The sequence below is a fragment of the Pelobates fuscus genome, chromosome 5 (genome assembly GCF_036172605.1).
Source record: "Pelobates fuscus isolate aPelFus1 chromosome 5, aPelFus1.pri, whole genome shotgun sequence".
Taxonomy (NCBI): domain Eukaryota; kingdom Metazoa; phylum Chordata; class Amphibia; order Anura; family Pelobatidae; genus Pelobates; species Pelobates fuscus.
This window is the reverse complement of record NC_086321.1, coordinates 347,237,953-347,310,041: the sequence shown is the minus strand read 5'-3', so window position 1 is coordinate 347,310,041 and position 72,089 is coordinate 347,237,953. Positions and strand designations below refer to the sequence as shown.

At 40.0% G+C, this 72,089-nt stretch overlaps 1 protein-coding gene across 2 annotated transcripts; it reads left to right on the top strand.

Annotated features, from left to right (window-relative positions):
- The first annotated feature begins 23,375 nt into the window (after nt 1-23,375).
- Nucleotides 23,376-67,992, top strand: ACER1 (alkaline ceramidase 1). 2 transcript variants are annotated; one of them, XM_063455867.1, is made up of 7 exons: nt 23,376-23,708; nt 36,482-36,578; nt 45,894-46,008; nt 48,030-48,168; nt 50,836-50,973; nt 65,359-65,496; nt 67,745-67,992. In XM_063455867.1, exons 2-7 carry the CDS (start codon nt 36,483-36,485, stop codon nt 67,917-67,919), a joined length of 801 nt encoding a protein of 266 aa, XP_063311937.1. In that variant the 5' UTR covers nt 23,376-23,708; nt 36,482; the 3' UTR covers nt 67,920-67,992. The 2 variants fall into 2 exon arrangements, with proteins under 2 accessions (XP_063311937.1, XP_063311938.1); XM_063455868.1 differs by lacking the exons at nt 23,376-23,708; nt 36,482-36,578 and adding an exon at nt 37,890-38,018.
- The last annotated feature ends 4,097 nt before the right edge of the window (nt 67,993-72,089 follow it).

The following is a 72,089-nucleotide window of genomic DNA, read 5'->3' as shown; positions in this document are numbered from 1 at the left end:
CTGCTATGTGTGTGGAGGTACTAACATGGGAGACCAATGGCCTTGGGAAGCAAAGGAGGTAATGTCCGGTTCTGAGGCAGTTGAACAATTAATATCTACACAAGCCGATTATCAGATGAGTGTTAGAGGTAAATCTGAGTGGAGATTAAAAACCTCCATCATAGGTTTTGTTTGCATTGCAAGGAAAGGAAGGATGTTTAATACTTCTGTAGGAGAATTAACTTGTCTAGGGCAAAAAGCTTATGATGATGATACAAAGAATACAACTTGGTGGTCGGCTTCAAATGTCTCTGAACCATCTAACCCGTTTGCAAGATATGCTAATTTAAAGGACGTATGGTTTGACTTATCCATCACATCTAGTTGGAAAGCCCCAGCAAATTTGTACTGGATCTGTGGTAAGAAGGCCTATTCGGGGGTTACCACAGGACTGGGAAGGGGCATGTGTGTTAGGTATGCTCAAACCATCCTTCTTCTTGTTGCCTATTGAAACAGGTGAGACTTTGGGAGTTAAAGTGTATGATGTGAATCATAGGAAGAAAAGAGGACCCATAGAAATAGGCGCCTGGGAAGATGCTGAATGGCCTCCCCAGCGTATTATAGACTATTATAGGCCAGCCACTTGGGCAGAGGATGGTACTTTTGGGTATAGAACCCCAATATATATGCTCAACCGCATTATAAGGTTACACGCGGTGGTTGAGATAATTACTAATGAGACCTCACAAGCGCTCAATCTTCTAGCGAAGCATAATACCAGGATGAGGACAGCAGTTTACCAAAATAGATTAGCCTTGGATTACCTATTGGCAGTAGAGGGAGGTGTATGTGGAAAGTTTAACCTGAGCAATTGCTGTCTTCAAATAGATGACGAAGGGCAAGCAATAGCTGAGCTTACTAGCCATATGGTTAAACTAGCGCATGTGCCTACTCAGGTATGGAAAGGGTATAATCCAAGTAGTTGGTTTGGTAACTGGTATGAGCAGTTTGGAGGGCTTAAGGCATTGGTAGGCGGAGTCATGCTGATTTTAATGTTGTGTCTACTCCTGCCATGTCTTATTCCTTTAGTAGTTAGGTCTGTGCAGAGCCTGATAGGAAATATAGCAGAGAGGAAGGCGGCTGCACAGATAATGGTCATATATAAATATGAGGCTCTAAATCAGGGAGAACCAATGCAGGAAGAGGAGTGTTGAGGGATTCACATCATAGAAAAGTCTGGTCTGGTTCATAGCAACCTGAGGTATATGCAAACCAAGGTTAAGTGATGCCTCAAGTAATTGTGAAATATCAGAGGCATCAAAGGGGGGAATGTGGTGGAATCTCGGTAAAAATAAATTTAGTAGGCCGAGATAACCACGTGGCATGTGTACGTGCATATGCTCGGTTGGTTGCACGTGGCAAAGATACGATCAGTAGTGTACGGAGCATGTGCAAGAATACCGGATATAGTATTCCCCTCCTCCATTGTGCTGGACAAGCCATGCGGTCAAGCAGGAAGTTAATTCTTGTTCGTTTTGATTGGTTATGAGAATGTGCGGGTGGAGCTTAATATGGGAGGAGTTATGTGCCTATATAAGGAGCCTGCACTATTGTCCGGGGCTCAGAACTTGTTGTATTTTGGTGACATTAGTCCCTCTGAGTCCCGATCGGTGAACCGAATAAAGAATCTCTTCCTTCCTGAAGAAACCTGTGTCCATCTCTCTGTGCTTGGCTTCCGTCAGTTTCTCCGGTATCAACATGGGAGGGTTATAGTGATGAGATTGCACAATCTTAAAGGAACACTTTAGGGTGAGGAACACAAACATGTATTCCTGACCCTCTAGTGTTAAAACTACCATCTGGCCCCCACTTGCCCTCCCCCCACCCCCCTAAATATAGCAAAATCTTACCTTTACTCTGCTGCTGCTGGCTCTGCCCTTGATCTGCCTGCTCTGTTGACATCATCAGATGTAGTGTTCTGAGCCAATCACCATGCTTTCACATAGGAAAGCATTGGATTGGCTGAGACTGTCAAGGAGGCAGATCAGTGGCAGGGCAAGCCAAAGCCAAACACAGCCCTGGCCAATCAGCATCTTTCAAATTCAGTGTCTCTGTGGCTCTTCTCCACGGATGTTTGCCACAAACTCCTGGAGGAGTGTGAAAGATGGCCTCCTACTAAGCATTTGCAATTAGTTTTGTTCCGAATGTAAATTCGTCCGAATTTCGGATATTCGGACATTCGGATTGCCAAACCGAATTGCTGAAGTACCGAAGTGCCGAATTTCGGAAGTGCCGAAATGCTTTGGATTTCTGAAAAGTGGCAAAACAAGAGAGGGAAGGAAAATTACGTGAATGATGGCAGGAATCTAGACCAATAAACTAATTCCTGGCACTGGGAGCTCTATAGATGTGTAAGTGGTTGTGGTGGCAGTCTTGGCTGCTAACCCTACAACTAACTCTACCTCTAACCCTACCCATAACCCTACCCCTAGATGTGTAAGTGGTTGTGGTGGTTAGGGGTAAGGGTTGGGGGAGGGGAGGGTTAGGGTTAGGGGTTAGGGGTAGGGGCTAGGGTTAGGGAGCCCTACAGATGTGTAAGTATTTGTGGTGGCAAAAAAGGGATGCTTACGAATTCCGAAGTCCCAAATTACCAAAGTCCCGAATTTTGGAAGTGCCGAACCAAACCGAAGTGCCGAATTGCCGAAGTTCCGCATTACTGAAGTCCCAAATTTCGGAAGTGCTGAACCGAACCGAAAGTTTTTTGCCCATGCACATCCCTACCTCCTACCCACTGACTATGGTCCAGGTGTGAGAACCTGTTCGGGGCCCCACGTGTAGTGGTGGAATTGCCACCGGTACACCTGCACCGGTGTCTGCATGCTGATAGGGCCTATTGGGTGACCCAAGCATTTAGGGCCACCCGAAAAGCACTACATCTTCGGTGGCCCGGTCAGCTCTGCGGCCGTGCAATAGGGCCGTGCCCTTTAAGAAATTACAGCTGCAAGTAATGCTGGGAGGAAGTGAAGTCTGGTCCCTTCCTCCCAGCTCCCTCTGTGTGGGAGGGAAGAGAGACACAGCCAAGCCGCAAGAACGGGAGAGCCACGCCCACTCCCATCAGCCACCCTCCTACAAAAAAAAGGTAAGAAAAATGAGCTATGTGTGTGTGTGTGTGTATGTGAGTATGTGTATGTATGTCTGTATCTATGTCAGTATGTATGTATCTGTATGTACAGTTGCAAGAAAAAGTATGTGAACCCTTTGGAATTATATGGATTTCTGCACAAATTGGTCATAAAATGTGATCTGATCATCATCTAAGTCACAACAATAGACAATCACAGTCTGCTTAAACTAATAACACACAAAGAATGAAATGTTGCCATGTTTTTATTGAACACACCATGTAAACATTCACAGTGCAGGTGGAAAAAGTATGTAAACCATTGGATTTAATAACTGGTTTAACCTCCTTTGGCAGCAATAACCAAACGTTTCCTGTAGTTGCAGATCATACATGCATAACGGTATGTAATTCTTGACCATTCCTCTTATTCTTGGGATGTCTGGTGTGAATCGCTTTCTTAAGGTCATGCCACAGCATCTCAATCGGGTTGAGGTCAGGACTCTGACTGGGCCACTTCAGAAGGCGTATTTTCTTCTGTTTAAGCCATTCTGTTGTTTATTTACTTCTATGCTTTGGGTCATTGTCCTATTGCAACAACCATCTTCTGTTGAGCTTCAGCTGGTAGACAGATGGCCTTAAGTTCTCCTGCAAAATGTCTTGATAAACTTGGGAATTCATTTTTCCTTTGATGATAGCAATCTGTCCAGGCCCTGACGCAGCAAAGCAGCCCCAAACCATGATGCCCCCACCACTATACTTCACAGTTGGGATGAGGTTTTGATGTTGGTGTGCTGTGCCTCTTTTTCGCCACACATAGTGTTGTGTGTTTCTTCCAAACAACTCAACTGTGGTTTCATCTGTCCACAGAATATTTTGCCAGTACTGCTGTGGAACATCTAGGTGCTCTTGTACAAACTGTAAACATGCAGCAATGTTTTCTTTGGACAGCAGTGGCTTCCTCTGTGGTATCCTCCCATGAAATCCATTCTTTTTTAGTGTTTTACGTATTGTAGATTCACTAACAGGGATGTTAGCATTTGCCAGTGACTTTTGTAAGTCTTTAGCTGACACTCTAGGATTCTTCTTCACCTCATTGAGCAGTCTGCGCTGTGCTCTTGCAGTCATCTTTACAGGACGGCCACTCCTAGGGAGAGTAGCAGCAGTGCTGAACTTTCTCCATTTATAGACAATTTGTCTTACCATGGACTGATGAACAGCAAGGCTTTTGGAGATACTTTTATAACCCTTTCCAGCTTTATGCAAGTCAACAATTCTTAATCGTAGGTCTTCTGAGAGCTCTTTTGTGCGAGGCACAAAAAAAAGCAAACCCAGAACTGGTGTGTGTTTTTTATAGGGCAGGGCAGCTTTAACCAACACCTCCAATCTCATCTTATTGATTGGACTCCAGTTGGCTGACATCTCACTCCAATTAGCTCTTGGAGATGTCATTAGTCTAGGGGTTCACATACTTTTTCCACCTGCACTGTGAATGTTGACATGGTGTGTTCAATAAAAACATGGCAACATTTCATTCTTTGTGTGTTATTAGTTTAAGCAGACTGTGATTATCTATTGTTGTGACTTAGATGATGATCAGATCACATTTTATGACCAATTTGTGCAGAAATCCATATCATTCCAAAGGGTTCACATACTTTTTCTTGCAACTTCATGTCGGCATGTGTATGTATGTATATGTATGTATGTATGTCTATATCTATGTATCTGTATGTATGTCAGTATCTGTCTGTCTGTGTGTATGTATATCTGTATGTATGTGAATGTCTGTATGTTTGTATGTATCTGTATGTATGTCAGTATGTGTCTGTCTCTGTGTATGTATATCTGTATGTATGTATGTATGTATGTATGTATCTGTATTATGTCAGTATGTGTCTGTCTGTCTGTGGGTATGTATATCTGTATGTATGTATCTGTATTATGTCAGTATGTGTCTGTCTGTGTGTATGTATGTGTCTGTCTGTGTGTATATCTGTCTGTGTGTATGTATCAATGTATTTATGTATATATCTGTATGTATGTCAGTATGTGTCTGTATGTATGTGTATGTATGTCTGTATGTATGTATGTATGTATGTGTATGTATATGTATGCATGTCTGTCTGTGTGTATGTTTCTGTATGTGTGTGTGTGTGTGTATGTATGTATCTGTATGTATGTGTACGTATGTATGTCAGTATATGTCTGTTTGTATGTATGTCAGTATGTATGTCTGTCTGTCAGTAAGCATGTGTGTGTGTCTGTATGTATGTGTACGTATGTGTCTGTGTGTCTGTATGTATGTGTACGTGTCTGTTTCAGTATGTGTTCACGTGTGTTTCAGTTTGTGTGTCTGTTAGTATGTGTGTGTGTCAATATGTGTGTATCTGTGTGTGTGTTTGTGTATCTGTGTCCTTTTTGTACCAGTGCGTGTGTTTGTGTCTGTGTATTCCTGTGGGCGGGACCCCGGGGGCCCAGACCTCGAGCAGTGTTAGGGGCTCCAAAATTTATGATGGCGGCCCTGTCGGGAGTTACTTTGCCCAGCCACCAATAGCAGCTTTCCCTCGGTGCCCCTGGTTTGATACTTTCTCTTCTCACAAATGGAACCGAATATTAGCTCCCTGGTGGCCATTCGCATGAACAAACCTACGAACTGTCCTCAGCGGCACTTAGCCGTGACCGCTATGGAACTAATTTCAGCATGAAAACTTTGTGATTCCCGGTCACCTCAGTGGTACTTAGTGGGGAATGTTATGGAACTGTTTTCGGCAACTTGGTCTGGGGTTTTGAACCACTTTGCAATTGCTAGGAGAGCGATTTTTGGAGGGAAGGTGCCCGAGACTAAGTGGAACAAATGCTCCCTGACAGCCAGTCAGAGTACCCCGTATTTCGGCCGCAAGAGCTCCCGAAAGTTGACCGGCCAAAGCACACATTGCTTTGGAACTATTTTGGAACTTTCCCCTCAGGGCCAACCTGTTCATTGGAGCAGGTGGGGTCATGGCTCCAGGTGGCACTCTAACAGGGGGGGCATTTTGCCGTCCCTGTGCAGGGCCAACCTCAGGGTTTAGGAGCTTTGCAGGCGCCCGGTTGCCGACACATCTCGCACAGTGGCTACCTGAGAGCTCCATCCAAAGATACTGTCGCCTCCAAGTGCCATTTATATTTATTAAATATATTGCTGGATGTGCAATATATTCAATAAAAAAAATGTATTCCCTGGTTGTCCCGTGGGCGATATCCGATGATAGGTACTTCCTCTTGATCCACTCGATAATAAGCTCTCCCTTGCGGCTCCATCGCTCAGTGATGACTGAGGAGATTCTCAGTCTGCATTCTGAGTCATCACTGAGCACCAGAGCCGGGAAGGAGAGCTTATTATCGAGGGGATCCGCAAGCTTCAAAAGGATTAGCCCAGGAAGCAGCCACAAGGTATACCCTGCTGGGTGTGTGCCAGTGTACTGACTTTTGACTATGTGTGCCAGTGAACTGAGCTTGTATGTATGTATGTCTGTGTGTATGCTTGTCAGTGAGCATGTGTTTATGTGTCAGTGAGCATGTGTGTATGTTTGTCAGTATATATGTGTGTCAGTGAGCTTGTGTATGTATGTATGTATGTATGTATGTATGTGTGTCTGTGTGTCAGTGAGCTTGTGTGTATGTATGCATGTCTGTGTGTGTGTGTGTGTGTGTGTGTGTCAATGAACATGTGTGTATGTATGTCTGTGTGTATGTGTGTCAGTAAGCGTGTGTATAGTGACCTTGTGTATGTGTGTCTGTGAGCTTGTGTGCAGTAACCTTGTGTGTCAATGAGCTTGTGTGTAGTGACCTTGTATCAGGGAGCTTGTGTGTAGTAACCTTGTGTATGTGTGTCAGTGAGCTTGTATATAGTGACCTTGTCTCTGTGTGTCAGTGAGCTTGTGTATATGTGTGTGTGTCAGTTAGCTTGTGTGTAGTAACCTTGTGTCTGTGTGTGTGTCTGTGAGATTGTGTGTAGTAACCTTATGTTTGTGTGTATGTTTGTCATTGAGCTTTTGTGTAGTGACCTTGTGTCTGTGTGTGTCACTGAGCTTGTGTGTAGTAACCTTGTGTGTTATTGAGCTTGTGTATAGTAACCTTGTGTATGTGTGTCAGTTAGCTTGTGTGTGGATACTTTGTGCGTAGCCTGTCCCCCAAACTGACAACCCCACAGCCTGCACCCCACACCCTTCCTACACACTGCCTCCGACACCGTCACCTTCCTAAACACTGTCCCAAACACGGTCACCTTCCTACACATTGTCTCCCCACACTGTCACCTTCCAATACACTTGACTCCTATACTGTCACCTTCCTACACACTGTCCCGTCCTTCCAGCCCAAAGGTAAGATGCAGGGAAGGAGGAATAAATCCAATTTAATTTAAACTGCTCACCCCCCAACACTACTACATACACAGACACTACATTGACTACACAGACACTGCATCCACTAGACACAATGCATACACCACACAAACACTGCATCCACTACACAAGCACAGACACTGCATCCACTACACACCCTGCCTCCACTACACACACCACACATGGACAACATATTCAATACACAGACTGCATACAATACACACTACATTCACAACACAAAAACAGACACTTCCTCCACTACACACACTCTGCATCCACTATATATATACACACACACAAACACACATAATGCATTTACTACACACACAATGCATACAATACACATGCTGCAAAACATAATAGATTTTGGAGTGCTTTTGGTGGGGGGCAGCATTTCATCCTTGGACCCAGACAGCACAATGTCTTGGGCTGGCACTGTTTCCTCTATACTGCATGGATCTGAGCGCTATTTGGACAACTTGGGCACTCAGATCAGGGCTGTTGTATGTTTTTATTATGTTTTGGGGTACTTTTATATGTTTTTGTGTTTGTCTCTCTGTTCTTGGGAGATAATTGGCTTAACTCAATTATCTCCCTGGCACAGAGATCTCTGGGGGCAGGGGGGCTTGTTTTGTATACAATGGAGACCCCATGCTAGGGGCCGTGTATAAATTCTGTGTGCCTTGCCTGAATAAATCAGTTCCTTTTCACCCTTCACTCAGTCTTGACTAGTGTTTTGGTGGACCAGCTATACTCTCTGCAGGAGAGCTTAATCACTTGAGGCTGTATCCAGGATCCTGTTCCAGGGCGGGAAGCGACAGAGCAATCCCAGCCAAGCTGCTGCGACTAGGGGCTGAAGCACTGGAGGTGTCCCAGTGGAGATCCAGGAAGCTAGCATGACGGAGGTACCCAGCCGGGATAGAGACATTAAATGTGTCTACAGGTGTTAGCACGAATGATGGGTTTATCACATGTACCTGCTAGAATAACATCACATTTCTGCTGCTGTCAATAAATCACAGTGAAGGTTATGCCTTAAACTATGGATTATTGAGAGTTGAGAAGGGAGTTGCAAATTTTAGACCCCAAAAAAGACATGAAGAAGCTTGAGATTTTTTCCAATCCAATTATTTTGGCCCAAACCTCACAATTCTTTGTATAGTCTTCACAATCCTTGGTTTAGAGAACGAGCATGACAGTCTTCCTAACTGGTTTGGATAGGCATAACGTCTGATTCATCAGAGCTTCTTTATTCTTCTTTTATTCTTCGTATACTCACATCAATACCCACCCATGTCAACTGCCTTCCTATGGCAGGGTCCAGAGTTCACATTCAGAACATAAGGTAAGCATACTGCAGACAAAACGGCACAAAGGAAGCCCTACAGCTTGCTTCCAACCACTCCTACAATTCAGTGTTTCTGGGATAATGTAGGTAATTATGACCATCATCACATGAAGATGGGGGAGGTGGTAGCGAGATTAGCGCAGGGTGTAAAGAGGTAACTGATAGACAATCTTTAACCAAACTACAAATGACTGATAACATTTTGTGCCTGCTTGTTGCTAATGCCTGAAGCCTGAGTAACAAAATGGGGGAACTCAAACATTCGGCATATGATGAATAGTTTGACATTACTGGTATTATTGAGACTTAAGTAAGTAAATGAGACTTAAGCAAGTAAATTAAGTACATGACTGAGCTCTTAATTTAAAAGGACACTGTTTAGGAAGGACTGGACAAAGAAGAAAGTGTCATTTTTTTCTCAATTTTCCTCGATTATTTTCTTTTAGAAATCATACAAAAAAAAATGGTGTAAAGCAAATGTGGTGCCCATATTTAAAAAGGTAAGAAAATCTCAGCCTGGAAATTACACACGTGTCCACTTAACACGTGTGGTTGGAGAATTATTCCAAGGGTTCAGGATAAGGATACAGATGATGGGATAATATTCAGGAATTCCTTTTGGAAAATATATTATTGATAGGACTCAGCATGGATTTATAAAGGACATATCCTGTCAAACTAACTTGATTTCATTGTATGAAAAAAATTGTAATATTGATCAGTATATTGATCAATATTGATTGAAGTAGCAAGTAAAGGGTGGTGGGAGTGGTCCTCCGTAGGTGACAGTGGAAGAGGGTGCACACAGCATCCATTGCAACACCCATTGCCTGTTAACTGCTGCATACCAAGTGGGGAAGTAGGAAGGGGTCCCTGCTTCCCAGCAACTAGACACCAGGGGCTGCCATGCCTCCAGCCTGCGTCCTTCAGTACCCAGTAAGGTAAGAAGGGAATTTGGTGAATGTGTGCCTGTAATTATGTGTGACTGTACCCCTGCAACTGTGTGTCTATGACTACAGGTGTGACTGTGTATGTGTGTGTGACCATGTGCCCATGACTATGGTACTTTGTGTATATGACTGTATGTGACAGTGTTTGTTTGCGACTGTGTGCCTGTGTGTGTAACTATATGTGACTATTTGCCTTTGACTGTTTGTCTGTGTGTGAAACTGTGTGAAACTATATGCCTGTGTGTACATGTAAATGTATGTGGCAGTGTATGTGTGTAACTATGTATCTGAATTTGTGACTTTGTGTATGTGACTTTGTGTATGTGACTTTTTGTGTCTCATTTTGTGACTGTGTGTATGTATTTGTGTACATCTGTGTGACTACGTGAGTATGACAGTGTGCCTATTTGACTGTATGTGCCTTTGTGTATTATTTTGTGCCTGTGCTGTATGTGACTCTGTGTGTCTGTTTGTATGTGACTGTGTGTGACTGTATATGATTGGGTGCATGTGACTTTATGTGACATAATGTATGTGTGTGACTATGTGCATGTGACTGTATGTGACTACATACTTCAGGAGGATTTGGATACAATAGGAGGCTGGATAGACAAGAGGCAGGTGATATTCAATGTAGATAAGTGCAATGTTGTGCCTTTTTCAAAGTGTAATACACAATGTATGCCCTCAATGCTGTTGGGTTGGGGATAACAGTTAATGAGAAGGACTTGGAAACATTTGCAGACAATAGACTATGCAACAATGTGCAAGGACAGTCAACATTTACAAAAAACATGAACTTACTTTATTGCATAAAAAGCATTATACATGTGAGAAGATTAGCATTTTGGCCCTTTTTAAATTAATGGTAAGACCTGATCATAAATAAGCATTGCAATTTTGGACACCAATTTTAAAAAAGGATGTTCAGGAATTAGAACAACTGCACTGTTGGACTACAAAATTAATGAGGGGAATTGAAAATGTTTACTTTAGAAAAAAGACATCTTAGAGAACATATGATGGCTCTATAAAGTGGAGATGGGGTAAACTGTGTTCATTAACAGGACTATACATATGTTAACAGACTTGAAGAAAATACATTTTACCTACAGCAAAGGAAGGGGTTCTTCACACTTAGCACTGAAGATATTTGAAAAATATATAAAAGTTTGTTTTGGTTTTAATGCAAGAATAACAATATATTTAATAACATTGATATTACTGTCAGGTCCCCGGCCCCTGCGCCGCTCGCGGCGACCTTGCTTACATCATCACAGCGAGCGGCGTCATCTGGTCCCTGCATTCAGACTGGCAGTGTGTCTGACGCTGCACACTCCAGAGCAGCTTCCTTGTATGTGTGCTGGACCCGGTCATGTGACCTGGCACACAGTGATGACCTCAGAGAACACAAAGGAGGGAAGAAACTTCTCCCACGTGTTGTGGTTGACACTAATTGGAGGTTAGCCAATCAGACACACCCTGTGTGTATATAAGCTAACCTCCCCCTTGCCTCAGTGCCCTGTTGTAGTCTTTGGTTTACCATTAAGCATAGCACTTGTTATTTGGATTTCCTGGTTACTAATATTTGGCTTTGTCTCCCGTTATTCCGTCTCTCTGTTTCCCTTGACATCGGCTTGTGTTTTGACTATCCCTTTTTGCATAACCCGACCATTCTAAGGATCGGTATTGTAATTCTCTCTACTCTGTCCTGTCTGTGTGTTAGGGTACCATAGTGAACGTTACAATTACAAAAGAATGAAATCCCTGATGTACTGAAAGATAAACATATTTAATAACATTGATATTAAAACATAATGAAATCCCTAATGTAAAGAAAGTAATAAAGCTGGCAACTGACCAATCAGGATTTATACTTGTCAAACAAGAAGATGCCCCAGCCATGTCAACAACTTAACAAGACTACACCCAGGTTTTATGTATGATGTATTCATCCTACAATATAGAGACTTTGCCCTACCCAAAAGATTATTGTTTGCATTAATACACCTACCCAGATGCTTTAGAATCAGTTGAATAGGACTGTCAGGTCCACCGAGTTTCCCTGGACACCAAGTATGAAATCAATTAATTAATATAAGAGCAATTGTGCATATCAACGCTTTAGAGCAACCTCCTTCTTGACTTCAAAAGCCTGGCATGCTCTTATGTGCAACGTCATGGCCGAATGCGTTGGCATTCACCATCTGATTTCATCAAACAATCACAAACTCTGTTAATGCATTGATACATTTTTATTCATGTTACATACATGCATTGACACATGACATTTATGTAGATGCATTCCTTTTTCTTGACTCTGAGTATACACAGTTGATTCCCAGTGTATCATGGGCTTAAATACTTTGAGACTTGTTTACTTTGTGGCCAGTTAGAATATACAATATAAGTAAAAAATTATTTATTTAGTACATGATGTCTCGTTATTCCTTGCTCACTAGTCTGACAGGCCAATCTTCTCTTGAGCTGATATGCAGGTAGAACACAAAAGAGTACTCCACCACACCAAAACAATAAAAAAAAAAAGTTTATTCCTTGTGAATAAAATCCAAGATAAAATGTATACAGTTCAGCAATTACTGACCCTATTCTCGCGACTAGATTTGGCGTTGTTGCCTTTTCAAGGTTTCAGTTACACTTTATCCCAATCATGGCATTCCATATTCAAAGACAACATTGGCAATTTAATATAGAAAACTTTGTGCATGTTTCACTTGGCCATTTCATTATCAATTTCTGCCGAATTAATTGTTAAATGTTATTTTTTTCTATATATTTTTTCTCATGTATTAGGAACTTTTACCAGTGGTATTGTGTATCACACTACTTAAGACCCCAGATTACTTGCTGCAAATCCCGAACATAGTACCACCAGGCCAAATACCCAGTTGTAACCAGCCAAATTAGAGACAGTCTCTGATGTTGACATGCTGTCATTAACCCTTGCTAACCCTAACTGTAGCTTACCCTAACCCTAGCTTACCTTAAAGAAATACTATAGGGCCAGGAATACAAACATGCATTCCTGACCCTATAGTGTTAAAACAAATGCTAGCCCTCCTTGCTCCCCTTTAATAACTAGAATACTCACCTTATTTCACCTTAGAATCCTTAGAAATCCCATCTTTTTATTTATTTCCAGTGCCACTCAAGTCCTCTGTTTTGGCTCAACCCACGATGCACCTCCTTGCAGTGGAATAGCAAGGGGGGAGCGGACCGCCATGGGCGGCACTTTTGTGGGGGCGGCAGGGTCCCTGCTCCCACCTTCTGAGGGAGATGTGTCAGCGATCTTACTCTAATTGCCAGGTCTCCGTGCGGTGCAGAGAGAGAAGGGAAGAGGCAGTGCAGGAGGATGGATAGTAAGGCCACTTCCTATGCTCTGCTCCTGTCCTACAGAGTAATGAGGAAGAGCAGCCTGGCAGAGATATCGGGTAAGTTCTTCCCAGCACATCTCCCCTCTCCCCCTGCCTCCCCTGCACAGCTCCCTTCCTCACTGCACAGCCCCCCTCTCTCCCTGCCTCCCTTACATTCCCCCCTCTCTCCCCTGCACTTTCACAGATCCCCTCTACCCCTGCCTCCACTGCACACATCCCCTCTCCCGGCCCCCTCCTCTGCACAGATCCCCATGCCTCTCCTGTACGCATCCCCTTCCCCCCTCCCACCCCTGCACTTTCACAGATTCCCTCTCTACCTGCACAGATCCCCTCTCCCCCTGCCTTCCCAGCACCCTGATAGCCCTCTCCCTCCCCTGCACCGCCCCCTCCCTCCACAGACCCCACTCCATCCCTGCACCCTCCGCACACACCCTTCCTCCCAATATATCGAGGTATATTTTTTTAAATGTGTAAAAAAATGTAATTCAATAAGCTGCGTTTCACCCCTAAGTGTTTCTTTTCACACCAATAAAAAGTTAAATATATTTAAGCGCTTCAGTAACAATAATTATTTAAAGGAACACTCTGCCCAAATGGGCAAACCCACCCCCCATAAAATCACTGTTTAATAGATATGCCCCCAATGAATTACATGCAGGAATATTTCATGCATGTATTCATTGGGTGTAAATCTTAAAAAACTTGAAAAGGTTGTAAACTGTTTTGGGCTAGAGGCGTTTAGTACTTAAAAGAGGTATGTCTGGTGCAGCCACGGACGCTTGCAACTGCACCGGACATAACATGGGTCGAGATAGGGGTGGCAAACTCAGGGACAGTTTCAGGCGGCAAAAGCTCTAGCTACACCACTGCCTCCTTGGCTGACATTATCAGAATTGATGATCTCAGCCAATCACAGTGCTTTCCCATAGGAAATATTGGCTGATATTGGATAGGACTGACGGGTCACCGCTGATGAACCTTCCGACTTAACCTTCTGGACTGGAAGACAGTAAGTGGACTGGAAGACAGAGGCCTACTCAACATGATGGTTGTCAATCCAGAGAATGCTCTGACGAATTGCATGTTTACTGCAAATAGCCTGAAAGGAATGATTATACTCACCAGAACAAATACAATAAGCTGTAGTTGTTCTACAGAAGCCTACCCATGTTGATCCGCTACTGCAGGCATTCGAATGTATGTGTTCCCAATTCTGGGCTAAGATCGCTGGCAGAAGAGCGACTACCTTAACTGCAGATCAGGGCATGGAATTCTGGACCAGGCCTCTTGGATGCAAAGCTCCCACAGAATATACCATGCCAAGCATTGAAGGGGGTACTATCAGCACGAAAGCCGCAGTTGGCATACAATTACCGAACACTCCAATTCCACACTCCAATTCCGACACCGATTTCCTGTGTGTTGCTCCAACGAGGGCGGAATCTACGCTCGTGATTCGCACCACCGAGGTTTCCCACTCAGCAAGGCCAAATGCGTGCATTGAGAAGGCCCAGAAGCCCTGAGTCAGGTAATGGACTTTGCCGGAATCCTGGAGGTGAAACCCTAGTGCGCATCGGCACTTGTCGTTGGAAGGGTCCTCATCCGCAGCTAGGTGAACTCTTGCCTTTCTGTGTCAGAAGCCTACCATCCAAAGGCATTGGCCAAAGGCAAGCAGTCTTAGGAACAGGCCACAAATCCTATGAAGCAAAGTTTATTTTACTTGCTAAATATGCTGGCAGTAGACTAACTGGTCTAAAGAGTAATTTTACTCCTTTTCTTAATTATATCCTGTAGTGTAGAGGTGCAACCTGGGTGGTTACCTTCTCTTGTAAAATTAGTTGCACATTTCTCAACTCATGTTGTTTTGCTAAATGCCTTCTTGTCTTACATTTGGACTTTGCATCAGCACCTTACTATTACCTAACTTGTTTTAACCATGTCTTATAATTGTTACCTTTTTATTAGTCCAAGACCTGAATGTTTAGTCTGTCAAATTTATTTCCATAAAAAGTATTCTGCAAAAAAATAAATGAAATCGAGCCTGTGGTCCTACTGGCACACTAATGATGGGGGGAGAAGGGCGGGGGGGTAACCCCAGGATAGAAACTTGTAGGAGAGAGCGGAGAATGGTGTACCAAGAAGGGGAACTGGGATATAATATGGTCTTAATAGAGTGCTGCCTTCCAGACTAGGAACAATCAAAAAAATTAAATAAATACATTTTATTGAAATAGTTAAAATAGTGTGAAACAAACTCATATACAGTGGTGCTCGTGTGCAAAAGTGTATAAACCAACAGGTGTATGATAGGTAAGTTAATTGTCTAGTAAATAACTAGCTACTATGGTGACTCAAACCCTGCTATTTGTAAAGGTTTAGTCAAATGTGTCATTTTAACTGTTTTTTTTTTTTGCAATCTTGTTGACATGTTATTACGAGCTTGCTTGTTTATCTCTGCATGCCATAAATAAAGAATGTCAATAAACAAAACAAAAAACCCAAAACAACAACACAGATTTTGTTACTCAGATAGCAGCGAGTTGCAGCAATAGAATTTAGGCTTGTTGCTAAAAGTCGGAGCCAGTCTGAACAGTTGGAGCAATAGCAATCATCGGATTCAATGTTACTTCGTTTTGTGAAAGAAACAGGACGATAGACTGCTAGGAACAAGGAACAAGTCATGTCCATTGCTGGTTAATGGACTTCAGTGTCCTAAACAAGCCGTGTTAACAACACCGTAACAGTCATAAGTGTCAAGAATGAGCCAGGGCAGACAGGTTAAAAACATTTCAAAAGTGAACATGGTCAGTGACAGGGTGAGTCACTGTCAGAAGTAAGCTTATTCAGTAAGATAATACATAGAGTAAGTAGCAGAAACTATGCACGCTGTTTGCCTTTGCTGTGATATAGGATACCGAGAGTAATGTCAGCTATCGTTCTCTGCATTAACGCATAGGATCTTCCGCGCATAACATATAAGATGCAACAAAAACACAGAACGCTGGTTACTGGTGGAAGAGGATAGAAATATAATCCAGCTGCTTTATTTCGGATATCCCACAACTCCTAAATGTCCCTATGTAGGAGTGACAGTCCCCATTTTGTGACCCAAACCCTCTGCCCCTCTTTTCTATCCTAATGTCCCTTTTTTCTAGGAGCTCCATATTGTTGGTGTGCCTGTGTGTATAACAGAGCTCTATGGCAATAATTATCATTATTATTATTATTATTATTACTGGTATTTATATAGCGCCAGCATACTCTGTAGTGCTTTACAATATTATCAAAGGAGGAGATTTAACAATAAATGAGACAATTACAAAAACCGACGGGAACAATAGGTTGAAGAGGACTCTGCTCAAACGAGCTTACAGTCTATTGGAGGTGCAGCGTAAAACACAACAGGACAGGAGGTAGCAATCAAACAAGCTGGAGTGAAGCAGAGCTGGAGGAGAGAGTAGAGTGCAGGCCTTCAGGAGAGAGCAAGGGACAGGTATGTGAGGTAGAGGTTACTCTGGAAGGCCATAAGCTTTCCTAAAGAGGTGGGGTTTGAGGCACTTTTTAAATGATTGAAGACTAGGGGAGAGCTTGATGGCTGTAGGTAGGCTATTCTATAGGAAGGGAGCCGCCTGCGAGAAGTCCTGCAAGCGTGAGTTGGCCATACGGGTGCGAAATTGAGTTTCAAAAAAGCAGGAGGACATCCATTTAGAAATGGAAGAAAGGCAAGCAGTGACACATTGCAGGATGGCAGGGGAGAGGTCCGGGGAGGAGAGGTATATCTGAGTGCCATCAGCGTACAGGTGGTATTGGAATCCAAATAAGGTAATACGTTTACCAAGAGAGGCAGTATAAATAGAAAATAGAAGGGGACCAAGAACAGACCGGACGAAGGGAGGAGGTATACTTAGAAAAGGAGACACTGAATGAGCATTGGGAGAGATAGGAGGAAAACCAAGAGAGGACAGTGTCACAGAGACCGAGTGATTGAAGAGTTTGGAGAAGGAGAACATGATCAACAGTGTTCAAGGCAGCAGAGAGGTCAAGAAGAATTAGTATGTAGTAGTGCCCTTTGGATTTAGCTGTGATTAAGGTCTTTAGTGGCTTTAATAAGAGCAGTCTAAGTAGAGTGGAGGGGGCGTAAGCCAGACTGAAGAGGGTCAAGGAGAGAGTTGGAATTGAGGAATTGAGGAAGTGAGTATAGTGAGTATAGACAAGTCTTTCCAGAAGCTTTCAGGGAAAAGGGAGCAGGAATATGGGACTATAGTTCAAAGGGGAGGACGGGTCAAGAGATGTTTTTTATAAGATGGGTACTAAAGTAGCAAGTTTAAGGGTAGCAGGGACAACACCAGAAGAGAGAGAGCAGTGGAAGATGTGTGTTAAGGAAGGCACAAGACAAGAGGAGAGAGATCTGATAAGGTGAGACGGGACAGAATCAAGCTGGCAAGTGGTGGAGCGAGAGGAAAGGAGAAGCACAGCCACCTCTTGTTCAGTAGCCTGTGAGAAAGACTGAAGGGTAGGAAAGGCATGACCTAGGTGTGGTTGAGAAATAGAGGGGCAAGGTGGTGAGAATTCTTTCCTTAGCTGTTCAATCTTGTCGCTAAAGTAGCATCGGCTGTACCTTATCGGCCGTAAGGTAAGTTTGGAGGATGGCAACATCATGGCAAAGAAGGGAGTTAAAGAAATTAAAAAAAAACTGGGATTGCAGGAGCATGAGCTAATTAAGGAGAAAAGGTATGACTGTTTGGCATGGGTAAGGCTGTGATGTATGTACGCAACATAAATTTGTAGTGGAGGATGTCCGACTTCCTCCAGCAGCGTTCAGCTCTGTAATGTCTCTCTAAACCAGCGTTTCCCAATTGGTGTTCCGCGGAACCCTAGAGAACAAAATTGGGGTTCCGCTGCATTTCGCCACATCCAAGATGGCCGCCACTCCGTCAGCACGCCTTGCTGTTAGAGCTCGCCCTAGCAGCCACCCTGCCATCAGCCAGCCACTTAGACTTAGCTTGTCCATGAGAGAGCCCACCCAGCCCTCAGCCAGCTCGCCACGCAGTCAGCCAACCAGCCCTGCCGTCAGCCATTTTCTATCACACGTGGTAGAGTAGTGATAGAGAGTGGAGCTGATAATTAAAGCTCTGTTATTGTCATAGATAGAAAGCTATGTTAGGTAGGGAAACATAAATCTCTGTTAGGTATGGACATTGAAATTCTCTGTTAGGGACATTGAAAGGATCTGTCAGGGACACTGAAAGACTGTCAGGGGCCTTGAACGACTCTTTGAGATGCATTGAAAGGCTCTGTAAGGGACATTAAAAGGCTCTGTCAGGGGCATTGAAAGACTCTGTCGGGGGCATTGAAAGACTCTGTCGGGGGCATTGAAAGACTCTGTCGGGGGCATTGAAATTCTCTAATAGGAAAATTAAAACGATTGGTAAGGAGCATTAAAAGGCTCTGTAAGGGACATTAAAATGCTCTGTCAGGGGCATTAAAATTCTCTGTAAGGGACATTAAAAGGCTCTCTCGGGGGCATTGAAAGACTCTGTCAGGGGCATTGAAAGACTCTGTTAGGGACATCAAAAGGCTCTCTAAGGGACATTAAAAGGCTCTGTCAGGGGCATTGAATGACTCTGTGAGGGGCATTAAATGACTCTGTGAGGGGCAAAAATCAGTTAACTGTATTTTTCACAGTGTTCAACTCTTTTTGTTCCAAGTCTAGCTCTACAAAAATACTGCTTAAATTCAGTTCTTTTTAAGAGTGTTATTAAAATCAGCATCTTTTTCAGTCAGGTTGTGAGATCTGTATTTTTCAAAGTGTTTATTTTTTATTTACGCACAATGCGCACTTTGCAATAAAATATTGCCAAACAGTTCGTTGGCACCTGCTAAATCACGTTGTTATTTTGAGATAAACCCCTCAGAGTACAAAGATAAAGACATTGACTTTTTCCATCAAAAGCTAAAGGAGTTTTAGAAGAGTAAACAAGCTATTAGCAAAAAAAATTAAAATGCTAATGAAAAAGCCACAGAGGGTTCTTACAGAGTGAGTTACCGCATAGCACTTGCAGGAGAAGCACACACTGCTGGGGAATCACTAATAAAAGCATGTGCAAAATAAATAGTGTCATGTGTTTTAAGTGAGAAGAGGAGTAAAACAAAATTAAAGCTGTGCCACTTTCCAACAACACAGTTTTGCGCCGTATTCATGATCTTGCTGATGACATCCATACTGAACTAATTTCTCAATTGCATCAATGTGATGGGTACTCGCTGCAATTAGACGAGTCCACAGATGTTGCAGGACTTTCAATTTTGTTGGTTTTTGTTAGATATCATTTTGACAAACAGATTGAAGAAGTCTTGCTTCTGTGTGAGAACATCTTTCACTGTATCCAGACGTTTATGAACGCACACCGTATAAATTGGGACAAATGTGTAGATGTGTGCAGTGATGGTGCCAAAGCAATGGTTTGGAAAGTGGCAGGCGCTGTGACACGAATAAGAAATGTAGCAAAAAACAACACCAGTTCTCACTGTGTTCTTCACAGACATGCACTGATAGTTAAAAATATTTCACTCTCACTTAAAACTGTGCTAGATGAATCGGTCCAGATTATTCATTTTATAAAAAGTCGACCATTGCAGTCACGACTATTTAAAATTATATGTGAAGATATGGGTAGTCACCACTCTGCTCTGCTTTTGCATTCAGAAGTCCGTTGGCTATCACGAGGTAAAGTCCTTGTTAGAATGTTTGAATTTCGTCAAGAGTTGTTCGCATATTTCCAGGATCATAAATTTGGATTATCTGTCCGAGTAACAAACACTCTGTGGTTATCCAAAGTAGCATATCTTGCAGACATATCCACAAAATTAAATGACTTATGTTTATCACTCCAAGGAAAAAACACTAATATTTTTAATGCAAGAGATAAAATATTTTCACTGTCTCGTAAGCTGTAGTTTTGGACCTCATCTGTTGAGCAAAATAATTTGAACTCTTTGCCAACACTTAAGGATTTTATTGAAGAATCAGAAATTGAACTTGAAGATGAAATTCGCAATGAAATTGTAGATCATCTTCGCCATTTAATCACATCTATTAATCAGTGTTTTCCATTTTTGAATGAAAACAATAATGACTGGGTTAGATATCCATTCATAAAAGACAAGCCAGCCAATATTTCTGGTGTAGATTTTGAGAATCTGAACAATATAACTTCTGACAGTCAACGAAGCCAAAAATTTAAAGAAGTTTCTCTTATTGCTTTTTGGGGTGATTTTCGTAAAGAATATCCAGAATTGTCCAAGCGGTCAATCAAAGTTCTGTTGCCATTCGCCAGCACATACTTATGTGGAAACTGGATTCTCCCTTTACTCTGCAACAAAAACAAAGTATCGAAATCTACTTGACGCAACTGCAGACATGTGAATACAATTGTCAACAATTAAATCAGATATAAAAAGAATTTGCCAGCAAAAGAGAACATTACACTCTGTTCATTGAAAGGTTTGCGTTGCGCTACTCTACGACACACATTTTTTTGTTGGGGTTCCAAAGTTTTGCTATACCATGTCAAAGGGTTCCAAGGGAAAAATTAATTGTGAAACCCTGCTTTAAATTATAATAATGTGTTGAGAAATCAGATTGCCCAAATACGATACATTGTTCTTGTTGCATACATTGTAATTAGTAAGTCAACTAAAGTTTCTCATAACAGCTACACACCCCTAGTTACATCTCTAAAATTATACTGTCTATTTGAAAAGTTGGGAGGTATGATATTGTCACCCAACATGATAAATGACAAATAACTGGTTTATAATTGTTTCTCTCCTTTATAATGAGAGAGAAAGACTGCGTCCTCTGATATGTATTGAGCAATGTACGCATATTAAACACTTGCAAGATGATGAATAGATTTTTGACAAACTCAATAAAACAGCCATTTCTTTAACTATAGTAGAACCGGATCTATCTTATTCTTTGCTGAGATCACATTTGGAACTACTATGTAGATAGGATATTGAAAAATACATATTCCATTGTTCCTCATTTTTATTACGATTCCGTGCCCAATGTGGGGATGTGAAAGTAATTCTTGTTTAATAAAATAATCATAGGATAAATTGTTATAAACCTCCTGCCATATTAACACTCTGTTAATAATAGATTCATGTAGCAAAAATCACCCACCATGACCTAAAAAAAGGTTACCTGCATATTATCCCAAACCCTTATGCATATTTAAATAACAGGAGGTTTTTAGTATCAATCCAATGACCATTAGCTCACCAACCCTATCAAGGCAAACCCTTTAGGTGAGTTCTACACTAACAATTCACCTTGCTGCTTTTAACTAAAAGGCAAAATCTTTAATGGGACAGAAAGGGGTATTTTTTTTAATAAACACCTACACACGTATTAACCCTTAATAGGATACACTTGGGGTGCACTGTAACATGGAGGTGTAATACAAAAGCAAATACACATAAACAAAATTCCTGCACTGAAACTCCCACTACTCCTGGGTGACAGCAATGGCTACAGTATATATCAGCCCAAATACATGGAACAAAAGCAAAAAAATAAAATGGTTTACTGCGTACTAACCCAAATCTCCATGCACATTTAAATAACAAGAGGTTTATATTATCACTCCAATGGCCATTAAAGTTCAAGATTACCTGCCTCATCAAGGCAAACCTCTTTGGTGAGTACATCATGATTGCCTCGCTGATACAGACGAGTAGAGCACCTCCGCATCATTTTCTTGTTTTCCCAGTGTAAATTAATGGGGCGGAAATCCAAGACCCATACTGGGACCTCATCGAGGAGAGAAGCTGAACTGCCTATGGCCGAGCTGTACAAAAATGAACCAATTGGCCTTAAAAGAAAGTTTGCCTTAAAAAAGTACATACAGCTATGTAGATGAGGCTTCCCCAAACTCCGGCCCCCCTAGATGTTGCTGAACTACAACTCCCATGATTCTATGAATGAAATAGATGGGCTGAGAATCATGGGAGCTGTAGTTCAGCAACATCTGGAGGTCCGGAAGTTTGGGGAAGCCTGATGTAGATCCTACTTTGCCTTATGATATATTTTGACTGCATTGGAATTTCAGTGAAATTCTAACACAATCTTTACAACAATTTCGCAAAGATTTGTTTTTGAACAGTTTAACGCAGAAGTAGTGGACTGTTCCCTTTGCATTAGCGTGAACATTTAGAGGAGATGAGAGAGAGAGAAAAATAACACTGTCTCTCATTACCTCACCATGCCCACTAAACTGTGAGTTCATTCTCTATAACCTTTTGGCTAAAACAGACTGAGAGTAGCGGCCATTTTGCTCAGTGGGATTCCTAGCTCTGAATGGAATCCTAAGAAGATGCTTTAGAGGAGAATGTGAATAGAGGACACTGGAGCCTGACCCATATGGTGTGTCCCAATTAGCACAATAATGTTCAGTAAAGGACCTCTCCCCCGCTTTCCATATGTTAGAGAGACATTAAGGTGTTAATAGAAGATGTGAATATCTCAGGGCATCCTGTGTTCTACAGGATTAACGATATTTTGGAATAAGTCAATTTGAAGTCGCCATACTGTCCTATAGCCAACGTTTACCCCAAAACACAATTGTTCCCAGTGAATCTAAGAACAGCGAAGAAGTTAACTCTCCCCTTCTAATATTATTGTAAAGCGCTACGGATTATGTTGGCGCTATATAAATGCCGATAATAATAATTATAATAAAAGAGACTCCAGTTTTGTAAGGAATAAATGCTTGTATGTAGTCTGCATCCAGTCACAGTGCGACACTGAAGAGCGGTACATTTTCTAAATCAGTTTCCCAGCTACATCTTCAAACGAAAAAAAAAAAAAGCAATTTTCTCCCCTGCATGATTCCACATTGAGTGCATTGTGTGTTGAGTTAGCAGGGGGTTAATGAGCTGCCTGCTGTGGTTCCTAGAATGACTGGGTCAAAGGGAAAGATAAGACGAGATAAGAGTGGCTTACCCTAGTTTCCCAACACATTGATTACACACACATTTTAGCTCCAAGTTTTTTAAACAAGAGCTCCCAGGATGCATTCCTGCAACTGTATCTCAGTCACACACACACTGCACTATCAAGATCGCTCACTGACACACAGTTTTATCTACACTGTCACAAGCACTCTGTGTCAGCCTGTGCACCTGTGCTGCAAACTCCTATTATATCAACAAAGGCAGCTACACACACAATACTACACACATGCACTCAAATGAACCTGCACCAGTGACAGACTCACTCTGTGGGACACACACACACAAACCCAACCCTGTCATTGTAACACACCCAACTACCATCTGGGCCTCCCACACAACCAGTTCCCTTTGTCACACATAAGACACCAGCATCCTCATCTGTATCTCATTCACAACAAAGTGGTTTTGACAAGCAAGCACACAGCTCCCATTTAGAGGCACACACACAGCTTGTGACTTGTGTCACCTGGGTCTCCATGGTCCCAATAATCATCTAATTAATCCAAGGTATGTATAGCCAATGGAATGTATTACATTTGCTTGAGATGACTACATTGGAGGATATTCCATTTCAGAAAAAAAAACCTTTTTAAGGCAAATATAAGAATACAGGTAGATATATTCTTTCCTTTGCATACTAGCTCTGCTGATCTTTAAAGACGCATGACACATTTTTTTTACATAATTGCCTTGGCACTGGTATTCCAAAAATCAACACACATAAGCAAAATCTTGCATTGCCGATAGCATATTTGCAGCAAAATGACTTTTTCACCTCTGCTCAAGTCTAACTATAGAAACTTAAGTTAAAGCTTATAAACTATGCATATACATATTTATAATGATATTATTTTTTTTTATATAAATCTGTAGTTTATTTTCTTAATAGTAACGTAAACGCAACATTTAAGGGGGGAAAAAAAAGCTAAATTGTCAGCCAAAGTGTGAATTGTTGTGGGGTTTTTTTTAAAAAAATATTCACATTTTTAGCAAATTTTGGCTCAAAAAGAAAAGCTCAAATTAAGAAAAAAAAAAATCTCTTTGGAGATTTTTTTTTCCAGTGCAGCTATTGGACTAAAAAGATGATTTCAAACTTTAGCAGACAGTGTGGTGTGCACATCACATTCTGAAGTCAATAAGTGATTGTGGTAAAATAAAGGCTGACATTTAGGAGAAAGGCAGGTTTTTCGACTCTGTAAAAAGGAGAATGGAATGTTAAATGTATTCTTCCCTGCTTTTAAATAACAATGCTAATCAAAACACAGAGATAGCCGTCACTAGACAATCATTGATTTATTGCAATTTGTATCCTCATCCTACTAATACTACATTTATTCTTTAAGTAGTTACGTAATATGATTATGCTTGTAATGATGTGTAAATTGGTTCAGAAATCATTTAGATTTAAACAACAGGGTTTAAAACCTAGATTGGGAATTATTGACTATAAACAAGAAAATTGCAAACCTTAAGCCAAAATAACAGCATGAAACAGTTGGGGATGGTTTTCAGGACAAGTATTGGGTAAAAAAAATTCTATCGACATGAACATTTTAAGGAATAAACTCCATCCTTTTTAAAAAAAGACAAACAAACAAACAAACAAACAAACAAGTATTCCCACAATCTACCTCTAGTATTTATTTACTGAACAGTGTATTGAGATCAATTGACAATCAAATGTATAAATTTTTTCCCCAAATATATTATTGGCGTTTAACCAGAATAAATAAAGGTTTGGAGGTGCCAAAACTAAATAACCAGACACCCCAAATTTATAGAGATTTTCTATAGTAAAAGTCAAGTAAAACTAAAAGAGAAAAGAAACAGCAATCAAACACCAAGTGAATGAGGACTATGGTCTTGATTTAATAATTTTGGTTACGTTTTTCAAATGATCACAATTTGTTTGGAAAGGAATCAGAAATGATTCCACTGTGTTAGAAAAAAAAAATGTAAACGATTTATCTAAAAACATTCCCATAGACTTTAATGGTGATTTATGTCAATTAATTATTTGAAAATGCTTTTTTTTTTTCTCTAACAGAATGGAATAATTTCTGATTTTTATTCAAACAAATTAAATTGAGGCCAATCTGTTAGAAAACCCTTTTAATTGGATTTTTTTTTTTTTTTAACCAGATTGTGATAAGCTTCTCCACAAAATTAGATAAGCTTATCCAAGACAATTAAATCAAGGCCTGTGGCCTCAATTCAATATTACTGGAAATATCCAGTCAAAAATTATCGACTGCTTTCAGCGGATATTTTTATTGAATTTCGATAACTTAATGACCTATTATCAGCCAAGATTATATCAGTCAAAACCGATAAACGATTTATATTGATTTTTGATATAAATTCCCTCATAAATGTTTTTCCAAGTCCTGTAAGTGATTACAAAAGAAATAGAAGCCTGTAGGGTCACTTTGACCCTGACTTTAGTGGAAGGGAGGTAACCACCATTGCTGCCCAGTCGCTAGTAACATATTTTAAGTGTCTAGATGCGATAGAACACAATGTCCTGGATGCTTCAACCATATACATACACCTTTGGACAGGTACCTTCAGCTATAAACATGCAGCTTTGGACAGGCTCCTTCAGCTATATACATACACCTACAAACACAGGTCATTATGCCATATGCATGCACATTTGGACAAGATCCTTCAGCCATATACATGCACTTTTGGATAGGATCCTTCAACCATATGAACGCACATACATACACCTACAAACACAGGATGCTTAAGCCATATACATCCACCCTTGTCAGGTTTCTTCAGCCATATACATGCACCTACAAATACAGGATGCTTCAGCCATATACATACAACTTTGGACATAGGCATGCGCAGCCTAATGCATTTGGGTGTGCACCATAAGGCCCAAACACACGCCGCTGTGTATATGTATTTTTATATATACATACACACATATATAATCAAATAGAAATGGGGTGCAGTGTGTAGGGGGTAGGGGGGTGGAGGGGCAGTGACAAGGGGTAAAGGGGCAGTGACATGGGTTGGGGGGTAGAGGGGCAGTGACAGAGGTTGGGGGGTGGAGGGGCAGTGACATGGGTTGGGGGTGTAGAGGGACAGTGACAGAGGGTAGGGAGGTAGAGGGGGGTTCCTAAATACCTTCCCTGGTGGTCCAGTGGGTTCCCCCTCTCATCAGTCTGCAGCTCCGCCGGGAGTGAGCTGCAGACCACATGGTGAGTCTCACGATATCTAGGCAGAGCATTGCCGCGGCAACGCTCTGACAGGCTGGAGATCGCTAGACACCTCAGTCTGCAGCTCACTCCCGGCGGAGCTGCAGACTTAGGCTGGATCTCTGTCAGGGCAGACTGACAGGAGAGGCCTCACACCCGACGGCATTGTGGGCAAGCCCGGCACACCCCGTGTGCACACCTATGCCTTTGGACAGGTTCCTTCAGCCATATACATACACCTTTGGACAGGTTTCTTCAGCCATATACATACACCTTTGGACAGGTTTCTTCAGCCATATACATACACCTTTAGACATATTCCTTCAGCCATATACATACACCTTTGGTCAGGCTCCTTCAGCCATATACATTCACTTTTGGACAGGTTCCTTCAGCCATGTACATGCACCTTTGGTCGGACAGTCATTGAAATCTGACAGTTAGGTGGCACTGACACAAGGACCATAGAGACTAACTGTCATTTTTGAAACGCAGTCCAACCCAAGGTCATGTGACTAATGGATCCTGTGGTATATTAAAGGTAGGGATGCGTTTTTCAATTTTTTTTCACATATACTGAATTTAAAAATATATATATATATATTTATTTTCAAAACGTGATAAAAGGAATATTATATTCAAAAACATTCTTCGGGTAACAGTTGTAATTCAGGCTCTCTCATTAAAATGTACTTTAAATTTCAGTCCAAAATGGATAAACACAGTTATGTTTTCAGTCTAAAAGGTATTTCAACGTGTTTTGAAAGTGAATTTAAAATGTAAGGCAACAATTGCCAAACTAGAAGACTTGAGGTAGTTAAATTTATGTGAGTTCCCTCAGCATGCCCTCGATCCAGAGGATGATAGGAAATAAAGTACTCCAGTGCCCCCTGGTCCCACAATCACACACAATCTGAGATTAGAAGCCTGGTGCAATCAAATAATGCATTGTAGAGACTAATGTTTGGATACTGTCACCTGCCGGTTTGAACGCATGATCTAAGCGATTTAAATATTTGTTTAAAAAAAAAAAAATTCCCCTACTTGATCTACCAGTTATTTCATTTGGCCCATCATGTTTTCGTATGCTGTATTGCACAGATGCTGATATAATATATGCTTTTATTGCCCATAATTACTGGGGACTAAGGTGTGAGTGCGGTTCCTGGCTACTAATCTGAAGGCAAAACTGGGACATACATCCCTGGCTGCCTGAGATTAGTGGGAGTTACACTCCCGAGCAGCACCTGCCGCTATTTTAGAGGTGGAAGCTAAACTAACTGTAACTCCAACTAATCTGGTTCCCTAATACCAAAAAAGTCCTTCACTTAACTACACTACACTTAAACTAACCATCAACTCCTTCACTACCCCATACCTCACAAGCGTCCCTATGCAAGAGTGACAATCCCTATTTTGGACCCAACTTCATCTGTCCCTCTTTTTTATCCCAATGTCCCTCATTTCTAGGAGTTCTATATCTGAGTGTATAACAGAGCTCCACTGCAATCATGGCAATCATGCTCCCAGTGATGTGTCTTTAAACTACAATAAATGTGTTTAGAAACCAGTCTGTGTCAATAAGATACATTGTCCTATTTTAGTTACATACATTTTTATTAACAAGTCACATCCCTAGCCACATCCTTACAATTAAAGTGTCCCCATTTGTCCATTTGAAATGTTAGGTGGTATGCTACCCTAACTATACCCATTAACTCTTACACTACCCTAATACTAAAACGTTAACCCATTACACTACCCTAGAACGATTAACCTCGGCTACACTGCCTGAACTCTAACTCTACCTAAAAATATTGTGTACGTTTTATGATTTATTAATAAGGTTATGCACTAAAGTGAGAATTCAAAGTGAATTTCAAATATTGGGGCCAAAGTAGATCAACGTGACGCATAGCTGACAATGTGACGCATAGCTGACAATGTTTTCAGATCGACTACTACAACCGTGAATTTGAAATTCACTATAAATTTGCTTTCGTGACTAACCCTGTATGTCTCCAGAACACCATATACAAATGTGTAAACGTCGTGGTGGTGAATTCCACACATTTACACTAGATCCAGAACCGAGCTTATATCAGCATCCTGTTGGCATAACAACAGTATCGAGTTTACAGTGGCAGCTTGCCAGTTCTGGGTTCGCTCTGTTTGCGTTCTTGGCCTGGTGGAGTAGAATTTCTGGTGTGCATGTTGGGGTTGCACCCATCATTATTGATTCATAATTTACTGTGAGGATGACAAAAGACATAGAAAAGTCACATTTTTAGGATTGTCTTGGTGCAACTGTTAAAATCACAAGTGCTTTCTGAATAAATTAAAATGGTTTGTGCAGTATTGGTGCATGTGAGGGTTTTTCTGTGCTCATCAATTGTGAATGTATGTGAAAGTGAACAGTGCCAATGTGTGTCAGAGCTTCTGTGTGTGCACTGTCAGCGGATGTATGTCAGTTCTCCTGTATGTGCCTATCTTTGTGTTTGTCCTTTTTCTGTGTGTTGTTTTCGCATTTTCTGTATGTGTCTATGTTAGTAAAACTATGTTCAGTATCTGTTCGTGTTTTTGTTGGTGTCCTGTGTTCATGTGTGTGCGCACTGTCAGTGTATTTGTATGCTTGTGTATGCTTGTGTGCATGAGCAAGGGCAGTATGCGTGCATGTTGGTGTCCTGTGTTCCTGTTTGTGTGCATTCTTAGTATATGTGTATTTTAATGTTCCTATGTGTGCAATATCAGCATGTCAAGAAGGCAGGGAACCATAATATATATATAATAAAGTCAAATTATATAATGTCCCAAAGGACCTACCTTTATGACACACACAGTAAACAATAATAAACTAAAGTGGCAACTGTGCCGAAAGAAGACATATATAATCACAAAGCTACCCTGTATAGACTATATCAACCCTATCTGGCTTACAGTGAGTGTATTCAAGAATGAATGTAAAGTGTAGCTGTGAAGTGTGAATCCTGCTATGTCTGGATAGCCATGAATTGCATACATTGCAGGAACAGTTTTTCATAAAAACCAGGCCCTCTAAATGCTTTTAAAGTGCAATTCCCATAATGCCCAATCAGGCTTATGGGATGGACGAGCCTCATGTAAATAGCACATCTTTAACATTTCTATAAACCCCCTTATGCAACCCCCCTCCCTTGCTTCTTCCTATTCACTCCCATTTGTTTTCATCCCTAAACCCCCAGCCTTTCCTTGCAACCCCCGTTAACTCTCAAATACCCACCTTCCCAATTCTCGCTGACTCTCTCATCTCCAGTCATCTATCCCTATCATCCCTCCCCCCCCATCTCTATTTCTTATTAGCCCTCCCTCCTCCACCCCCAATTTTCTCTGTCTCCTACCATATTAAATGCAGCATGAAGGGAAGACCCAAAACAGTGCTGCACCTTTCTTCTTAAACTTACTATTCTGTGTGAGTGACTGTCATGCTGGCAGTTGAGGGAACATAGACATGGCATAATGTCAAATCCAAGCCTGCTCCACTATACTGCATAAAATATTAAAGGGACGCTGCAAACACCATATAACCATTTTATTTTATTGAATTGGTCACAGTGCCTGGAGTCCGCCGGCACTGCCCCTGCATTCAGTGTTAAGCTATTTTCAAGCAGTTAAACACTAAATAAGGGACACTGGCCACCCACAATCCAGACCCTTTTGGAGGTGTGGCTAAGGCAGAGATTACACACTTCCTTGTAGTCCGTCTGTCAGTTGGAGCTCTGATAGGCTGCAAACAGTCAGGTGACACTCTCAACCAATCACTGCTGCCCATTTCTGTTCAGACTAATACTTCCCCATTTGCCAAAGCAGCACAGAGAGTGGATGGACTGCAAGGGATGCTCGCTTAGCATTGAAACATAAAAACAAACAAAAATCTGTTTAATGCTGAATACATTGATGGCAACAGAGGACTCCAGACACTATAACCAGTTTAAAGAGATGAAGCAGATACAGTGCCTATGGTGTCCCTGTAATGCTGAGACAGAAGACACACTGCTCTTGGCAGTCACCACGTTGGCCACGCTATAAAACTCTATGGGTGGCCAGAGGGTGGAAGTGCAGGCCATATCCTGCATGGGAGTCAGTTGTGGAGTTCTATGTATGCCACAACTTGTTTGTTGCTTCTTACAGTATATGATCACACATTGCACAAAAACAGAAAAGAAAAGGGTGCGCCTAACTTACATCAAAGTAATATTAATCATAAATAAAATAATAATAAAATAATAGTCCAAAGTCCTACAATAAGTCCGAAGTGGTAAGTTCCACAAAGTATGGAGGATGCTTGAGGATGATGTCAGTCTTTACGCCTATGCACTTGTAGTTCGGTGATGATATGTGAAGATAAAAGCAGGAAAACAAAAATCCCAATGGTACAGTATGTCAGCAAGGTGAAAGGGGATAAAATAGTGATAATGAAAATTACTCACAATTTTCAGAGCTAAAATCCAGCTCTGATATTATATGCGTGAAGTGGAATGATCCCCACTCAAGGATATATAGGGTGACGCTGGTCAGCAAGTAGTGCAGGTGAAAAGTCCAGCGATGATCCGGCTCAGCCGATAATAAGAGAAAATAAAATATAGGGCTCTCTGTATGGCAGATAAAAATGCTAGAAGAAAATAAAAATATACTCACAGTATATAGAGCAGGCTGAACTGCTCGGTGTAAGCGTATGGGTGGTATAATCCCCACCTATGGATTCTTTGCGCTATTGCGTGGGTTATAAAATATAAGTAAGGTCAGGTTAGAAAAAGTAAAAAAGATATTTAAAGGAATATGGCAAACAAGATATTTTGGTGCCAAAAATTCCTTTATTACAAATATAAAATATAAAATATAAAATGTATAATATCTAGACGCGTTTCGCCTAAAGAGGCTTCTTCAAGTAGATAATAGAAAGCATAACCTGACATACATGAACTTATATAGGGTACAATAGTATTAGTAAAATTTGAATATCCCGCCAAAATGGCGTCATTACCATAATTAGCATAAAACTTAAATTATAATAAAAGTGTTTTTTAAACACAATAGGATAAAATATTATAAGAGGCCAATCTTATGGGACCAGAAAGAACAGGAAAAGAGGCTTTAATCCTGTAAAAAATGATATATTAAGAACGAATTCGGAAATTAGCATAAAAAAATAAAAATGACTTTTACAGGTATAGAAGTGAAGCTATAACCCAAACTAACTTAGTGGTAATATTGGTTTGTAAAAACGAAGCTTGTAGCTTGATAAATTGAAGAAAGAAAACGGGTCACGTGACGCGCGACTAGAATACTTCCGCGTCACGTGACTGATGCGTTCCAAGCGAGTGGAACGCATACGTGTCGGCTGAATAGCCGACCAAAAAATATACAAGGTGTTTAAATAAATTAGCATAGTCCCTGGAGGGGATAATAGGGATATAAACAGGGAGGGGGGATAAAACTTAGGCAAAGTGAGGGAAATTATAATTGTCAACAAATTTGATTAAGGTTAACATCATATATGTATATCTTGGGGAAGGTTAACTAAACTGTGAAATACAAAGTTTATAAAAACATAATAGCGATAATAAAATTAATAAAAAATATATGAAATGTAGTTAGTACATACTCATATAAGTGATATTTGTGTAGATAAACAATGATTGGAGTAAGGAGCAGAAAGTAGTAGAAAAGTTATTGTTGCTGTGTAATAAAAAAGTTATTGTTACTGTGTAATAAAAAAAAAAATTTGTAATAAAATTTTTTTTTATTGCTACCATCATTAATATCATAAAGGATTAGAGGGGCATTTTTTATTTTTATAAAAAGTTAAAAAGGTCAAAGTCTATATTGAGACCTTTTGGAGTAAGGGTTTTTAGGTTATAGACCCACTCCGTTTCTTTTTTTCCCAGAATCTTTTTGATATCACCTCCTCTCCATGGGACATTACATATATCTATACCAATGCATTTTAAAAGTTTTGGATTTTTATCGTGTTTCAGAAAGTGCTTAGATACCGAATGGTTATCATAGCCTTTTGCAATGTTGCGACAATGTTCGGCCAGTCTTGTTTTTAGATCTCTAGTGGTCATACCTACATATTGTAAGCCACATGGGCATTCTAATAGATAAATGACGTTTTTTGTATTGCAGTGAATAAAGTGTTTTATCTGATAGTTTTTTTGTGTAATTGATGATTTAAAATAAGTAGTTTTAGACTTAATGATGTCACTGGTGCGTTTACATACTATGCACTTGTTGCATTTAAAAAAAACACTAGGTTTAGGTAAAAAAGTAAGAGGGTTAGGAGGGGGTTTATCGTATTTTTGTTTGGTATAGTTAGTTGTGAGGATGGACTTAAAGCTGGGTGCCCCTCTGAATATGACATGTGGATTATCTGGGATAATGCCAGCTAGAGTTTCATCCTGTTTTAATATATGCCAATGTTTCTTAATAATCTTCTTCATAACATTGCTTTTGTTATTGAAGTCGAAAATAATTGGCAAAGATGGTGCATCTTTAGTGTCTTTTTTATTTTTGTATTCAAGAAGTTCTGATCTGTTTTTATCTTTAATATTCTTTAGAGTAAGGTCTAAATTTTTTGGGGGGTAATTTTTCTCAGAAAATTTGTCTAACAGCGTCTGAGATTGGGCTTCAAAGTCTTGGGTAAGGGAGCAGTTCCTCCGAAGACGGAGGAACTGGCTTTTTGGTATGCCTTGGAGCCAGGGTTTATGATGGCAGCTAGTGACATCAATAACATTATTAGTGCATACTTTCTTAAAAAAAGTTTTGGTGTTAATTGCATCATCTTTAATAAAAATTTCTAAATCTAAAAAATGAATGGAAGAGTTACTGTATTCCCAAGTTAAAATGATACTTCTGTCATTTTTGTTTAGATGCTGTAAAAACTGGTTCAAGGAATCCTCCGTCCCTTCCCAAATAAAAAACAGATCATCTATATATCTAAAATATGTGACCAAGTTTGCCCGCCAGTCATGCCCTCCCAGAATGGCAGTGGATTCCCAATCTGCCATAAAGAGATTGGCATAACTAGGGGCAAACCTGGTCCCCATAGCCGTACCCTGTTTCTGTAAATAAAAAGAATCTAAAAACCAAAAATAGTTGTTTTTTTTAAAATAATATTAATACCTTGTATAATAAAATCAATTTGGTGGTCTGGAATATTATTTTCAGTTCTTAAAATGTTCTCAACTGCATAGCAACCTTTATCGTGAGGGATGATTGTGTATAAAGATTGGACATCGCATGTAACTAAAAAGTAAGTGTTTTTCCAAGTAAAATTATTTAAAAAGCGAAGGAGAGTCATGGAGTCTTTTAAGTACGACTCCATACGTTTAACTGAAGGTTGTAAAAGGATGTCCAGATATTCAGATAAGTTAGATAAAATAGAATTAATCCCTGACACGATAGGCCTGCCTGGAGGGTTTGTCACATTTTTGTGGATTTTTGGTAAGAAATAAATTACGGGGATTTTGGGATGGGATACGTTTAAAAATTCATATTCTTGTTTACTTAAAATATTAGAGTCACGGCCATTGGTTAAAAAGGAGTTTAAGACTTGTTGGATTTTTGGGGTGGGGTCTTGTGTAAGTTTTTCATAAACATTTGTATCTTTAAGTTGTCTCATAGCCTCTTCTATATACATGTCTTTAGTTAATATTACTATACCACCCCCCTTGTCAGCCGGTTTGATAACAATGTTATCATCTTTTTGCAATTGTTGTAGTGCTTCTCGTTCTAATTTTGTAAGGTTGTCCTGATCATATTTTTTCTTTTGAATTTTTTCAAAATCCTTTAAAACTAGCTTCTCAAAGACTTCTAGGGGGCCAGATTTAAAACTGGAGGGAAAAAAGGTTGATTTTTTCTTTAATGAAGTGGATATGATATTAGGGGGTTCTGAGAGTGGAGTGGCCAGGGGTTGTGAGGTAGAATTTTCTATATTTTTACTGGCAAAGAACCTTTTGAGGGTGGCTTTCCTGACAAATTTGTTAACATCAATAAATGCTTGGAATGCTTTAAATGGGTTTGTAGGGGCATATTTAAGACCTTTTTGGAGTACTGAAATTTGGGTGGATGTTAATGCCTTTTGTGATAGATTAAAGATGCCTAATTCTGTCTCGTTTTTCTGATTTATTATCGTTCTAGTCTTTCCCTTTTGGACTCTTCGGCCACTTCGCCTTCCTCTAAACTGAGACTTCGTTTTCTGGTTTTTGTAGGATACGGTGTCTGCATATGTACATTTGTTTGTGTCCCCAATTCTAAAAAATAGTCATCATTGTCTGTCTCCGAGTCTATAGATAATAGTTGATATCTATTATTGTGAATGTAGTTTACAGGGGATTTAGTGTTTTCAAAGTGTTTGTGTGCATATCTAGACCTTTGGGTCTTAGGTATTGCCCCTCTTTCATTTTGGTACATTCCAGGGGAGTAAGTGGTATTGACATTGTGATTTGGAGTGTTTTGTTTGGGTGCATTTTGGTATGGCCGGGATGGGTATGAATGTCTAAGTGGGGCGTGGTGGTTGTGGTTATTCCGGATATTCTGTGGCCGGTAAGAGTGATAGTTGTGTGATACAGTAGAGGGTTGATTTCTAACAGAGTGAGTCAGTGAGTAGTGCGATTCTTTTCTAGATGGATAGTTGGATTTGAATGTGCGGTCGTTTTGATAAGTGTTGGAGGGGTGATAAGAAATGTTGTCTGGGGTATGTTTTTTATGAAAAGAACGGATCTGATTGTTGGAATAGTCCTGTTTGTCTCTCATATACTTTTTTACCTTGATGTGTTTCGTATCCATTTCCACCTTCTCTATTTTATTTTGGATGAGGATAGAATTTTGCTTAAAGACCTGTGTTTCTGTAAATGATGACATTTTTTCTTTTAGATCATTGATCTCTACATCAAGGATTGAGAGTTGTTTGTTTTTTTTGATGATTAGTGTTTTCCATAAGGCCAAATGTGCAGACTTCTAGCTTATTATACCAATCTCTCATGAATTCGGCATCATCTCTGTCTGAGGTTGGTTCTTTAAAAAGTCTCAATCCCCTAGGGGTTATTCTTTCTTCTAGATATTTTTTTAGGGTGGCTAATTCCCATTTTAGTTTAATCTCCATAGTGAGTGCTTTTTCTAGTTTAGTAAATAAATCTTTTTGGTTGTAATTATCAATTCTGGTGTATGTAGGAAGGTTTTCTTCTGTATTAAAAACATGATTTATGTCAATTACGTAATTGTTTCTAAAATCAAAAATGGACATATTAGTAAAACTAGTGGTCTTTAAAGGCAGCTGCTAACTCAAAAGGGGTTTCAGATACAGATACATTGCAGCCTGAATTTATTTACAGAGTACCTAATAAGTCCTAGCATGCACAAAGTATGCATGTTCAGGTGAGTGTGACCCCTTTGCTCTGTATACAGTATTTAAAGATTATTAGCAATATGCCAATGGCCCTACGACATGTCAGACCATGCAGGTTTGAAGAAATGGTATTTCTCTAACAGATTTTTCACTTGCCTTTGCATTTCTTTCTTATATTTGCCCCCAACTTTTATAACAATATGTGTCTTTAACCCCTTAAGGACACATGACATGTGTGGCATGTCATGATTCCCTTTTATTCCAGAAGTTTGGTCCTTAAGGGGTTAAGAGGCAGTCTTAGTACCATAACTACTGTGCAGACACCTTCTCCCAGTTGTGGCACAAACCATTTTTGAGCAGTTTGACCAAAACCAAAGGTCCTTGGCAGTACTGACCCCCACTTTCCAGAATTGCTAATGCAGGAGTGGAATTTATCAGTATCAATTTCACCCATATTCATACAGCCTTCGTTGGCTGAATTTGTAAAAACCAATGTTCATCAAATATGGATAGACTTGGTAATTCTGGTGAGTGGGCTCTAGCTCTGTGTACCTTGGGGACTCTTGGTTTTGGTCCAACCACTCAAAAATGGCTTCACCTAGCACCATAACCATAGGCACGCAGTGTTTAGTTTCTTTAACTTAGGGTACCAAATTAACGTCTTGCCTTTTCCTTTTTCCCAGGATGCCCCCCAGTATATTGGCACGAGAGAGCTCAGAGGTCGATTGGTGTGAAACAAACTATCTTCACTCAGAGTATGTGGCTGAATATTACAACACGGTAAGTGTATTGACAGGCAAAATCCTACTTAATCCTGTATTCTCAAAGCAATCCATCTATCCATCCGTCCATCTATCCATCTATCCAAAGATCAGAAAATATTATGATAATCCCCATATTAGGAAGTACACTTAAAGCAGATCTATTTTTTATAGGTATATGAAAACAAATCTACATGATATATTTTTTAAATATGTCTCCTTTTCAAGTTATTAATCATAGAGCAATTTTATCTTATCAGCTGTCTTTGTATTGCACCTTCCAGATGAAATAAAGCTACAGTACCAAATTACATTATGACTGAAGGTTTATTGGCCTTCTTGTCATCATATTGAAGTCCATATTTAATGGAAATTATAGGGTCAGGAACACAAACATGTAATCATTTCCTCCATTGCCCCCCTTAAATAAAAAAAAACTCATCTTATTTCCAGAGCTGAGCGGGTAGACCTGCACGTGCTCCGTCACCGGTTCGCCTTCCTGGCTGACATCATCAAAATTGATGATCTCAGCCAATCAAAATGCTTTCCCATCAGAAAACATTGGATTGGATGAGATTGTCAATTCTGTTGACCTCAGCCAAGGAGGCAGGCCGGGGGCAGAGCAAAACACAGCCCTGTCCAATCAGCATCTCATCATAGAGATGCATTGAATCAGCGTCTCCATGAACGTCAGTCACACTGTGCAGCACTGCCCCAGGAAGCACCTCTAGTGCCCATTTGAGGAGTGGCCAATAGAGGTGTCCCTAGGCTGTAATGTAATGTAGAATGGTGACTGTATAACAAGTGGACTCTGGTTTTGTGTTTTGTGCTTTCTTATTGTATTAGTTATGGTGCGAGGATTCAATAGATACAGTAAGTGGGTTCTTATCACCGCAAATAGCTGTATTGGTTATGGTGCCTTGAGAGATCCTTTAGCTTGTCCACTTTCTTTCAGTTAGATACTCTCACAGAATCTGATTCTTTATTATAGCCAATACCATTAAAATACAGTATTTATACAATATAGCTGTAGGGGAATACTACAACTATTCATCGTTTTACACTATTTGCTATTTCTTTTAGATATTTCAATTTGGTTGGCGTCATGAGATTTATAGTGAATTATGTCTGTTTTATATTCTGTTCTGTTCTATCTGTAATATCTGTTTATGGTATTATATACTTCCTAGCTTTGTACTATTAGCTTTTTGATAGTGACATCTTTAGCCAAGTTCTCTAGACGCATTATTGTTTGGTTACATGCTAATTAGTAAATATCCTGAACTCTGGTTGTTAGAACCCCCAGGGGACTGAGATTCACACATGACTGACAATAAATACACTCCAGAGTGAACAGGAGGCCGATACTATGGGGAGTAGTTTAGCGAGATTGTCATGTTAATGAGGAGCACAAAGAAAATAAAGCATTCATTGCAGTCTTCCCAAACAGTTTCCTGATGTAAGTAGTTTATTTTTTTTATATGACCCTTATTAAAATGATGATCTGTTAGGGTTAATAAAATGATCTGTGTGTGCTGTGTGTTACATTGCATACTTTCCATAACATTGTATATAATGAGATTGTATTATTCCTTAAACAATGCTTTATAATAATTGTTCCTGTGTCATTGTGTAATTGTCTCATTTATTGTAACCTTTTCATAATATTGTAAAGCGCTGCGGAATTAGTTGGCGCTATATAAATACCAATAATAATAATCATAATAATAATAATAATAATACCATGTGGCTGTAGATGGCAGTCTACAGCACCATAACCACTACAGCTCTGGATAGTATTGTGATGCCTCAAACCTGGGCCTCTCCACAGCACACATAGCCTGCTTCCTATTTGGTAGCATTGATAACACAGAATTTACTCTAATACCATCATTTGCAGGATAAAACTTACCAGGAAAGGTAAAAGGATCTTAACATGTATAGCTTGGAGGAAAGACGAGACAGGGGGGATATGATAGAAACATTTAAATACATAAAGGGAATCAACACAGTAAAGGAGGAGACTATATTTAAAAGAAGAAAAACTACCACAACAAGAGGACATAGTCTTAAATTAGAGGGACAAAGGTTTAAAAATAATATCAGGAAGTATTACTTTACTGAGAGGGTAGTGGATGCATGGAATAGCCTTCCAGCTGAAGTGGTAGAGGTTAACACAGTAAAGGAGTTTAAGCAAGCGTGGGATAGGCATAAGGCTATCCTAACTATAAGATAAGGCCAGGGACTAATGAAAGTATTTAAAAAATTGGGCAGACTAAATGGGCTGAATGGTTCTTATCTGCCGTCACATTCTATGTTTCTATGTTTCTATTTACATCTGACCCTATGTTAGCACTCCCATCACCTCAATCCACGTCAGATGGAACTGATATTGGTAATGCAGAAGTGGATAGTGTAAATTTCACATATTAAAGTGGCTGGAAAGGGGGCGGACTATGGGAGCCGTGAAAGCTGTGATTTTTTTCTGTTTTCACTGTCATGCAGTGTGATGGTGTTTCTAGCCACTGAGCAGTAGTGGTTATGGTGCTTAGAGGTCCCCTTTAATTTTATCCATTCCTGAAGCCAGAGTTGTTAAATGACCTGGATTTTGGCGTGGTTGCCCTAATGTAAATGTACATGATATGTGATAATATTAATAATAGTATATGATAACTGCAGTACAGTTCTCTGACGCTAAAAATGGATGCACTTCGAAGATATTCACGGTTGTTTACTTAAGTGTCAATTTATAGTAAATTTCAAATTTAACCCATTAAGGTCACATGACGGAAATATTCCATCATGATTCCCTTTTATTCCAGAAGTTGTGTCCTTGAGGAGTTAAGGCCAAAGCAGCCGAACTGATAGCACAGCTAATTGTTCTAGTTTGGCTATTTCGACCTTAGGTTTGAAATTCACTTTGAATGTACCTTGAATTCTCTCTTTAGTGAATGACTGTGACTATGTGCAGGGACAGCTGCATCTGGGAGCATTAGTCACAGCTCTAATACAAATGCATAGGTGATCTAGCAAGTTCATTAAATGCTGGATGTTTGTAATGATTAACATAGGGAGTGGTAGCAGCTTAGAATGGACAAAGGTTCATGATAGCTAGCGTCTTCCGCTTTTGTGTTTTATGGGTAGGGGGCTGGGACAGCCCTCTCACCTGATAAGCATTTGCATTGTAATATGAAAAGATAACATACCTAAAGGTGGTATATAGGGGAAGGTAACTGTATTTTCATTCTAAGGAATAGTCGAAGATTTCTGTTTAATAGTAAAAAGGGATAGGGGGAAAGATTGAGCCAAAACAATATTCACCTATTATGTGTGAACAACACATAATAGGATATAATAAATATATGAATAACGATTTCTGTTTGTCTGCTTTCTGTAAAAGGAAAGAAGAAAAATTAAATATTACATTTTATTTATGGATTATGTTTAACCATTAGCCTGGTGTTTGCTTGCATAGTTAGCGTTTTGTTTTGTTTTTTGTTTTTTTTTTGTAAATATCTTTTGATTCGATTTTCAAAGTAAGAAAGGTGCAGCATTGGGACTCGCAGGTCCCTCAAGATTTAATGCATCATTATGGAATGAGTGATTCGGAAACTCGCAGGTCTCAGTAAACTGGCAAGAAAAACATGAAAAAATAGACGCGCAGGTCCCATGAAAAATCGACTTTTTATTAAACACAGGTAGCAGGTAAAACAAGCTTTCCGGACCCCAGGTCATCATGTGGTTTAGCTTGGATCCTGAATTCCTGAATTCCTTCCCTTGTTATGTAAGTCCTCCATACCCTCACTAGGTTAGTACATATTGTTTACAAGTGTTGATCCCTGCCCAAGCAGGGTCCACCTTACCCAGCTGGGGGTCTGGGTGGTGGGCTAAAGGGGAGAAGCTGTGGGAAAAGAATGAGAAGAAGAAGAGAGAACAAAAAAAGGAGCGGGGAAGTTTGGAGAGGGGGAGGGAGGAGTCTGGTGTCATCCAAGGATCACTACGTCCGTGTAACGAATCCTAGGCAGTCCGCCAATCAGCTGTTTTTCCTATCAGGCGGCCCGCTCCCTTTAGTCTTTCTGCCTGATTGGCTAGACTCCTGGACGCCAGCCGCTGTGCGCATGCTCCCTTTTTATGATGCGGCGCAGGCGTGCTGACGTCAGGCGATGGGCAGTACTGAGGGCAAGATTACAGATGCCCTCTCATGTCTTAGGGGCATGACTGCATCAATCACGCCCCCGAAACATATAAAAGCACATTTAGCCCGTGTTTCAGTACCCTGTTCCTGTTCCTAGTTTACTAGTGTCCTAAGAGTGCGTTTATATCTGGTTTTGTGCTATTTTGATATTGACTTTTTCCTGACTACTTTGATTTCTGGTTCTCTTGACTCGGCTCTGGTATTTTGTTTTGGTTGTTCTCTGGCTCCCTTTGACTTAGGCTTGGTTTGACTATTCTCTTCTTATTACTGTCAGTCCGGCCATTCTAAAGACCAGTTTAGGTATTTATTTTGTACCTACAGGAGGGTTATTATTCTGTGTGTTGGGTTACCCAATTCGTGACAGTTGGGTAAAGCCAAATCTTCCTCCGGTTCCTGGAGGTGGTTACATCTCTAGCAGGAAAGTGTTTAACTGTATGTGTAGCGTGTCTTGGCGTAACACTGCACGTACAGACTCAAGCACTATAACCAATTCAAATTACGGAAGTGGTTATGGTGCTTCGAGTAGCCCTTTAATGAATATCCTCAGAAACTTTAGGGGTTCTTTATAAAATGTTCTTTAGTAGTCTAAAGTACTAAAAGTTGGGCAATCACCGCAGGTGACTTCACCCCCTTTACATCTGTGCACCACTATTAAAGATACAACACTTTTTTGTTTTCATTCTTTATTTTGGTTGTACAGGTTACATACAGCAGTTCAGCATCACTAGGGAAACATATCATAAATACAAATTAAACAGAAGTGCCAATATCAGGAGAGAGGCTTCAATAACAGACGCTGAAAATGTAGCACCTACGCCATATATTGAGTTATGAAACACTACGATTCACACTCTCTGTTAACAGAAAGCAATAATTAAAAATTACAAAATGTAAATAAAAAATAAAAATTATAAGAGTTGCTTGTAGTATCCTGTTTGATATGCTTTATATGACATATATGATATCAGACATAATAACTCAAAGATACCTAGTAATACTGGGTAAAGGAAAACTTCATATAGTGTATATAGAATACACTACAGCATACATTCTATGGAAGCTTAAGAATAAAATACTCTCAGATAAACATAACTGTTTTACAACTGAATTACAGCAAATTTGTCCAAATTTATATGAAATTAGAACCTAGTGTTTAGTCCTACATGCATGGCAGCACTAATACTTTGTAATAATTAACCCTCTAAAATAAAGTCTTGTGACTGATAGCTTTGTGCTTATGCGCTCAAGGAATTGGAGCTATCAATACTTCCCATAAAAAGATCACACTGCTCATTACAAACACTTGATTAGATATGCTTAGTATTTATGCATTTACATCTGTTCTGAGTCACATGGATGTTTAGAGCCTTTACATTTTCTCCATCCTTCCTTATCAGAGCACCAATAAAGATAAGAGAAGATGCATGACTATATATTACATACATATCTACGACTACGCTAACAATTATGGCAGACAAATGAACACAAGAATAAAAAATGTTGTTTTTTTAACAGTGAAAAATGAAGTATAACACACACACAGAAAAAAAATTGCACCACACACAAAAAAATTAAATAAAAAAAAAGAGAAAAATAAAAACATAGTGTAATAGTTTCATTAGTGAGGTTAGATTTTGTACTCACACAATTTCACTGCAGCTTGTAGTTATATATTGGGTCTGTATTCAATAAATCAAATGGGCATATTACAACCATAACAATGTTATGTTAACTCGGGGTGTCAGAGAGGATTATTTACTAATGTGTGAATTGTTGGCATTCGAAGGGAATTTGAAATTTGAAGCCATATTGAAGAAGTCAGCTATATCTTCAGTTTAGCTATTTTGGCCTAATATTGTAATTGTGCTTTGAATTAATTACAATGTAATAGCCCACCAGAGAGTTTACACTTTATAAATACCCCTGTGAGGGTAATATCAGTAGTGAACACCTACTTTGGTAGTAGTTTTTTTTTAGTAGTGAATTCCTCTTCTGCAACTGTCACTAGTCTAACACTATCCTTACCTTTTTGTGTCATTTTAACCCACTCCCTCTAGCATACAAGCTCATTGAGCAGGGCCCTCAACCCCTCTGTTTCTGTGTGTCCAACTTGTCTGGTTACAACTACATGTCTGTTCGTCCACCCATTGTAAAGCGCTGCGAAATTTGATGGCGCTCTATAAATATCATAATAATAATAATAATAATAATAATAACGCCAAGTTCAAATACACTGATTATCAGACTGAATCTCCAAGTAACAAGACTTTCTGTGCTGAGGGCTATCGCATTAGCCAATTTGATACATTCTGCATAGCAACATATTAAAATGGCTTTCTGGCTGTATATGCTTAAAGGAACACTATAGTCACCTAAATTACTTTAGCTAAATAAAGCAGTTTTAGTGTATAGATCATTCCCCTGCAATTTCACTGCTCAATGCACTGTCATTTAGGAGTTAAATCACTTTGTTTCTGTTTATGCAGCCCTAGCCACTCCTCTCCTGGCTATGATTGACAGAGCCTGCATGAAAAAAAAAATGGTTTCACTTTCAAACAGATGTAATTTACCTTAAATAATTGTATTGAACTTTAGTCACATACAGGAGGCTCTTGCAGGGTCTAGCAAGCTATTACCATAGCAGGGGATAAGAAAATCTTACTTAAACAGAACTTGCAATAAAGAAAGCCTAAATAGGGCTCTCTTTACAGGAAGTGTTTATGGAAGGCTGTGCAAGTCACATGCAGGGAGGTGTGACTAGGGTTCATAAACAAAGGGATTTAACTCTTAAATGGCAGAGGATTGAGCAGTGAGGCTGCAGGGACATGTTCTATACACCAAAACTGCTTCATTAAGCTAAAGTTGTTCGGGTGACTATAGTGTCCCTTTAACCCCTTAAGGACCAAACTTCTGGAATAAAAGGGAAACCCTGTGTCCTTAAGGGGTTAAAGAGAAAAATTATTTAGAGGGACACTATAGGCACCCAGACCATATCATCTCAATGAAGTGGTGTTGGTGCCATTTTCTCCTTGTTTTAACCCTGCAAGGGAAACCAGCACTGGTTTAATTGCAGAGTTTAGGTTCACTCAGACCACTACGCAGCGAGTAAAAATGCTATTTTTATCAGATGGTTTATATAAGATGTGCACTAACCTCCCAATGCTTTTCTTACAGAAAAGCATTGGATTGGCTAAGATCAGCGATTTCGGTGATCTCGTGACGGAGACAGGTCTAGCCATAGATAGAGTACCACAGCATAGGAGAAAAGGTAGCTCGGAGGAGAGAGAGCAGAAAACGAAATGGCTACCTAACACTCTAGCATTAGGAATACAGAACACTCCAAGCATAGCAACTAGAGCATGCTGTAGAGCAGGGGTTCCCAATAGGTAGATCCCCAGATGTTGTAGAACTACAACTCCTATTATGCTTTTCTAGAATGCCTTTAGAATGACAAAGCGTTATGGGATCTGTAGTTTTAAAACATGGAGATCTACCTTTTGGTGACCTCTGCTGTAGAGATTATGGTACCTTGAGTGTTTGTTGCCCACTCCCCAGGGTTATGGGGGACTGCAGAGATACATAGGGGGTTGCAAAGATGCATGAGGATTTTTAAAGTCTTCTTGCACCCTAATCACTGCATTCAGTTCTAGTAGCTATAAGAAGAACTTAGAGTGTTGCCTTTAGATTGTTACATTTTAGGGAATGCTAAAGGACAAATCTGCCCCAGTTGCCAGCTACAATGCTTCTGGGCAGCACTTGTTTATTCTTATTCTGCCTAATAATAATTGGATCACGGCAAGCCTTCCAGCTCAGGAATCCGGTCCCCTCCCAACCGCAGCCCTCCAACATCCCACGGTGCACCGCGCTCAGAGCGACTTTATGAGCTCTCAGATCTTTAACCACAGCTGTATGGGATTTTTGATCAATGGAAGGTATATAAGATCACTGACTACCATCCAATGATTACGAGCCTCTGATGAAGTGACAGTATCCAGTCACGAAACGCGTAAGGCATACTTTCGGCAGGAGCCGCATCTTCATAGAGATCCAGGAGAACGCAGACCAATACAGAGTGAGACGCACGAGAAGATTTTTTGAAAACCAAACTTCCCGGTTTTTTTCCACCGTTACCTCTTGACCGGCCAGAGGTTCAGTGAGTAACCACTCCAAATTGGATTCTGCATATCCCAAAGGACTCTGTAAATATACCCATCGAGTTTTTATTTATAGACTATGTATCACGTTTTCATTTATTTTTTCTACCATTGATGATGCTGTATAAATAAATTTTATAGATTTTTTACTAACAAAAAAACGGATGTTTTGTTGATACTACAAAGAGGACACCTATCTTTATCATTTTGGATTTATGTCAGTAACTATATGTCGGATCAGTAGCATTCACTGCAGAACATTAGATTATACTTCTGTGCCTGCTTGTTATTATACAGACTCAGCAGTACAGATAGTATCTCAGTACAGCTGAACACATATATACTTTGTTGCAGACGTCCACATAGACGGTTACATTTATTTGCACTAGTCTGAACTTAGTACATGGATTGAGGATATTTAGAAGAGTTTTTTCTGTTCTTACCTTTGTGGTTTTTTTTATATAGTATATATTTTCATATATATTACATTTTATATTTTTTATTTTCTATCTTTTTACTTATTTCTTATTTGTATTTCTATTTTTATTTGTGCTTGTGCAACTTATTGTCTATTTGAGATTGGGAGTTGTATAGAGAGTACTCATTCCAGGGTGAGATCTTTGTATTGGGTTCATTTCTGGACCAGTACTGCTGTTTCCTCTTATGGTTAGAAGATCTCCTGGTACGTTCAGGGTTCATTTCCCTTATATCAAGTTTTATTGTTTCAGAGCTTTAATGGGGAGCTCATTTACCAGTTGAGGACTTCTCTCTACCATATTATCATTATCATATTCTGAGACCAAATCAACCATTTTTTCCACTCATCCAGGGTAGATTTTTTCCACCCATATCTATAATAATAATTGTGAACTACAGATACTTTTGTAATTTAAACAGTACAATTCTAGTCATTTTCATAAACAGTATCCTGTAGTGTACATATTAAGCTTAATTGTAATTTATTATTTTTCTTCTACTTTAACAGGTCACCAATGTTGTCTTCTTTGTGGCTGGACCACTCATGATGTACCTGCTGCACCCCTACGCCTGTAAACGCACCCTAGCTGTTCATCTCGTTTGGACCATGTTCACCTTAGTCGGTATGGATTGTGGCTTTTATATTATCTGTGTGGGTTTGTTAAGTGAATGTCCTTCTTTAGTTATATAACAAAGGGAGTAAAAAAAAAAAATAGATACACAACAGTGAAAAAATCAGGTGGTCTGGCGTGTCTTAATGCACCATTGGGATCTGCGCTATTTACAGAGATTTAAAGATTACCCCTGACTATTGTGTAGATAACAGTTCTGACTCGCCCCACACACAGACCCCCTATCTCATAGATTACTTTAGATTTTGTTTTTGGCATCATGATGCATTGAAGTAGGATGGGACTTCCTATTGTCGAGCTCTGCACGAAACCATATAGGACTGGAAAGGGATAATCACATATAATTCTGTAAAAGTGACAAGATAAAATGGTGCACTGCAAAAATAATAAAGGAACGATGAAACGTTAGGAATACAAACATGTAATGCCATAGAGGTACCGTACTTATTTAGGTGTCTATCACCCCCCTGTAAAAGATTATAATGTAGAATTAACCTACCTTTACTTCCTTGACACGCTGGTCTAGCTGTGACCTTTCTGCCTCCTTGGCTGAGATCATCCAGATTGATTACCTCAGCCAATTGTAGGGCTAGTTTGTATGTGTGGCGGAAGGCTTGAAGACACCACCTGCAATCGATATGCAGCAGGAACATGACAGTGAAGTTAAATAAAATATTTATTTAAAAAAAGCTTTGAAAATATATAAACAAAAATAAACTGTCAAATCGTATCCAGCTTCCGAGATGCATTTGGCCAATTCTTCAGGGTTTTTCAATCGACATAGATGGTTTTAAATAGAGGCGTAATCCTGGAGAGGTAGATACACATTTGTTGCTCGCCTCTGCGATACGCATTGCTGGGTTGATTAGGGCATCCGTCAATGTTACTTCTTTGATCTTGTGTATATATAGCTCTGTGCCTGTTGAAGCATGGTCCTGTTGCTCCCATCAGTTGCCTACCAAGGATGAAGGTCCTCTCTCATGCAGATAGTAAACACTGGGTGGAAGTGATACTGTGACAGGGTATAATGTCACCTTTGAACATAAGAAGCGAAAATAAAAAAATGAGTAAGAAAAGTAACAGAGAATGTGCTAAAAAGGTGACAAAATAGAAGGAGAGGGAGTTGTAATGAGATTGAAAGGAAATGGGCTCAACAAGAAACACAAGCTTAAATATTGAAGAGAGGTTTGAGTGCATCGGTTGGAAGAATGAAAAAAAAATACTTGATACAGTATATATAGAAGTTGATTTTACTATTATTTAACATTTTATTATTTTAAAATGATATAATGTATACGTAGTATTTATTTTCTTACCAAACCAAAGCACTCTCTTTGGTTTATATATATATTGCTGTGCATATATATATCTCAAATATATATAGCACTCCACAGAATCCCACACTTGACAAGTCAGTAGAGAAACACTGGGGTGCAATCTCAGAGCCAGAATATAGTCACCAAGAAGAGAGCAGTCAACCAAATCTGTGCTTTAAAAAATTAGGTGCTTTATTCACATAATAAATGTATGGACATTTCGGTCCTAAGGATAGTCCTGATGAAATAATCCTGGCATAATCCTGATAAAGGTCCCTGTATGGACTGGAGCGCTGATTTATCTATTATGTGAATAAAGCACCAAATGTATCAAAGCATAAATTGGGTTAAGTGAATATATAATGAAGGCTGACATTCCACTACAATTCATTCCTGTGATTCACAATGCATGGCTGAAAGGCGACCTGTACAAATAAGTAGCTGCATATTCCAGGTCTCCATAAGTATATATAAATATCAAGAATTTCAATAATAAGAGCCTTGGAAATCTCAGGGCAGTGGCTTCTAAATGTAATTATGCTGTCTGCCACGTTTGTTTTATATGTATTTATATATATCAGTGTCTATGGATGCAGCCATTCCAAGTTGATTTTTTAAATGTATCTGTAGAATGAATGAAGTGTTTCATCCGTTTCCTTGACATGTGGAATCAGTAAAGTTATTGCTTCCCCATAGGCCTCTTCTCTGCATACTACCACATGACCTTGAGCTACTTGGGGCAAATGCTGGACGAGCTCTCCATTCTGTGGGTGATTGCTTTGGGCTATTCGATATGGTTTCCCAGGCCCTACTTTCCGGAATTCATCAAGAACAGGTACGATCAACCATCTTCCGACCATAAGTTTTCTGCCTTATCATTTTGGTAAAATATCTCAACCTGAAATAGATTCTGTCGCCCGATTCTGTCGATTTTCTTACTTTATTCCTGGCAGAAGGGTTAGCTACTGTGGGCAAGGATGTATTTACCACAAGGCAAACAAGGCATTTGCCTAGGGTGGCACTTTCAGGGGGGGTGCCAAAAAATGCCAAAAATGCCTTGTTTTCTTTGTGTTCTGTGGCTGTCCACCTTAATGTGATTGAGTGTAGCTGTCAGTGTGTGTCTGTGAGTGAGTGAAAGTGTGTGTGCATTTCAGTGAGAATAGGTGTGCCTGTGAGTGTGTGTCAGTGTGTGTATGTCATTTTATGTGTATCTGAGAGTGTGTGCCTGTCAGTGAGTGGGTGTGTCAGTGTGTGTCTGTTAGTAAAAGTGTGTGTTGGTTAAACAGTGTGTGCCAATGACTGTATGTGTGTGCCAATGATTGTGTATCTGTCAGTGAGTGTATACCAGTGCACGTATCAATAAGGGCATATGTCTGTCAGTCAAAAAAGTGGCCTTGACACGAATTGGGGGGGGGGCAAATTTAGATTTTGGGGTGCCCAAATTTAGTCGTGCCTAGGGCAGCACAAATCCAAAATACACCACTGACTGTGGGTAGCTACTGTCCAATTTGTGGGCTGAATATTTCAGTTCTTCTCTCTAATGTAATGATTGATTTGGCAAATGACATTGTTTTAGCGTCTACAATATGAAGGTTATGCACTAAAGTAGGAAACATTGGGAATTCAGAGTGAATTTCTAAATTTAGGTTAAAATATCTAAAACTGAAAACTCAACTGGTTTCAAGAATGTATCAGTTTGGCTATTTTGACATAGAATTCGCCACAATTGCCACCTCAGTGGATACCCTGTCACTTTACGACCTACCTGTTTTACAACTGCTTGGACTTCTCATGGCCGTTGGAGGTAACTAAAAACCTCAATTTGTTTAAATATGCTTAGGGATTTGGGAAAGAGCGCAGATAACTTTTTTCTTTGGTTTTTACTGTATGTATTTGGGCTGATGTGTACTATGGTCGCTGCTGCTGCCCAAGAGTAGTGGGAGTTTGAGCGCATGACTTGTTTTTTTTGTAAAATGTATATATTGACTACTTTAACTGAAATGTAATCTGTATATCACCCAGAATGTGGGTTATTTGTTTTTGATTTTTTTTTATAATTTTTTACTGAAAATGGCATTTCATTTTATATGCTGCTCTACGGTTGCTCCACGAGTACAACCATCCTTGAGTCCTCTTTGGTGAGAAGCACCACTAAACCATTCTTCTTTAACCTAAAACCGTGTAGCTAGTGCACATTCATGAATTCTGGCATCATAAGAAAATGCAGAACATTGCCACTCTCATTCTGCATGATCTAGGACATGGGGTAGGCAACCTTCAGCACACACACATTAAAATGATACACATGTAGGATATAATAATATATGCAATCTTTTATTCTAAATTTATTATTTATTCATTTATCTTTTACTCGGTCAGTGCCACAGAGGCACCTCTTATGGCTTAAAAACTGCAATGTTTTAAATTTTAGGGCTAAAAGGACAGGACTACTTCACGCAGATCCCTTCATTGGTGGTTTTAGTGTCATTTAAAGTAATACTGTCGCTTTTTTCTTTCGGTTTTCCTTTCCTTATACCCCTTGTATTTTAATTATTATAGTCAAGTATGGAACTTGAACTCTTACAAATTTTGGTGACCCTGTGCCCCGCTTCCCCTGCTTCTTATGTCTCTGGCCTCACTTCATCTTTCACTTGTGTCTCTATTCCCGCCACCCACCCCCTTGTGACTTCCTTTCCATCAATCCTGGACGTGGGAACCTTTAGCCCAGGAATACGGAACCTAAAATGCAAAAATCCTAAGCTTACATGTTTGCCATTTTACCAGTAGATGGCGCACACGGATGCTTTCATGTTACATAGCATAATGATATATTATTATTACTGGTATTTATATAGCGTCAGCATCTTCCGTAGCACTTTACAATATTATCATCAAACGGGGAGATTTAACAATAAATGAGACAATTACAAAAACCTACAGGAACAATAGGTTGACGAGGGCCCTGCTCAATCGAGCTCACAGTCTATAGATATATAAACTATAAAATCATTGATAAAAATTCCTTTGTTGTTCAGAAAAAAATGGTTTATTTATAACCTGAGATAACAGCTTAGAATGTAGACAAAAGTAGTCCACATGTGCCCTGAAAGCAAATTATTGTCTAGAAATATATCTTCCTACTTGACATTTCTTGTGCCTGTATACCAGGGACGTTTTAGCCGTGAGGCAAACAAGGCATTTGCCTTGGGCGGCATATTCCAGGGGGCAGCAAAAAAAGCCGCCCCCAAATGCCCAGAGCAAATGTCTTGTTAGCCTTGCGGCTAACTGACATGCCGGTCGGGCTGCTGGGCGCCTGAGTTTTGCAGCACAAAACCAGGATAAACCACTGCTGTATACTATTCCTGATTGGGTAAGATGCCCTAAAAGATATTTAAAATTATTTTAGAAAATTTCTTAAAATGTAGATTGCATGTGACCATATAAAAAAGACTTAATAATTTAAATTAAAATGTCCTAGTAACTCTTCTTACCATCTCTCCAGGAATCAGTTTGGAGCTACCATTTTTATCATTGCTATGATAAGTACAGCGCTGTCATTTGCGAAGCCTGTGGTCAACGCCTATGTCTTAAACTGTATAACGTTCCACATACTATACATATTGGTGAAGGAAATTAGAAAGTAAGTATTCTTCGCAATATACCTTCACCTCCACAGAGGTGAAAGATAGACTTCTCACCTTCTCCAAAAATACACACACCAGGATATATACCCTTGCTATCCCGAATATATAGACATGAAACATCCTTCTTCGTAATACACAGACATCCATTTATGTGCACGCTTCCAGATTTCCTCTTGTTCCAGGCTGGCTAATGACATCCCAATGACGCTGCTAGAGGTAGAGTTACACCTCCAGTGGCAGAAGGGTTAAACTTTGCATGTGCAGTATTTTAAAGCAAACAGCTGCACATACAGGCTCTGTGCACCATGGCCACTTCAAATCACAGAAGTGGACATAGTGCTTGGATTAACCTATTAAAGGTTCTGGTTAGTCTATGGGATTATATCAGTTAGATTTGGAGATTTAGGGTTAGGCTATGAGCTTGAGGATAAGCCTGTGGTTATGGGAGTTAAAGGGACACCATAAACACCAAAACAACTGTAGCTCAATGGTGTAGTTTTATTGTATAGATCAGGCCCCTGCAGTCTAACTGCTCAATTCTCTGCCATTTAGGAGTTAAATAACTTTGTTTATACACAGAACTAAAGAAGCAAGAATTGTTTCAGTGGGAGAAGAATAAGAGGAAAAAAGAGTGTAACAATATATATATATACATGGTACAAAGTACATTAAACATCACTTTTATTAAGTTACTTAAAAACAAGATGCACATGCAAACATAATAATAATCACATTAGTGGACTGTCACCCCAATAGTGCATTTGAAATAATGTCCAGAAAAATGGATTTTAAACATAACAAATCACACTAGTGAACTATCATCTAAATTGTGCGTTTAATATCAGGAATAGGGAATTATCAGAGAAAAGTGTACTACAGAAAAGTACAAGAAGTCCACAGTGCTTATATACTAAAATATCAGCAATCACAAAGCCATATGCTAATGAATTTTCCCAAGGTATGTACATTCTATATTTGTGCTGTCATCTTCCGACTAGTAGCACGCTCACCCATTTGCATAAGGTGGGTATAAACTGTTCTAAAGCACATTACTGACCTCCTCTGGTACAATAAACAGGGGGTCTGTTGGCTGAACAAAGAATTGCTGATTTGTTATAAATAATTAACAGACAGATGAGTAAGTAACAGTAGTGGGAAGGCGAAATGTACACATTGTTGCCTAAAATAGCAGCTTAAAAGTTTTTAGTGATAATAATATAATGTAAAAGATACATAATACAGATGCAAGAGAAAGGATAGAGAAGTATTGTGGAAGAAAGCAAAAAATAAATATCTATTTGCTAACACCATTTCATAGACAAATAGGTCCTAATAAGGTTAAATCAATTTATAAAATCCCTACTGTGCCTTCGAGGGCACCCCACTATAGTGATAAACTCAATAAATCACACTGAAATTATAATTTTTCCATCTCCCAACCTGATCTAATGTATCTAATCCCAATCAGGGGGAAGCTGAAAATAATCATTCCCAAATAAGGTAGATATTGGTCTTGAACATAGCATTATAGAACAAGTATAGAGTGAAAATCGACAAGCCACTTTGTTTATACAGCCCTAGCCACACCTCCCCTGCATGTGACCTACACAGTCTCCCCACACTTTTCCTGAAAAGAGAGATCTAATGTTTATACTTCCTTTATTGCACATTCTGTTTAATTTAGAATTTCTTAACTCTTGCTCTGTTAATAGCCTTCTGGATCCTGCAGGTGCCTCCTGTGTGTGATAAAATTCCAATTAACAGAGCAGAAGACAAAAACTTCTAAAGTAAGCATACTGTTTAGATTGAAAATGGAACACTTTGTTTCCATTTTCCGTCTCAGTCACGGTCATGGGAGGTTTAGCTAGGCCTGCATAAACAGAAACAAAAGTGATTTAAAGTTACACTATAGTACCAAAAAAAATTTATATTCATGAAGCAGTTTTGGTGTATAGATCATGCCTATGAAGTCTCACTGTTCAATTCACTGCCATTTAGGAGTTTGTTTCTGCTTATGTAGCGCTAGGCACACCTCCCCTGGATGTGACTGACACAACCTGCATTGAAGAAAAATGGTCTAAGTTTCAATCAGATATAACTTTCTTTAAAAGTTTTTATCTGTTGCTCTGTAAATTGAACTTTAATTATATACAATAGGCTTCTGTAGGGTCTAGCAAACTTTTAACAGAACGTTAGAAAATATATTCTCAATTAAACAGAATTAGCAATAAAGGAAGTATAAACATTAGATGACTCTTCACAGGAAGGGTTTAGCAAGGCAGTGTAAGTCACATGCAGGGAGGTGTGATTAGGGTTCATAAACAAAGTGATTTAATTCCCAAATGGAAGAAAATTGCTCTATACACCAAAACTGTTTCATTACGCTAAAGTCATTTTGGTGACTAGTGTCCCTTTAACGCCTTAATGGCAGAGAAATGTTCAGTGAGATTGCATGAGGCATGATCTATACAATAAGCTTCATTAAGCAATGGTTGTTTTTGTGCTTAGAGTGTCCCTTTAAACTTCTTGGGTTCATGACACTTAGGGTTTGATGTTAGATATGGCAATATTTATTTTTGGAATCACAATGATGTGGACTGCAACAACCAGCATTCACACCCAGGCTCTTTAGGCATCACCAATCTCTTGCAAAAGCACCCTTATCTATCATACTTAGGGCTATTCGAATGTTATACTTACTTTATATACACCCTGTTCCAAATTTTTATGCAAATTATTTTTTTTCATTTACCTAAATAATTGATGTAAATAACAGTCAGCATAATTCTCATGTTATCAACTATTAAGAGTACAATTGTTTTGTTTTTTATGTGGTAAAAGAATAAAGAGTAAATTGCAAGAGTACAATTCAAATCTTATTGAACAAACCTCCTAATGATAACAGTATTTTTTTAAAACATAAATAAAACTTACAATGCACTGTTCCAAATTATTATGCACAGTAAGTTTCAAAACACTTTATAGGTTGTAAAGAACTGAAAATTGGAATTTGTTGTGTTTGCGGCATATTTACTGAAATCAAAAGCTATTTCAATCAAACTTATAACAACATTTTAACTTTTTAAACATTTTAACAGGTCACGTTACATTTTAACATAGGACCCCTTATTTGAAAGCAGCTTCACAAGTCTTGTATCCATTGAACGTGTGTGTTTTTGGACAGTTTCTGCTTGAATTTGTTTGCAAGATGTCAGAATAGCCTCCCAGAGCTGCTGTTTGGATGTAAACTGCTTCCCACTCTCATAGATCTTTTGCTTTAGGATGCTCCAAAGGTTCTCAATAGAATTGAGGTCAGGGGAGGATGGAGTCCACACCATGACTTTCTCTCCTTTTATCCCCATAGCAGCCATTGATGCAGAGTTATTTCTTGCAGCATGAGATGGTACATTGTCATGCATGGAGATGATTTTATTACGGAAAGCATAGTTCTTCTTTCTGTACCAGGGAAGAAAGTGGTCAGTCAGAAACTCCACGTACTTTGCAGCAGTGGCGTCGCTAGGGGGGGCCAGAGGGGGCCATGGCCCCCTCTACATCATGCTGTGCCCCCCCAAATGTCAGCAACTTGCTGGCCATGTGTTTAAATGATATTCCCTCGGACTGTAACAGTCTGTTACAGCCCGAGGGAATGCAGGACACAGGAGCTGGATCGCTGGGTGCTGTCTGTGGAGAGATGCTGGGGCTGGAGGGAGCACTGACAGGCTCCCTGGCAAGGCCCCGCCCCCAACCAACGCCCCCACCCCCAAACAAAGCCCCGCCTCCCGCACATAAACCCTGCCCCCGCCGTTAAGCAGCAGACCTTGCTGCTGCTGGAAAGGCCAGAAGATGGCTGTCTGACCGACCAGCAACAGGCTCCAGTGACAGGTAGGCTTGATATGCTTGTGTGTGTGTGTGTCTCTGCTATTGAGGAAGCTTGTGTGTGTGTATGGACTCAGCAGTCTGTGTGTGTGTGTATGTATGGACTCAGCAGTCTGTGTGTGTCTGTGTGTATGGACTCAGTAGTCTGTGTGTGTGTGTAACTCAGTGGTGTGTGTGTGTGTGTGTATGGACTCAGCAGTCTGTGTGTCTGTGTCTGTGTGTGTGTGTGTGTGTGTGTGTGTATGGACTCAGCAGCCTGTGTGTGTATGGGCTCAGCAGTCTGTGCGTCTGTGTGTGTGTGTGTATGGACTCAGCAGTCTTTGTGTGTATGGACTTAGCAGTCTGTGTGTCTGTGTGTATGTATGGATTCAGCAGTCTCTGTGTGTGTGTATGGACTCAGCAGTCTCTGTGTGTATGGACTCAGCAGTCTGTGTGTCTGTCTGTGTGTGTGTGTGTGTGTGTGTGTATGGACTCAACAGTCTGTGTCTTTGTGTGTGTGTGTGGACTCAGCAGTCTGTGTGTGTGTCTGTGTGTGTATATGGACTCAGCAGTCTCTGTGTGTGTCTGTGTGTATATGGACTCAGCAGTCTGTGTGTGTCTGGGTGTGTATATGGACTCAGCAGTCTGTGTGTGTGTATGGACTCAGCAGTGTGTGTGTACGTCTATAAATCAGTGTGCATTCAGCAACGACTGTGTGCATTCAGGAGTCCATGTGCATTCAGAAATCTGTGTGTGTGTGTATATTCAGCAGTCTCTCGGTGTTCGTATTCAGTGTACCGTTTGTATGTACTCAGCAGTCTAACAATAATTCTAATTTTTATTCCTGTGAGTTTTTGTGTAGGAAGGGCCCCAGTGCACTGCTTTGCCCGGGGGCCCTTAACGCTGTTAAGATGGTACTGCTTGTGTGTGTGTCAGTGAGCTTCTATTTAGTGAGCATGTGTGTGTCAGTGAGCTTGTCTTTAGTGAGCTTGTGTGTGTCCCTGAACCTCTTTGTAGTGAGCCATGTGTTTATACAAGTGAGTTTGTGTGTAGTAAGCTTGTGTGTGTTAGAGACTCTTTTCTGTCAGTAAGCCTATTTGCGCTTGTCAGTGAGCTTGTGTGCTTACTGTAATATATATATATATATATATGTATATATATATATATATATATATATATATATATATATTGACATGTAGGAATGGCATACATTTTTTTCCAGGGCTGCTTTGGATTCCCAGTTTGGCTCTGCCAGCGAGTGCGCTCTACCGCTGAATCATCTGTGTGAGCTGCTGCACACTTTAGTCTTGTTACACGCGTCTGGGAGCTGCTTTTGACAGGTACTAGTAGTCTAGAGATTGGGACATGGGGTATATGCTCAGCTATCTGTATAATACTATAGTGCTGTTCTCTGTATAATACAGATCTGTGTGTGTATAATATCCCGGGATAGTCAGTGGTTCCTGTATAGTGCTGCTCTTTGTATAATACAGGTCTGTGTCTGTATATTCTCCTGGGACAGTCAGTGTTCCCTGTATAGTGCTGCTCTCTGTATAATACAGGCCTGTGTCTGTATAATATCCCGGGACAGTCAGTGCTCCCTGTATAGTGCTGCTCTCTGTCTTGGGATATTAAACACAAACAGCCCTGTATTATACAGAGAGCTGCACTATACAGGGAGCACTGACTGTCCCGGAATATTATACACACAGCCCTGTATTACACAGAGAGCAGCACTATACAGGGAGCACTGACTGTCCCGGGATATTATACACACAGCCATGTATTACACAGAGAGCAGCACTATACAGGGAGCACTGACTGTCCCAATTTATTATACACACAAAGAAGTATATATACAACACACGTGCTCCCCAAAAGGTAAAAAATATATCAAATAGATTTACCAAATTTAGAATTGTAAGAAGAACCTTCTAATCTTCTTAGTAAAAGTATAAAAAATACAATCTACAAACAGAAATAGACATGGGAAAACATAGTGTAATATGTTAAAAACACCAAAAGTGCGCTAATTTGAATTGCACTCACAGGATAAAAGTGCAATGTGGGCATATAACGATCTTGAAGACTTGACGGATATCTGTGATCTTCTTTTAAACATTGTCAGAGAAGGAGAGACACACAAGACATAGTGCACCAGTATAATATAGAGCAATATAATTTATTTAATTGCACTCACAAAAGGTCAGTTGAAATCCAGCATATCAATCACTACAGGAATCTCGGTGCCGACATCATTCCTCCCATAGTGAATATAGAAAAGCCGGGTTAAAAATACATGAAATAAAATAAATCAAACAACAGAAATAAAAATTCCAATAAGGTGCTGTCGTGGTCCCTCCGCCCTACGCGTTTCGTCCGAAACCGGACATCCTCAGGGGAAAAATGAAGGTCTGTAGTTCGAAAAATTCTCCGTCCGTCTTTTAAACCGGGAGTTAAATCTCCCGCCATCAGAATAGCCAATACCATCGCGTTATACTGGATCATGCCACCTGCGTTCCATTCTTAAAATCCAAGCCTCTCTTGCATATTCATGATGCGCATAAACACTTCCGGTATCTCGTGGAACGCAAATATGCGTTCCACGATCGTAAACCCGGAAATGTCCCAAAATACATACGGAACAGGCATGAAAAGGAAAAAATAGCAGTCAGATCTTAGCCAAAGTCAAATTATAATATACATTAAATAGAATAAAAATAAAAAATAAAGAAAGAAATCAAATCAGGATAATTTAAAAAATTATGGATAATAAAAAAATAAAAAATAGTTAATTATCTCATATTTAAAATTGTTTAGAGCAAATAAATCATTAAAGTCCACATATGAAAAAGGGGATAATTCAAAAGTTACAAATGATAAAAAAACTTACAGATGATAAAAAAAACCTTTTTGTCACATAACAATAAAAACTCTTAAAAACCCATATTAAAAACTCCATATATAAATCTAGAAAAGGGGACAATTGGATGACATAAACGAGAATTAATATATATATATATATCTACTAAATAAACATTAAAATGGTGATGATTATAAAAAACACACCATATCAAAATCGACATTAAGCCCATTTGGGCTAAGGGTTTTCAAATTAAAAATCCAATAACCTTCTCTTTGTCTCAATTTTTTAACTAAATCCCCTCCTCTGTCATCCAAAGTCACCTTTTCCAAACCCGTGCTCAAAAAAGTTTCTAATTTAAAATCAGGACAATTGTTACAGTGGACAGGTACTGAATGGGTGGTCAGTTTTTTCTTTATATTATTACAATGTTCCATAAACCTGACTTTCAAGGCCCTACTTGTCCTCCCTATGTACTGAATACCACATCCACAGGTTAAGAGATAGACTACATTAGTAGTATTACAATCAATATGTCCATTCATTTTAAACAATTCCCCTGTTATATAACTGCTAAAAGACTATTTTTTAGGTAAAAATCTACATCTTTTACATCTCCCACATTTATAAAAGCCCTTAAATGTTGTTGATTCAATTTCTTTAGCCCTAAAAGTACTAGGGGCTAAAACATTCTTAACGTTTTGACTTTTCTTAAAAATTATTTTAGGTACAGATGTAATTTGTTTTTTCAAAAGGTCATCTTCCAAAAGGAGAGGTCAGTGCCTCTGTAAAATCTTTTTTTATTTTAAAAGCTTGGGCATTATATTGGGTGACAAAAGACAAAGTAAAATCGCCATTCGGATTCTTATTTTCGGTTTTATTAGTTAAAAGATCATTCCCAGTAGTATTTTTGCATCTATGTATTTTTTGGTCTAAAAACTTAGGGGAATAACCTTTATCTACAAATTTCTCTTTGAGAAATTTTGATTGATCTAAAAAACAACTTTCTTCTGTACAGTTTCTTTTTATTCTAGTAAATTGGCTTTTTGGAACTCCTCTAAGCCAATTTGGGTGATGTGCGCTTTTAATATTTATAAAAGAATTAGAATCTGTGGGTTTAAAAAAAAAGTTTTTGTTTTGATAGTTGAATTCTCTATATATAGAGTGAGGTCTAAAAAATTGATACTCGAAGGATCTGTATGGGGAGTAAAAACCAATGATTGGTTATTTACATTAATATAATTAAAAAAGTATTGTAGTGAATTAAAAGGGCCTTTCCATATAATTAAAATATCATCTATATATCTCCGCCATAGCACCAAATTCACTCCAAAAGGATTATTATTCCAAATATTGGAAGTTTCCCAGTTGTCCATAAAGATATTGGCGTAGCTTGGCGCGAATTTGGTACCCATGGCGTTGCCCTTGGTTTGTAAAAAAAATTTCCATTAAAACTAAAAAAGTTATGTGTCAAAATAAATGTAATACCATCTAAAATAAAGCTTCTTAAAAGAGGGGATAAACCAGTGTCTAAGTCCAATACTCGTCTTACAGCCTCAAGTCCTATGTTGTGGTCGATAATTGTATACAGTGAAGCTGATAGCTTTGCATATTACTTTACTGACAAGATTGAACAGCTAAGGAAACAATTCTCCCCTCCTTGCCGTTCTCTTTCTCAACCACACATAAATCATGCTTTCCCTACCCTTCAGACTTTCTCCCCAGCTACTGAACAAGAGGTGGCTGCACTTCTCCATTCCTCTCGCCCCACCACTTGCCCACTTGATCCTGTCCCATCTCACCTCATCAGATCTCTCTCCCCTTGTCTTGTGCCTATCCTAACACACATCTTTAACTGCTCTCTCTCTTCTGGCACTGTTCCTGCTGACCTTAAACATGCCACTGTAATACCTATCCTGAAAAAAACATCTCTTGACCCGTCCTCCCCCTCGAACTATCGTCCCATATCCCTGCTCCCTTACTCATCAAAGCTTTTGGAAAGACTTGTCTTTACCCGTGTGTCTCACTTCCTTTATTCCAACTCTCTCCTTGACCCTCTTCAGTCTGGCTTCCGCCCTCTCCACTCTACTGAGACCGCTCTTATCAAAGTGACTAATGACCTAATCTCCGCTAAATCCAAAGGTCACTACTCCATATTAATTCTCCTTGACCTCTCTGCTGCCTTTGACACAGTTGATCATTCTCTCCTCCTTCAAACTCTTCAATCACTCGGTCTCTGTGACTCTGTCCTCTCTTGGTTTTCCTCCTATCTCTCCCAACGCTCATTTAGTGTCTCCTTTTCCAAGGATACCTCCTCCCCTCGCCCTGTCTCGGTTGGAGTTCCCCAAGGCTCTGTCCTTGGTCCCCTTCTATTTTCTCTTTATACTGCCTCTCTTGGAAAACTTATTGCCTCTTTTGGATTCAACTACCACCTGTACGCTGATGACACTCAGATATACCTCTCCTCACCGGACCTCTCCCCGGCCGTCCTGCAACGTGTCACTGCTTGCCTCTCTTCCATCTCTGACTGGATGTCGTCACGCTTTCTCAAACTTAACCTCTCTAAAACTGAACTCCTTGTCTTTCCTCCTCCTAATACTGATCCTCCTCTCTCACTCTCCCTTCAAGTCAGTGATATCCACATAAGTCCATCCCTACAAGCGCGCTGTCTTGGCGTCATACTTGACTCTGGTCTCACCTTTGAGTCTCACATCCAGTTTGTTGCCAAGTCCTGTAGGTTCCAACTCAAAAACATAGCCCGCATCCGCCCCTTTCTTACGCAAGATGCTACCAAGGAGCTTGTCCATGCTCTAGTAATTTCCCGCATGGATTACTGTAACCCTCTCCTGATTGGTCTCCCCAAAAGCCGTACTGCCCCGCTACAGTCTGTAATGAATGCTGCAGCTAGACTGATTTTCCTATCCAGTCGGTCCTCTCACACCTCGCCCCTCTGCCAGTCCTTACATTGGCTCCCTGTATCCTATAGGAGTCAATTCAAAGTGCTAACCCATACATTTAAAGCACTGAACAATTCCAGCCCCTCTTATATCTCTTCACTGATCCAGAGGTATGCCCCTCCTCGTACCCTCCGCTCTGCCCGCGACCACCTCCTGACCGCTGCTCGCACCCGTACGGCCAACTCACGCTTGCAGGACTTCTCACGGGCGGCTCCTCTCCTATGGAATAACTTGCCTACTGCCATCAGACTCTCCCCTAGTCTTCAATCATTTAAGAAGGGCCTTAAATCCCATCTCTTCAGGAAAGCGTATGGCCTCCCAGAGTAATCTCTCCCTTACATACCTGTCCCTATGGGATAGTGCTTTGCTCTCTCCTCCAGCTCTGCTTCACTCCTACTTGATATTTCCTATCCTAATGTTTCTAATACCCCACCTCCTATAGACTGTAAGCTCATTTGAGCAGGGTCCTCTTCAACCTATTATTCCTGTAAGTTTTCTTGTAATTGTCTTATTTATTGTTACATCCCCCCCCTCTCAAAATATTGTAAAGCGCTACGGAATCTGTTGGCGCTATATAAATGGCAATAATAATAATAATAATAATAAGTGACATCCAGAGTAGCCCATAAGTAGTTCTCTCTCCATTCAATACACTCCAATATTTGAATGAGGTTTTTTGTATTCTTCAAATATGATTTTGCATTTTGGGCGTATTTTTGCAGAGAAAAATCCAGTATTCTGACAACCTGGATGTCAACGAATCAACGCCACTAATTATAGGACGTCCTGGTGGATGCAGGGTGGACTTGTGTACTTTAGGGAGGAAATAAAAAGTTGGGATTCTAGGGAAATCTAAATGTAAAAAGGAAAATAATTTATCGTGTATAACATTTTGAATTTTATAATCCAAAAGTAATTCTTTTAATTTTTGGTTGAAATCTTTATTGGGATTTTTTCTTAATTCAATATACCGGTAGGTTTCCTTATCTCCCAATAGACGCTAGGATTCAGTAAAATAATATTGGGTGGGCATACCCACCGTACCTCCCCCTTTATCTGCGCTCTTAATCACTATATCCTTTCTCTTTTTAAGACTTTTTAAAATATAATTTTCTTTTTTATTCAAATTTAAAAAAAATATTTTTGGGTTCATTTTCTCTATATCTTTTATCACCATCTTAGAAAATGCCTCTATTTGGCTCCCTTTGTCATTAGGATAAAAAGTGGACTTAGGTTTAAAAATAGTACATTCGGCTCCTTGACAACTTGTCTATCATGTTCTTTTCTAGCAAAACAATCTCTTTAAAGAGAGCTTCCGTATGAATTTATTCACGTCTATAAAGAGATTAAAAGAATTCGCTGGAGTATTTGGGGCAAACTTGAGTCCTTTTTCAAGTATTTGGTTTTCTTCAAAATTAATATTGGCATCACCTATAATAAAAATGCCCCTACTCAATGCAAATTCCTTCAATCTTCCTCTGTTTCTTCTCCACTCAACCTCCTCCTTTTCCCTGGAATATTCCAATCTTCCAATGGGGCGAAGCGATTGGTGAGGTCTACTCTTGGTAATTTCGGGGAAAATAACTGAGTGATTTCTTTCTTTTTTCTGTGGTTTGGGCCCTGTTCTAAAAAATCACTAGATTGACCTTGATTATTCTTAGGTTTTGAGACATAGTCTCTTGTTCTATGTGGCTCTTTACTTGTCTCTTGTGGATAATTGAAAGGTCTCCCTTGATTGCTATTCTTAGATAATGGTTGCTTAGTTTTTTGTGGGAAAACTCCTTTGCTGGGTTTTCTAACAGGTGAGAAATTTGTGGAAGATCTTCTATAATTAGCAAAATTTGAACTTCTCATCGTTCTAAATTGAGCTTTGTTTGTAACCTTAGTGATAGAATGAAAGTTATTTTCTCTATCTTTTTTGTCTCTTTGATATTTTTTGTTTTTTGTTTCCGCTATTCTTTCGTCAATTTTATTTACTTTCTCTAAAACTAAGCTTTCTTTCTTTTTAAACTCATCACTATTTTTATCGACACAAAATTCATTATCTAATTGATCTCTTTCACTCGTCAATTATTTTATATTGTCTCTTTCAAATTCAATTATAATTTCCATTATTTCCAAGATTGTGGAGCATTTCTCTAATGCTGTGTCCCATTTACTTGCATATTTCGAATGCTCCAAACTATTAGCTGGCACTTTTTTAAGGCGTAAGCCTCTGGAAATCAAATTCTCTTTAACCCCTTAAGGACCAAACTTCTGGAATAAAAGGGAATCATGACATGTCACACATGTCATGTGTCCTTAAGGGGTTAATGTAAGTTTCAAGAAATGATATTTCCCACCATTTCTTAGTTTCTTTAACAGCCAATTTTTCTAATTTTTGGAAATGAATATCATCATTATTGACTTGTGATTCTAATTCTCTATTAGTAGTAAATAGAGAATTAAATCTTGCTTCTCTAGTTTGATGTAAATTTGATAAAATACCTCTTTTTTGTGTCATACTGGGAACATCCTTCCTCCCATAGTGAATATAGAAAAGCCGGGTTAAAAATACATGAAATAAAATAAATCAAACAACAGAAATAAAAATTCAATAAAGTCCAATAAGGTGCTGTCGTGGTCCCTCCGCCCTACGTGTTTCGTCCGAAACCGGACTTCCTCAGGGGCAAAATGAAGGTATATTCACTATGGGAGGAAGGATGTCGACACTGAGATTCCTGTAGTGATTGATATGCTGGATTTCAACTGACCTTTTGTGAGTGCAATTAAATAAATTATATTGCTCTATATTATACAGGTGCACTATGTCTTGTGTGTCTCTCCTTCTCTGACAAGGTTTAAAAGAAGATCACAGATATCCGTCAAGTCTTCAAGATCGTTATATGCCCATATTGCACTTTTATGATGTGAGTGCAATTCAAATTAGCTCACTTATGGTGTTTTTAACATATTGCACTATGTTTTCCCATGTCTATTTCTGTTTGTACATTGTATTTTTTATATTATTATGCACACAACCCTGTATTATACAGAGAGCACTGACTGTCCAGGGATATTATATACAGACAGTAATTGATAGCTGTTTTGCAAAATGTCCTTGGAAATCTTTTTCAAATGTTGGCAACTATGGCACTGTTTCAAGGGAAATGTGTTTGTTTTTTTAATAATCCCTGGTGGAAAATAATGAATCCTCCACCAGGGATTATTAAAAAAAAAAAAAAAAACACATTGTGTCTAGGGCGGGGCTTAACATGTGGCAGGGTTGGGGTCAAACTGTGGCGAGGGCGGGGTTAAATGTGCCCCCCTACTTTTGTCCCTGGCCCACCATGTGCCCCCCCCCCCCCTAAAAATGAATCCTAAATACGCCACTGCTTTGCAGAGGTCATATTTACACCTTCGGGGACCCTAAAGGGGCCGACCAGCTCTCTTCCCATGATTCCGGCCCAAAACATAACTCCACCACTTCTTTGCTGACGTTGCAGCCTTGTTGGAACAGGGTGGCCGTCCACCAACCATCCACTACTCCATCCATCTGGACCATCCAGGGTTGCACAGCATTCATCAGTGAACAGGACTGTTTGAAAATTAGTCTTCATGTATTTTTCTGCCCAATGCCGTTTCTGCTTGTGAGCATTGGTTAGTGGTGGCCGAATAGAAGGTTTATGCACAGTTGCAAGACTCTGGAGGACTCTATACCTTGATGTCCGTGGGACTCCAGAGGCACCAGCAGCTTCAAATATCTGTTTGCTGCTATGTAATGGTATTTTAGCAGCTGCTCTCTTGATCTGATGCATGGATCTGGCAGAAATCTTCCTCAATGTGCCTTTATCTGCACAAACCTGTTTGTGCTCTGAATCATCCACAAATCTCTTAATAGTGCGATGGTCACGCTTAAGTTTTCGTGAAGTATCTAATGTTTTCATACTTCGTCCAAGGCATTGAACTATTTCACTCTTTTCGGCAGCAGAGAGATCCTATTTCTTCCCCGTATTGCATGAAAATGGTGCTCTGCTTAATAATGTGGAACACCCTCCTTTAGTAGTTTTTCCTTAAATTGGGCTGACCTGGCAATCTAATTATCACAGGTGTCCGAGATTGTTTTCAGTGATCAAAAGAGCCCTGAGACACAAGGCCATCCATGAGTTAAACTGAAAAACAAAATCTTTGTGACACAAATAGATTTTGCATAATAATTTGGAACAGGGTGTATACAGAACATCCTAATCAGCAATAGTTATTTAATCAAAGAAGATTTAATCCACAGGGTTCTGGGATTTTTCCGCTCAGTGACAGTTAAATCAGGATGAATATTCTTTTATCCTTCCTATTATACATGCATGTATTATTAAGCATGTATGTACTTATTGCACCTGATAAGACATCATATTCATTTTCAGGATCTAGATTTAGTTTACAAATGGGTTCGGAAAGCCCGGAGAGGTCATGTATTTTTTTATGGTTTTTTTCTGACTTGTTATGTCGAGAAAACAAGTTACACAAGTTTGTTATGTTGACATAACAAGTTGTTTTCTCGACATAACAAGTGAGAAATAGAGGAGAGAGCTGCTTATTTGCTTATCAGGGACAGCGGCAGCAAGGAGTATATAGGTGAGGGCCTTTGTCCCACTCTACCATGCGGTGCCTGGTTACATTTGCATGTCCTCTAATCCCCCCTTTTATTACCTTGAATCTGTTTTGTTCAGGTGTACTGTTCAGGAAATTCGGAATTTGGCATTCATTGCGGTCGTCTTGTGGGTTGTGGCCATTTCCTGCTGGCTCAGTGACCGTTTGTTTTGTAGCTTCTGGAGAACGATCAACTTTTCTTATCTGCACAGCATATGGTGAGGAGGCCTGATAAACCATTTATTATTATTATAACTATTATTTTACTCATTTAGCAAGGCAGGTTAGCAGGTAAACAGGGAGGGGAAGGCAGTCGGTGGCACTTGGTAATCAGCTATGATTTTATTCGTTATATTTAATTTTGAACCATTTTTATTATAAATACATTGTATGCTAGACAGTCTCTTTATTATAAAATTATTTATATTGTACGGACAGACAGTCTAGGTCTAGTGAAGACTAGAGTTACCTACAATGCCAAATCAATGGTATTTCCTCTGCAGATGTCTGAGTGAGCACGAAGGGTAGCATGTGTTTTGTTTGTTTGTTTTTTAATGCATGTGTGTAGGTAGGATAGTGGCTGTAGTGTGTAAGGTTATAGAGGATGTACTTTATGAGGGTGGGAAAGGGGATGTAGTGTGTGAGGGTATAGAACATTTAGTTGTGTGGGTGGGATAGGGGATGCAGTGTGTGAGGCTATAAAGGATGTCATTTGTATGGGTGGGATAGGCGATGTAGTGTGTGAGGGTATAGAAGATGTAGTTTGTATGGGTGGGAGAGGGGATGAAGTGTTTAAGGGTATAGAGGATGTAGTTTGTGTGGGTTGGATAGGGAATGTAGTGTGTAGGATATAGAGGATGTAGTTTGTGTGGGTTGCATAGGGAATGTAGTATGTAAGGGTTTAGAGGATGTAGTTTGTGTGGGTTGCATAGGGAATGTAGTATGTAAGGGTATAGAGGATGTCGTTTGTGTGGGTTGGATAGGGGATGTAGTGTGTAGGGTATAAAGGATGTAGTTGTGTGGGTGGGATAGGGGATGAAGTGTGTGAGGCTATAGAGGATTTAGTTGTGTGGGTTGGGTAGGGAATGTAGTGTGTAAGGGTATAGAGGATGTAGTTGTGTGGGTAGGGGATGTAGTGTGTGAAGGTATATAGGATGTCGTTTGTGTGGGTGGGATAGGGGATGTAGTGTGTGTGAGGATATAAAGAATGTAGTTTGTGTGGTGGGTTAGGGGATGTAGTGTATAAGGGTATAGAGGATGTAGTTGTGTGGGTGGGATAGGGGATGTAGTGTGTGAAGGTATAGAGGATGTCGTTTGTGTGGGTGGGATAGGGGATGTAGTGTGTGTGAGGGTATAAAGGATGTAGTTTGTGTGGGTGGGATAGGGGATGTAGTGTGTGTGAGGGTATAAAGGATGTAGTTTGTGTGGTGGGTTAGGGGTTGTAGTGTATAAGGGTATAGAGGATGTAGTTGTGTGGGTGGGATAGGAGATGTAGTGTGTGAAGGTATAGAGGATGTTGTTTGTGTGGGTGGGATAGGGAATGTAGTGTGTGTGAGGGTATAAAGGATGTAGTTGTGTGGGTGGGATAGGGCATGTAGTGTGTGAGGCTATAGAGGATTTAGTTGTGTGGGTTGGGTAGGGGATGTAGTGTGTAAGGGTAGAGAGGATGTAGTTTGTATGGGTGGGATAGGGGATGTAGTGTGTGAAACTATAGAGGATTTAGTTGTGTGGGTTGGGTAGGGGATGTAGAGAGGATGTAGTTTGTATGGGTGGGATAGGGGATATAGTGTGTGAGGCTATAGAGGATTTAGTTGTGTGGGTTGGGTAGGGGATTTAGTGTGTAAGGGTAGAGAGGATGTAGTTTGTATGGGTGGGATAGGGGATTTAGTGTGTGAGGCTATAGAGGATTTAGTTGTGTGGATTGGGTAGGGGATGTAGTGTGTAAGGGTAGAGAGGATGTAGTTTGTATGGGTGGGATAGGGGATGGAGTTTGTGTGCATTGGATAGGGGATATAGTGTGTGATATAGATGATGTTGTGTGAGGGGGTGAGATATGGGGTGTAGTGTTTGTGGAGAGGGTAGGGGCTTCAATGTGTGGGGTGATAGGCTGGTGAGTGTGTGAGAGAGATCTCTGGCCATTGTGCTCCCTTTTTAGGCTTGCTGCTTGGATTAAAGGGATACAATAGGCACTCAGACCACCTTATCGCATTGATGTGTTCTGGGTGCAGTGTCCCTGTCCCCCTTAGTCCTGCAATATAAATCATTGCATTTTTTGAGAAACTGCAATAATTATCTTGCAGGACTAAGAACTAAGATTGCCTCTAGCTGCTGTCAAACACACAGCCATTAGAGGCACCTTCTGGTGGTTAAGCTAATTTTGGTCGCTTTACTGATGCTGGACGTCCTGACAACATGACAATGAGACCTATAGCTGTTTAATTGATTATTTATCTGTCTTTCTTGCAGGCACATCCTTATCTGTATCACCGTTTTATACAGTAACACCCTTTTTGCCTACTTTGATGCTGTTTATGAGATTCCAGAATGCCAACCACAGGTTCATTACTGGCCTTCGAACTCTGTCTACATTGGTTTCCCATATTTAGCCATCACCAAGTCTGTGCCAAAAAAAAACTGCTAGTCTGCAATTGACAATATGGCCCTGATTAAAAAATAATTCTGAATTTCAGATGCTGCATTTCATATTTTTGTAATAAAATGGATTAATTTATAAGTATTCTGTTGTCTTTCGTAAACACACTGATTGCGAACTCTGATATAATCATTACCGGCAAAGTATTATAGGCTGTCTGGCCAGTGCTGGTATTGCAAATATAACGGTTTTCTATCAAAATCTCCTACCCATTGAAAATGACCTACCCCCGTCACTTCCAGTGATGCAGTTGCTCCGTTATAATATCCTATCTGTACTGTGCATGTGTCCTACACAGCTGATGTCGGTGCATGCGCACCACAAGCATGAGACAAGCCAACCTCCACACTGCGCATGCGCATTAACAATGTCATGTGCATATGGTTTGATGGTATGGTAAAATTTGGTCTGGCTTAAAAAAAATTTTGTTTGGGTGGTACAATCTCTATCCACATGGCTGTTCAGCTCATCCAAATATTGTCCGTGCACGGAAAACATTTTGGACAAACCAAGAGGCTGGAAAAAAGTGCAAAAAAGACTACAATAATACCCAGCCTAATGTTTGCAATGCCTATTGTGAGTTGCCAAAATTAGATTATTATAAATCAGTATTAAAATAAATAAATAAGTGAGAGTACTTATAAAGATAACTTGCCGGTGTATAGGAAAATTTATCTAAGATGGCCTTTTATAGATGAATGAATGTTTTTCCTTTTGCAATTTTGTATTAATGAAGAATGGAGAGCAGCAGCAGGAGTCATTTTGTTAAACTTTTTTTTTTATTAAAGTGTCCGAGCAGCAGCAGAGGTAATTAAATTTGAAAGAGCAGAACGGTTAAGAGGGCTGTCAATTTCCCCCTTATTTCTTTCATATTTTTGAAAAATCCCCCCTTTTTTCAAATTAAATTATATCTGCTGGTGTTCCCTCTTTTTTTCTAAAATGCCTTTCATTGTAGTGTTTTTGTGTACAGTATGGATATGCCTGCTACCTCCACAAACGCAGTTGGTATAACTAATAGGACTCTGATTTGTTCCACACTGAAGGACGGTCACTCACGCTGCAGACTGTGTGTCGAAAAGCTCTGTTCTTCTCAGGGTGAAATGGGTGAATGTGTCTTCAATTGCCCATTCAGCCTTTACTGAGAAAAAGTGACCAATCAATCAGTATGGGACAAATAGTGCCCTATCAGCTTCTACCAACTGTGTCTGGTGAGATAGCCAGTGTACCCACACTGCAAGACTCCGCAAGGCAGGGCAAAATCACTACAATGAAAGGCATTTAAAAAATCGGACCCCTGGACTTATCTGGCCCAGCGATCCCGATCTTGGGGGACTGCCCGAGATCTGCTGCCCCCTGCAGCAGCTCCGTCCACTGCAGCCCTCCGGGGCCATGTGATCACCATGATCACATGGCCGCAATAGCAGTCTATGGAGTTGCCAGCAGGGAGACTGCCTGAGCTGTCAGGCAGTCCCCCAGGCACCTAAAAGTGTGTAGAAATAAATATATATATATATATATATTGTACATATATTATATATGTATAATATATTATAATATAAAACACACATATATTTTAAAATAGACTTATAAGGAAATCATGTATATGTATAATATAAAATGCTTTAATTATTTTATAATATATTATACATATATAGGAAATAAAAGTGTGTGTGTATATATATATATACACGCACACAGGGACGTATCTTCCATGAGGCAAACAAGGCATCTGCCTTGGGCGGCACTTTGCAGGGTGCGGCAAAAAAAGCCGCCCCCAAACGCCCAGGCAGATCACTTGCTTGCCTCATGTCCTGGGGGGCTCAAGAGCTGCCCACTTTTGAGCCCCCCCCGATGCTGGCGGCGGGCAACGAGGGAGCATGCTCACCTGAGCTCTTCCTGCTCAGCTACCTCCACGCCGCTTAATGAAGCCGGGAGCCGGAATATGATGTCAGACCGGTTCCCAGCATCACTAAGCGGCGCACGAGGTAGCTGAGCAGGAAGATTAAAGCTCCCTCGCCACCTACTCAGCCTGTCCGCCCCCTGCCTGCCCGACCAGCAGACCCATTGGACTGCAGGTAAGCAATCCACTCCAGCTCTCCTGGGGAGGCTGGGTGGATTTAAAATAAAAAATGAAAATTTAAAAAATGTGTGTGTTGGGGGAAATGTCTGTGTGTGTGAATGTGTGTGTGTGTCTATGAGTGTGTGTCTGTGTGTGTCTATGAGTGTGTGTGTGTGTGTCTAAGTGAGTGTGTGTGTGTCTAAGTGAATGTGTGTGTGTGTCTATGAGTGAATGTGTGTGTGTCGGTCAGTGAATGTGTATGTGTCGGTCAGTGAGTGTGTGCGTCTGTCAGTGAGTGTGTGCGTCTGTCAGTGAGTTTGTGCGTCTGTCAGTGAGTTTGTGCGTCTGTCAGCGTGTGTCCGAGTAATAGTGTGTGTCTGTCTATGAGTGTGCCATATATATATATATATATATATATATATATAAAATATCCCCTGCACTCACGCTTGACAAACAGTCCAATGCCGGGCGCATCACCAGAGCTCCACGATATGTAGAAACAAACAATAGGGAAGGCTGCTCTCCGGACTTTTAAAAACAAAAAAGTTTATTCAAATAACATTAAAAGCGACCAACGTTTTGGTCCCCTTTCGGGACCTTCCTCAGGGTCAAAAAACATTGTCTTGTTGTCCTATTTTTGACCCTGAGGAAGGTCCCGAACGGGGACCGAAACGTTGGTCGCTTTTAATGTTATTTGAATAAACGTTTTTGTTTTTAAAAGTCCGGAGAACAGCCTTCCCTATTGTTTGTTTCTATATATATATATATATATATATTTAATAAGTAAAAAAAAAAATTTTAAAACAATTTTATTTATATATATATTTACACACACACATTCTACATATATATTTAACTAACTACAGTAATAACCCAAAATTCGTGGGTGATACGTTCCAAGATTCCCGCAAATTTTGAAAATGCTAAATTTTGGAAGGAGAACAATATTGCTGTCCGAAATAGAAAATAACTTTAATAGGGGGGTGAAATCTTTAACATGGAATCACTAGTTGTGAGTCTATGATAAAGATTTCACCCCCTCCCTCATTCCATGCACTTACCTGGTCCTTGGAGCTCCTTTCTCTTTACTCCTGCGCATCCGTCTGCAAAGAGCGCTGGGAGGAAGCGACATCATCGCATGTGACCTCAGTTCCTAGCAGCGGTCATGAATTTTTTTTACGGATTATATTTAACCCCGTAACTTTCCAAAACACCATAAAACCTTTACATGGGAGGTATACTTGAGAGACTTTGCTGAACACAAATGAGTGTTTTAAAAAGTATAACTTTATCACGATGATGATATCCCCAGTAAAAGTGCAGTTTTGGTTTTAAAAAAATGCAAAAAACAAATACAAAGATGCTAACTTTGGTCAGCGTTTATGACCAAGTGACTACTACAAAAGACTGGACATACCCCATTTTGAATACCCTGGGTTGTCTACTTTTTCAAATGGTATGCCATGATGGGGTTAGTTTTCATTCCTGGGCTGCCGTACGGACTCAAAGGTAACACAGACTCAGCAAACCAATCTGGCAAATTTCAATGCAAACATGGAAAAGGGGAAGCCCTACATTTGATCCCTGTAAGCAGGGGCGCCATCAGGGGGTGACAACGGTTGTCACGGGCCCGGTGGCCCTGGGTGGCCCAGTCGCCAAGGCCCCACATAGAGCGGCGGAACTGCCGCCGGTGCATCTGCACCGGGCCCCACACTCTGATGGGGCCCATCAGGTGGCCCAAGCATTTAGGGCCACCCAATGGGTGCTATAATCTTCAGGGGCCCGGTCAGCGCTGTAATAGGGTGACCGGGCCCCTTTAAAAAAAATGCAGCCACAACGCAAGTGCTGCTGGGAGGAAGTGATGGCCGATCACTTCCTCCCAGCTTACTCCACGCGGGCAGGAGGACGCAGCCTGAAGGCCGAGAGGAGAGGCAGCCGACTCACATCATCCCCAGCCACCCTACTGCAATGCAAAGGTAAGGAAGAGGAGGGTGGCTGAAAAATGTATGTATTCATGTATTTATGCCTGTATGTGTATGTATGTATGCCTTATTGTATGCCTGTATGTATTTATGCCTGTATGCATGTATGCCAGTATG

Bases quoted from the DNA above. Each gene is read 5' to 3' on its own strand.
- ACER1 (XM_063455867.1), top strand. From the start codon at position 36,483: ATGCCCCCCAGTATATTGGCACGAGAGAGCTCAGAGGTCGATTGGTGT. The intron at 46,009-48,029 runs GTATGGATTGTG...GCTTCCCCATAG, and splicing joins GACCATGTTCACCTTAGTCG to GCCTCTTCTCTGCATACTAC. The intron at 48,169-50,835 runs GTACGATCAACC...CCATCTCTCCAG, and splicing joins CCGGAATTCATCAAGAACAG to GAATCAGTTTGGAGCTACCA.